Here is a 69,816-nt window from a genome sequence, read left to right as displayed (position 1 = left end):
TCTCTTCATCGGGGTCATTGATGAATAAGTTGAACAAGATTGGACCCAGTACTGACCCCTGGGCAACAGCACTAGCTACAGGCCTCCAACTAGACTCTGCACCTCTGCTCATAACCCTTTGAGCTTTGCCTTTCAGCCAGTTCTCAGTCCACTTCACTGTCCACTCATCTAACCCACACTTCCTGAGCTTGCCCATGAAGATGTTATAGGAGAGAGTGTTGAGTTCCTCTCTGTCTCTGCAAAGCCTCCTGCAATCCTCTCCAGCCTCTTTTAGCCCAAATGTCTGTGGAGTCAGACCTGCCTGCTGCCTCGCTACAGAAGCAGGAGTACGGACAGAAATGTGGGCATCAGATTCCCTTTTGCTTGTGCCAGCCATGCATCTGTGTGGTCAGGTATCACCTCTGTTGCCTCCTCCAGCTCCGTGGCAGCCAGAAAGCTAGCATGGAGAGGGATCCCAGCTGTGACCACAGTGCTGACCCCCTCTGCAGGGGGATGCAGCTGACAGTGAGTGATATCATGCTCAGCCAGGAGGGGAAACACATCACTGAGGCAGCATGGCAGGACAGCAATGGTGCATCCAGTAGAGTGGTGCTTCCAACACTGGATTTGCCCTGGAGTTTTCCAGCCTTGCTGCCAAGCCTCAGTGATGCCTCTCCTTTTCACTGACACCCACCAGCCCTGGCCAGAAACCAGCTGCAGCAAGCTTGGGAAGCTCCACAGAAACACTTCTGTACAGCTACACGAGAAAAGTAAGATCCAGCCATGTCACTGTCACACTTTGTTCCCCCCACCCCTTCCCAACAGCAAAGGAGCTGCTGAAGAAGGGAAGGGGACACAGTGGTCTGGCACTGAGACTGGCTTTGCAGCACCACAGGGAGAGCAAACACAGCGAGAAGATATTCAGCATCAACACAGTTATCTCACTCTGCGGAGAGCTGGCCAAGTCCCATGGCACTTCCCACGGCTTGAAATGACACTATGTCCTCCAAAATTCACATTTATCCTGTAGACCCAGCACCTGCATCCAGCTGGATGCACACACTGTTGATTCAATGATTTCAAGGAGTGACCCTTTCTGCTGCTCCAGAGATGCAGGGCTCAAGCCCATGCCCAAAAGAGACTGTAAATAGGAGGGTGCAGAGTCTGTACACCCTGGCTATGGGGGCTCTGGTGTGATTCGAGCCCTCCAGGTGAGCTTGCAGGACAGTAAGCAACCAAGACACTTCTTGAGCACTAACTCTCCAAAATCAGAACAGGATCTCGCAACCTCACCCTGAGAAATCACAATCTTGCAAGTGACTTTTGTGTATTTGGGGCAGTTTGGGACCAGAATAACTTCCTCTCCTGTCTGATCAGCATGTGAAGAAATCAGCCACAGCTAAAAATAACCTCTGGACCTTTTTTGACTGCTTCCTACACAACAGTTTTGGGGGAACGCTAGAAAGAGGCTGAGTTCTAGTTAGCACAGCTGCCAGGCACTGGATTACAGGGAATATTAACTGGATTACTAAAACTGTAAACTTTGCAAAAGAGCCCATCTTTTCCCTCACTGTCTATGCAGCCTCTGGCACCATTGCATGGATAATGGTACTAGGCACCACCACCATGTCCTTTTATTCTTGATTAAGAGCTTTAGATCAACTTTACGGTACCCTGTGTTAATGCCTCAGCAAAGTCATAAACACTCTTGCTGATTTTGGAAGCCAGAAAAGACAGGCCCCAGCGGGAGCTGATCCGTTTGGGGATGCACTGCATGAACGAGGCTCCCGCAAAGGTGAGAGCCTGGGCTGGCAACGCTGCCAAGCATCCTCCCTTCCCCAGGCTCTCACTACCCAACGCTCAGCCCAGCTCTTACCTCTCGGCTAGCGAACGAGCCTCTTTGCCAGCCAAAAATCCCTCGGGCACCAGGAGTCCGTCAATCCCGCAGCAGCGCATTTCTTCTGTCCCAGTACATTAGCCACATCTCGAATGACGCTTGCAGAGGAGGTGAAAACCATCTGTAATTATGGAGGCAATTCGTTTCCACTTGGAAAGAAGGGAAAACAGAGCTTCAAATAAGCAGCGAGCCAGGCGGATGGGCAGCGACTGGGGAGGGGGGTCCCTTCCTCCCCAAGCTGTATGATGCTTCCCTAGCGATGGACCATCTCCCCTCGAGGAAGCTGGAAAAGAGAGGCCAGGCAGCAAGAGCATCCATCTCCGCCGCACATCCCCCCAGCACAATAAGTGCTATTTAAAGAAATCGGCCACGCTCTGCCAGTGTCTCAGGGCACAGCAACCTCCCCGGCACGCAGCGGCACGGGCTCGGCATGGCTGCTTCCTGGCCTGTGGACTGCTTGTCACTCAGCTACACCGGCTCTTAAAGGCTGCCACGAGAGAGGCGTCACGCTGTGGCCTTAATGCCTCCAACCTGGGAACTGCCCTCTCCTGGAAATTAGCCGCCACAGGCAGGATCAAGGGAGAAAAGAGTTCTCCTCTGCCACTTGCTTTGATATTGATATATATATATATATATTTTGATGCAATTAAAAGCAGCCACCCAATCTGTACATCCTTACACTTGCTAAGAGAAGCGTGGAAGAAATTCAGAAACAGGAGCTAAAAAATCCGCATTTCAGACAAATTCTAGCCTTGTCAGTCCTGTAGGATTACAGCACTGGAGACAGCAATCCCTCCGTGTTGATTTAAGATACCAAGGTAGAGATTCAGAAAAGGAGGGATGTCCTTTGGCAGGACTTGGGGGACATGGGATCAGTCCCTTCCTGGCCAGTGACATTTTGCTCCATCTTTTGGAGAGATTCTGACACCCAGCTCTGTCAGAGGAGCAGGATCCCTCCATCTCCCATATGTACGATGGAAATCTCTGCACTTCCAGCGTTGCAGATTAGATAGGGGAGCAGGGCTGGGCCACTTCAAGCACAGCTTCACACAAAAATGATGGAGGTGGATGAAAACCTGCTTCATTCCTTTGGGTAGCCTCACAATGCAAGTTAAATTTTTGGCTCTACCATGCCCTCACAAGGATTTTAATCTGCTTGACCACGGCACAAGTAGGATTCAAATCCAATTGTATCAGCACAACTTTGCTAGCAAAGAGCCTGGAATCATTTTTTCACAACTACCGGTTCCAGGAGTGCCCACATGCAGACCTGCCCCTCAACACTGCAGTTGTTCCATGTGATTTTTTTCCCTTCCTCCCTCCCAAATGCCAACTCGTGCGAGCACCCCCACGTGCACGCCCACACAAACACCCTTCCCCAAGTCTTTTGGCTTCGCTTGCAGGTGGAGCAGCCCTTCAAGCATTGAAAACTCCCAGCCATGTTCCTCGGGAGCCCAGCCAGAATTCGGACCCACGCGTGGAGTCCACATCAGAGCTCTTATCCTTGGTCACAGCTTACCAACACCTCCCTCCCCCTTGGCACTCTGCATTTCACAGACAGCATCTGCAAAGTGGGAATTTGTTATCGCATTTAATGCTTCTCTTGGAAGAAAAGCTAGGCTAAGTATTCAATATGCTCCCCTTCCAGATAATGGCCCACAGACCTCCTAACTCGCTTCTGGGGGCTATCTGGGAAGCCTCAGACACACCAGAGCATTCTTTAGCAAGAAATTAATTGTAAAGTAAGGCTTCAAGGTTCACTGAAGAAGCCGGTATTTCTCTGCTTTGCTGGAGAACATTATTAAATGGCACCTCCCAGGCAGTGGTCAGACACTCACATAGAAGTCGTTCTCTGCCCCAAAAAGCAGAAACGTCCTTGAGCATTTTCAGATGTGTCTTGGTTTGGATTAAGCATCCCCCAAGGTTGCCTCCCCTAGCTATGGTGTAGCTTCCCATCTCTAACACGGTGCGAGGCTCCTTCCTGGAGCTGACATATGGCCATGATACCCCCACCCAGCACAGTGTAATCTTGCCGTCCTCTCAGCTCACACGTGCTCAGCCATGTCCTCCTCACACCACCGTCCTCAGCCCCATCCCCATCACCCCTCACCCCAGTGCAAGCTACAAGAAGGGGCAAGGCTTACAAAAAAGGCCCTCAAAAGATGTGGACAGGATGCCGGGAAGTTTTCAAGGTGAAGGCTCAGTGCTATTTTATCCAGACACCTTCTGAGAAGATCAACAAGAGCCAGGATCCCAATTCTCCAGCAGGTTCAGTCACTCAACATCTGCAATTCAACCTTAAAAAGCCTGCTCTATCCATCAATCCCACACTAGTGTCTTGGGAATCTGTCAGTTTGGGGTCTCCCTGCTACCCTCCTGCCATAGGCTCTAGATAACCTCCATGCAAGGCAATTCTGTCTCCTCCAGACATCAAATCTCCTCATTTCTTCTCTTTTGGAAACTGAGAATGGAGCAGAGAGATTTCTTCTAATAATTACAGCAAGCTGACACCCTCAGAGGCCTGACTTGGACCCAAGCATAGGTCCATCTGCCCATTCTGCAGTGTTCCTCATCCCCGTTCATGGCTGATCAGCACCACTGCGGGAGCCCTGCATCTGCCAGACAGTGGCTGTCGGTGCCTGCAAACCCCCTTTTCTGTCAGGTCTGAGCAGCAGGAGGCTGCAGAAAGCCCAGATGCCTCATGCCCACGTTCCCAAGACAAGGGCTGCCCACTGCTGCTGTGTGGAGCTCAATCAACCCTTGCAGCCAGCAGCTATGCTTCTGGGCTCCCAAACGCTGTCCGTGGACATCCAGAAACCATGCTTGGGTTAGATGTGTGCTGAGGGGGCACAACAGCCCTGGGGAGCTGTTAAAGCCTGACATAGCTGGTGGGTCCATAAAGTCAGGGAACCATGACTCTTAGCTCAGCTCTGGTGCAGCAAATGAGGCAGGAAGAGCTTGCACTGAAGCCGGAAAGCCATCTGAGCACCTGCAAGCCCCAGAGGGACTGCACAAGCCAGCTTTGCTCACCGCTCCATGACAAATCTCCAGGAAAGTCCCCGGTGAGCAGTCCTGTTTCTCAACCAGCACCATCCTGATATGTTGTGCAGGAAGTGGTGTATCGTGGTGTCATTGAGAACACAAGCATGGATGCCACTGACTCCCAGACCATCAGAGCTACAAAGCCACCAATTTCCCACCTCCTCTTAAACACAAGGAATGCCAAAACCACAGAGCTCCCATGCCCTGGCCAAGCCAACGCATTCATCTAGACACCAAACTCAAGCTCAGACGTCGTCTACATGCCAGCTTGCGCTCACGATGTGCTGCGGTGGTGTGAAAGCCCACATGGAAAACCTCATTCCAGCATACAACCAGATGGCAGCAAATGAGCTTAAATTAATACTTTGCCAGCTCTGACTTGGCCAAAATCAGGGTGTCCCCAGAAGGTTTTGTACAGCTTTAACAAAACGCAGCCTCCTAAGCCAATTGCTGTTACAATGATGCAATTTGGGGGGATAAACAAGCCCCTAAAGGGCTGGTGTTCTTTGGGAGAAAATTATGGTGTCTGAAGGCAGCTTGCCACGGCTGTGACAGGACTGCACCGACCGAAGGGAGGATGGGAACCGGCACAGGCACATCTGGGCTGGCTAGGCCGGCTGGATGCTTGCCGGCCGGTCCAGCCCGGAGCTCAGCACCAGGAGGATGCTCGCCAGGAGGATGTTCGCTTGCCAATCGAGCCCTGAGCTCAGGACTGGGAGGATGCTCGCTGAGTGGATGCTCACCGGCTAGTCCAGCCTGGAGCTCGGTGTTGGGAGGGTGCTTGCGGCACTGGAGACAGCACCGAGAGAGGCAGGAGGAGACGGCGCTGGGAAATTGTCAGAGGTAGGAGAAGGCCACAGGTAAGGACCAGTCTCACCGGAACGGACCCCCTGCAAAGTGGGGGCATGAGGGATGCAGGGGGACAGCTTGGGACTGGGCTGGGGAGACCCTGGAGGCAAAAGATAGCTGTAAAAGAGGGACCCCCTCCCCCCTACCATGCAAGAGGGACTGCTGCCCCCTCCGTTCCCCACACCCTGCTACCCTGGTAGGGGGGGATGGGGCCAGCCCTTGTCCCCCCCATGCCCATGCGCAGCAGGATAGGGCCAGCACATCCCCATGGCTCAGCCCTGGAGGTACTGGGGTGGGGGGCCGAGCCCCCCCCCAGCTCAGACCCCCGGCGTGGGGATAGTGCAGAGGCAGCAGATCCCCTCAGCAGCTCAGGCGAAGGTGGGGGGCAGAACAGCCCCCTAGCTCAGACCCCCCCCCCGGACCCAAGGGAAATAGGGGGCTCGGCGCATCCCCCTGATTCAGAGCCTCCCCCCACGGAGAGAGCCCCAGCGGGGGCAGTAAGGGGGCAGAGCATCCCCCCCGCAGAGCCCACCGGCAGGGGGAGGGGGAGGGGGTGCAGCGGGGCCGAGCCCCCCCCGCCCCCCGCGCAGCCCCAGGGCGGCGGCCCCGCCCGCACTCACCGCCGCCGAACACGCTGGAAGCCGCCGCGGCGCCGCTGCCGCCCGCCGCCCGCACCGCCGCCCCGGGCCCGCCCCCGGCCCCGCCCCCGCCCCGCCAGGGCCCCGCCCACTGCGTCCCTTCCCGGCCTGGCCACGCCCCCACCTGGCCACGCCCCGGGCTTGGCCACGCCCCGCGCCGCCGGGCTGGGGCCGGGGGGAAGGCAGGAATGTCCTGGGGAGGGGGCAGGAGCCTCCCTTAGCGGGCAGGAAAGTCCCTGGGGGGCAAGAACATCCATGGGGGGGACAGGAATGTCGCTAGCTGGAGGGGCAGGAGCCTCCCATGGGGGGCAGGACTGTCCCTGGGGGAGCGGGAACCTCCCTTTCAGGGGCAGGAATGTCCTGGGGAGGGGGTAGGAGCCTCCCATGGGGGGCAGGAATGTCCTGGGGAGGGGGTAGGAGCCTCCCTTGGGGGGCAGGACTGTCCCTGGGGGAGCGGGAACCTCCCTTTCAGGGGCAGGAATGTCCTGGGGAGGGGGTAGGAGCCTCCCTTGGGGGGCAGGACTGTCCCTGGGGGAGCGGGAACCTCCCTTTCAGGGGCAGGAATGTCCTGGGTAGGGGGTAGGAGCCTCCCTTGGGGGGCAGGACTGTCCCTGGGGGAGCGGGAACCTCCCTTTCAGGGGCAGGAATGTCCTGGGTAGGGGGTAGGAGCCTCCCTTGGGGGGCAGGACTGTCCCTGGGGGAGCAGGAACCTCCCTTTCAGGGGCAGGAATGTCGGGGTGGGGGGTAGGAGCCTCCCTGGGCAGAGCAGGAGTGTCCCTGGGGGGCAGGAACATCCACGGGGAGGACAGGAATGTCCCTAGCTGGAGGGACAGGAGCCTCCTTTGGGGGGGCAGGAATGTCCCTGGGGGGGAACAGGAACCTCTTCTTGGGGTGCAGAAACCTCCCTGTGAGCAAGATCCCTCCTGGGGGTCAGGAATCTCTCCTGTGGGGCAAGGACTTCCCTTGGGAGCAAGATCTCCCGGGGGGGCAGAACCTCCCATAGGAGTGAGGACCTCGATGTGGGTCCAGCCGGTCTATAGGGAGGGAGGCTGGAGCAGCCCTGGGCTGCGGGGTGCCATCCCCATGCAGTTTTCTCCTCTCCCCCCCTCCTCCCCCCCCCCCACCGCAACGCACGTGGCTTTGCAGCGCGGGGACAGGGCCGAGCCCCGCGTCCTGCCACGTGCCCAGCCTCGCCACAGCTCCCAGACACCCGTCCTGATTTTGGCGGCGGTGAATGCAGGAGGCCAAACTGGTCGCCCTTGGCTCCCGCCTCTGCTGCTGCACCTCCCGTTGCACCAGCCGTCCGCACCGCCTCGAGGTATCCCTCCGGAGGACCAGCGTGGAGAAACCCTGCTCGGAGACGAAGCGATGGATGAACAGGATCACCAGCGCAGCGGAGAAGGAGCACCAGTTTCTTCATCGTGCCAGGTTTTCTCAGGGCCACCAAGCCTATCCCTCATTATTTTTGCTGGAAGGCTTCATGGAGGTCTCCAAAGATAAATGCCATCAGTGCCAGCGGAGGAGCGAGCGTGCTGAATCCTAATGCTGCCCTGACTCAGAAACAGCTGCCTGCTTCACGTTGCTACCATCACGGCCCTTCTCCCTTGCCGGTTTCTGGGTGCCACAAGCTTTCCCAGCCAATAAAACTTCTACTTTTCAACAATAATAACACGATAGAGTTATCAAATACCAATGATGATATTGTAGTCCGAGGAAAACGTTTTCAAGTACTTGCACAATGGAAGAGGTGGATAAAAACCATTAGCGTAAGGATCTGTATTAACTGCCATTCTACTTAATTCATATAGACTGTTTTAAGGATGGATTAAGAGGACTAAAAATAGCTTTTTTGTTAAGGAATGACCTTTTCCATCCAGGACAATGAAAACTATTCTCAGTTGTTGGCTATTTTCTTTGCTGATAAAGTGCTCTTAATGTATTTTAAGAAACATGGAGGAAAAGAAATACGGTCAGAAGCCTCAGTTGTACGAGTGACTAGATCCCCGGTTCTGCCGGGACTGCGTAAGAAATGTGAAAGTGCTCCGCGCCCTGAGTGCGAGATCTCTGGGGAGGCTCCGGAGCTGAAACACTGTCCGTGAAAGCCCCTCGGTGCAACCCCAGCCGTCCAATGGCCAAATTGTCCCCAGTAGGTTTATAGGAAAAAAAAGAGCAGTCAGAAAATGCAGCACTTGGGGGTCCATCGAGCTCCTGGCTGGGATGGCACCACCGGGTGCTGCTCCCCTTGTCCCTCCAGGCAGGTCACCTTCGAATGACTCGTTCGCCAGGAGGTGGCATCACTTCTCCGGCAAGAATTAAATTCAGCCGTAAAAGAAATACTAAATACAGTTTGCTGCTGCAGGTCACTGTAGCCCGCACAAGGGCAGGTGGATGGACGCTGGGGACGGTGCCACTGATTTTAGCAAATGCCGGCTGCGCGCGGGGCTGGCGGCCGGGCTCCACGGAGTGGAGCGGGACGGCAGGGATGTGGCTGGGGCTGGCACTGGGGCACTGCCACCATGCTGGGAGGCTCTGGGCACAGGGGGCCTCGTTACTGGGTGGAATGGGGAGCAGTCACCCCAGAGGCCCTGGGCGGACTAGGGGCAGTTACCTTGGAAGCCCTGGGTACTGGGTGGACTGGGGGCAGTCACCCCGAGGGCCTAACTGGGTGGATTGCGGGGCAGTCATCCCAGAGGCCCTGGGTACTGGGTGGACTGAGGAGCAGTTACCCCGAAGGCCTTGGCACTGGGTAGACTGGGGCAGTCACCTGGGGGACCTCCTAACTGGGTGGACTGGGGACAGTCACCCCAGAGGCCTAACTGGGGGCACTGGGAGGCAGTCACTCTGGGGACCTCCTAACTGGGTAGACTGGGGACAGCCACCCCAGAGGCCTAACTGGGGGCACTGGGAGGCAGTCACTCTGGGGACCTCCTAACTGGGCAGACTGGGCAGCAGTCACCCGGGAAGCCTCCTAACTGGGGGCACTGGGAGGCAGTCACCCTGGGGACCTCCTAACTAGGTAGACTGGGGGCAGTCACCCCAGAGGCCTCCTAACTGAGTAGACTGAGGGGCCAGTCACGCCGGGGGCCTCTTAACTGGGGGCACTGGCGCAGGCCCCTTGCTATGGGCAGAAAGCGCCACCCAAGAGGCAGGCGGGGACGCCTCACCCCTGGATGCGGCCGCCGTGACGTCAGAACGCCGCGCCGCCAGGGGCGCGCTGCCGAATGACGTCAGGATCTCGCGAGACGGGGCGGCCGTGGAGCGGCCGCGGGGGGGGGCGGCGCTGTCCCCGGGCCGGGCCGGGCCGCTCCGCTCCGCTGCGGCCCGGGACATGGCCCCGCGCGGCCGCCCCGTAGCCGCCGCCATGCCCAAGCGGGGCGCCCGTAAGCGCCTCAAGTTCCGGGCCGACGATGTCTGCTCCGAGCGCGGTGAGGGCCGCGCCGCGCCTCGGGGGGTGGGGCTGGGCCGGGGCCGCGGCCTGCGGGGCCGAGGCCTGGGCCTGGTCTGGGGCCTGAGGGCGAACCGCGCTCGCGTGGGGAGTTAGGGGGCTGGGCCCGGGCCTAGGCCTGATCTAGAGGCAGGAGGTGAAGTGGCCTTGCCTGGGGAGTTGGGGCACATGGGCCTGGCCCACGGGGGAGAAGAGTGGCTCTACATGGGCTAGGAGGTAACCCGGACCTGGCTGGGCTCTGGGAGGGGAGGAAAGTGAGTTGTTCTGATTGGGGGGGGGGCTGGTTGTGATGTGGGGGCAGGAAGCCTGGTTGATCTGCAAAGGAGGAGATCAAGGCCTAAGGGAGGAGACCAGAGCCTAAAGGGTGAGCCAGGCTTGACTTTGTGTGTGAAGGGCTTTGGTTTGGGCTGAGGGGGAGTGAGAGCTGGTCAGTTATGGAGAGGGGTGGACCCTTGGTCTCAGTAACCTGATGGGATTACGTAGAGGCCTGCTGGTGGCAACTGGTCTTTGCACCTCTGCTGAGGCACCTTTCTTGCATTGCTTATGTGCATCGCCTGTTCAAGCTTCTGTTTCCTTGGAGCGAGTCCCTCAGGAGATCATGGCTCTTATACCTTCCAGCCTCTCCCCTATGATCCCCCATCCCCTGACATCCTACCTCCCGTTTCTCTGGCAGTGACAGTGGCAGATTACGCTAACTCAGACCCAGCCGTTGTGAAGTCGGGACGTGTGAAAAAAGCTGTGGCCAATGCAGTTCAGCAGGAAGGTGAGTCTACACTGGGGATCCTTTATGATACCTGGGTGGGGGCTGCCTCCCCCTGCCCACTGGATTCTGCCCTGGCTGGAATATATGTGGAAACTTCCCCTCCATGGCTTGGGAAAATATGGATGCTTGGTTTGGTGCCTGAAAATGTGTCTGTGTTCCTTTGCAAAATCAGATGCTTAGGATTGCAGACAGAAGGTTTTGTAGTAAGCCTGCTGGAAGTTCAGCTAAGAGCTACTGAGTCTTTTTTAGTGTCTTAAATGGAAGGCCTTTTTCCATTTAGTATTGTATGTTATCTCCTACCTGAAGCAGAAAACAACATGATAAAAGCTTTTATTATTTTACCACCTCATACAAAACTGTAAACAGCTTTATTACTGAAAAAAACATTTTATAATGGGAGCATTGTTATGGTTGTTCTGCCACAAGTATTTTTTTTTCCCCTATGCTGCAAACTGCAGTGAGGTCGTCTGAGGGTGTTACTGTTGTTTCTGTGCAAACTATATGAACAAGCAGTTTCCTGGAAGGTTGTCGCAATATTTTGTTATCTACTTCCTCCTTGATTTTTAGCTGCTGAGAATAATGGGAACATTCTGAATTAACACGCCCTCTTTGCTTGGGAACAGTTAATGTTTAGAACTTGGCTTTTAACTGGTCACACATGTAGAGTGGGGTGGGAGTGAATTTTATAACACAAACAGTGAATACCGTACTCTTCTCAAATGGGAGAAGTCTCATTATATTGCTGTAATCTTGCATGTTCCAAGAAAAGGTGATTTTTGTGCCTGTATGGGGGAACTGTACTGGGCAGTGATGCCAGTGAATATTTTTTTTCAGCTGCTGTTTTTCATGCTTTCCAGATCAGGGCACTTCCCTCTTACTACCTGTTTTTTGGTAGGCTGGGCTTCTCCCTTCCCAATTCTTTTCCTGTTCACTGTTACGTATTCTCTGTTTTGCCTCAAAGTGCTGCACTTCGGCCTCATATCTAGCAAACCATATTGTCTTTTCCTTCTGTCCCTGCCCTTGAATCCTTGCACCCAGCAACACCTGCCCTGTCTAGCTTAACCCCTTGCCTAAAATCCTTCACCCCTTTTCTAGCTCACCTCTGTGCTGTCTGGGGGGTGCCCTGTCACAGACAGTTCCCTGCCTGCCCCGCCTCAAGCCTTTGCAGTGCAGAGGCACCAGGGCTTCCCTTCATTATGCAAAGATCCTCAGGATCTCTCCTCCCCGTCCCTGTCCCTAGGGCTGTGCTACAGCATTATCTGGTGCAGTCATGACTCATGGTGCAGATCACCACTGCACAGGGGCACCAGAGGAAGCGAGGAGGAGACAGCAGCCTCTGCCCAGTGTACTGGCCCAAAGAGCTTTAGCCTTTGGCCTCGCTCACCTGCTTTCTCCCTTTGCTCCAAGTTGACATCATTCTGAGTGATTGCCAGGAAGCAGAGAGTTTCATGGGGGAGCAAAGGCTGGATGGAATTTTCCTGAGCTTTTCCCCACCCCATCATAACCCTGCAGTGAGGAGTAATTACTGCTATGAGATAAGGAGTGAGCGCCTCTTTGGCAAGATAGTAATGCAGTGAGAATCTGGTGTATGAATGGATGTTGTACTGTCAACTCAGAGCTTTTTTTTTTTTTTTTTTTTTTTTTTTTTTTTTTTTCCCTCCCAGGATGTGACAACAGTTTTTTCTTTTCCTAGGCCTCTGTCAGAGTCTCTGGGTTATTACATTTCCTTCCAGAGTATCATCCTCTTGCTTGGCTATATTTGATGTCATAACTTCCTGTAATTTATATTGCCGTCTGCTTGTCTTTGGATATAAATGGGCACGTAGAGAGAATAGTACTATTTGACAGTTTGAGGGAAACTAGTCTCCTGACTGCATGCAGTTTACAAAGTATACTGTGCAAAGAAGGGAAGAATTGGTTTAGGAAAGGATTGAAAGGGTCTCCCAGTTGCTAGGCCTAATCCTCTGCTGTGGCTGAAAACCAGGTTACACAGCCCCTCTTCCTAACTGGTCAAGCTCTATCTTTAGACTCCCTACTCTGACCTGTGACTGTTTTGGAACCTTGTTTTTCTGTGATCAGAAGTGAGAACATCTCTAGACTAAGCTTATATATGGTCAGTTCATAATCTTTTTTTCTTGCCATTCCTATCCCTTTAAGCCAGATACCTCTTCTCCCTTTGGTGTGTCTGATGACTCTTTAACTACTGTGTATAAAAGTTTCCCTGGCCTTAAATTTGCTAGGTTAGAAAAACTCAAGCAGTGAAAGTCTGCTGTGGTGTAGTCAGCTGCCCCTGGATAGAAGGCCTTTTCATGCAAGCACATTAGGTTGAAATTCAGCTTTCTCAAATCTGTGTGACCCAGAGTTGTATAGAGAACTGACAGTGTTTTTTTGCAAAGACTTGTATAATGCTGCTGTATTGTAAGACTGCACCTTTCTTTCTCAAGACTGTCAGATTACTGGCTCATGCACGGATTTTTCTGACTAATGAGCCCTCAGTTAAGAGATTAATTTTTAAAAAGAATGTTTCCTAACAGTATGGTATGTCTAAATATCTCCCCAGGGACAGAAAAAAAAATGAATTCACTTGCTGTTTTTCTGACTAGTCCAGAGCCTTTTCGCTTCGTTAAATTCTAGGATAAATTGGGCTCCTGTGCTTGGTACTGGGTTATATTGCTGATTGCTTGTCTGTCTTCAGCCACGCAATCTCTTTATCCCCCTGAGAAGGAGGGATACTTTTGCTGTGTTCATAGGACAATTACAAAGGGGTTGCAGGCTTCATGTAGAGGGAGTGCCAGTGGTCATGCAAGGAAGCTCTGGTATGCTGGGGAACCAGTTAGAACTGCAGGAAGAGCTGTTTCATTCAGAATTGTGAATGGCTTCAGCTAAACCGATAGGATCATCTGCCTAATGTGCTGGTAATCGTCCTCATTGTTCATTGTTTAAAGCGAGACAAAATAATTATGTTTTCAGTTCACTTGCCCATGCTAATCTTGCTCTGACATGGTAATCCTCAGGCCCAGGATTTACTGCTTGTATCATTATAGAGCTCTAATACGGTTAGCATGTCGGTTAGCATGTCGTTTCTTAGCAGTGGCTCTGGCAGAGATCTGGTGTGGCTGGACTGAAATATCTCCTGAACTTGGACTGGCTTTTCAGAGTGTGTCATTGCTTCTCATTCTAGTAAAATCCCTCTGTGGTTTGGAAGCTTCTTGCGTTCCTGCTGAGGAAGTTCTCTCTGTATCTGGAGAGTCCTGTGACAGCAGCGATGAAATGGATACAAAGGAAAGCATCAACGGGCGAACTGCATCTAGAAAAAAGAAGAGCAAAAGGCACAAAGGTATGGTCAGTGTCCCCTCCTGGGACAGCTCTGCATAGGCTTCTTTGGGATGTTTTTCTGTATGTGTGATGTTAGGGGTTGCTATTTACAGATTAGTCTTGTGGCTTTTCATGGCACTCTGTAACTTGCACATGCACAAGAAGATGCCAAGGGTTAAAAAACTGTTCCCAGTTCTGCTGAGAAACCTGCTGTGATTTGGTCAAAGATGTTAACTTTTCACTAAAGCAAAGCTTTGGGCATGAAATCAGAGCCCAAGATCTTGTTGCTTTCATTTGCTTACTGCCAGCCTTGGAAAACTTAATGCTGCTCTATTGAAAGAGTTAGGAAACTTCGCTATATATGATACTGTTCTTCACCAAAAACATTGGTGAGGGCAGGATTTGCTTTGAAGAACAAACATTTCTGTCCGTAGTGCATTTTTGGGCAGAATCCAGGCTCTGTTTTTAGGATATTTCAAAACCTACAATTTACTACAAGTGATTTAGAGAGCAAATGAGTGAATTTAGCCCTAGTGGCATCATAGAAAGTTAATCCTAAGAAGCTGTACCCTTCAGTATTTATACTTTGTACAGATCTAGAGTATGCAGTTTGCAATACAATATAAGCAACAAGTTGGTTTGCTGCGTTGTGAAATCCTGTGATAGGTAGCTTTCAGGCTGACAGGCTAAATTGAACTTTATGCTTTGTTTAAAAAGGTTACTTTTGTTGTCTTTTAAAGTTATTACGTAAAGATACTGATATGTATAAGAAATCAATATCCACTAAAGATTTTAAGTGCACAGCACTCCTCTGGGATAGGACTTCCATGTCTATTTATTAAGATGTCTTTGGGAATTCTGGGAAAATAGAATCATCCCAGTAGCTAATTATGGGTGTTAGAAGTCTGGAAAGACAATTTCTGTTCTACTACTTTGTTTTACTTCAATGAATTGTTTTATTTCTCAGTTATCCTCATTTTAAAACTCAGCAGTTTTAAAACTTGCCACAGGCTTTTCAGTTGGCTGTTTAGATCAATCATACAGTAACAGAGAGTTGAGGAGTGCTTTAATCTAAAATAGAATCTGAATTTGCCTTTTAATCTCTATTACTGAATATGAAGAAAGAGACATGAGAAAGACTGTTACCTCTTTTAATTATTTTTAAGCAGTCTGGGTGGCAGATCTACAGGTGATTTCCTGCATTCTGGCTTTGAAATTAATCTGTCTGTTCTTGAGGGCTAGACACAGACAAAGCTTGAAATCTTGATCTGTTCCCATCTCTTGTCCAAAAGGATGCCTGGCTTTTATCCAAATCATAAGTCTCCCTTACATATACCAAACTTGAATGAGGTCCTTTAACCTCTTTACTTAAATATATTACAATGACTAATATTCAGTCTAAGTAACTTTTTTCTACAACAGGTGCATGTTTAGATAAGAATGAAGTAAGTAGGACAATGGTAGGTCTTCTCGCTGAACTCAGTAGTTGTGTACTTTGAAGGCTTATTGCATCAGGGCTGAAACAGTGATAAGGATGCTATGACCTGTGGTGGGTGTGCCTGCCATAAATGTATCTAATGGAAGCGATTGCATCGAAAGCTTTCTATGGCAATGAATGTGATGGTTATTGCATGAGGGCAAAGTATTGCCCTTTGTTCTAAGCCTGCTGTCTGATGATTATATTTGTCATTTTCAAGTTGTTAAGCTCTGAGAAATGGCACATAATTCACCTCTCTAACGTTCACTGTTTTATAAACCTCTTAGCTGTTTTTTTTCCATCCTTTGTTTTCTTTTTCTTTTTGCCTGTTAATATATTTCCAATGATCAATATTGTTCAATATTTGTGTTCCATTAAAATCTTATCTCCTATAGTTTGAGGAATGTCTGTGAAAAATTTTGTTTTGTTGACTTAAACACTGAAAACTTAAACAAAATGGATTTGTGAAGCTTCAATTCTGGCATCGTAGCTTGTAAAGCTTCTAAGAGGGAGACTGGACCATTTTGTTCATTTGTGAATTTCTTTAGAGTATGCCATCCTAGATGATTTTACTAAAACGTGGATTTAAGATAGCAGCTAAATTAGCCATTAGGAGAGTTGCAAAAGAGAGATGCAAGGGATAAGGAGAGAGACAACTTTGACCGCTGGACCTCAGTGAGGAGTATCCTCCCCTTCTATACAGTGTTGGTCAGGAAATTCTGCGTATCTCCTGGCCTCTATGCTGTGTTGACTTTGTTTGTTTTAAAACATCATCTTTTCAGGTCTGTTAATGGCATGAGAAACTGTTGTGACTGGATGTATGTACTGTATAGCAGTACATTCAGCCTGTTTGGAGCTGTGGAGTTTACTAGAGACCACCAGAGGTCTCTTTCCACCTAAATTACTCTGAGTCTGTCATTTGCATACTTCTGCATCCAGCACAACAGCAAAAAAATGAGGGCACTTATCCAGCAAAGGGAGAGTATAATAGTTGTATGGATGGACCTGTGCATGCTAATGAAAACCAGTAGCAGTGACAATGAAGTTGTATTAACTTGGGCTTGTTTAGATGACTGTGTGTACACACGTGTGTGTGTGTATGTATATATACATATACACCTGCACACACAAACTCAAGTTACCCTGTACTAGCAATAGTAAAGCATATGCCTTCACTTCATGTCTATGTGTGATTTGGTAAAGAGATTTCTTATTATGGTAACATATGTTCACTGCATTTAGAAAATCCTGATGGTGATGGGGGAGAAGAATATCCCATAGATATCTGGCTGTTGCTGGCTTCCTACATTCGCCCTGAAGACATTGTCCGTTTTTCTCTGATTTGCAAGAAAGCCTGGACTGTTACTTGCACTGCCGCCTTTTGGACCAGACTCTACAGAAGGTGAGACTCTAAAGAACTTTAACTATTTGTAGGGTGCTTCAGTGGTGATCAGTTGTCTGCAGAGCTGCAAATAAGGGAATAATTCCTTATATGCTAGGGGCTGTAATGGTTGCATACTGAAATGGTGGTATGTGCATTGTTTGGCAAGGGGATTGCATTTATGCTTTGGATCTGGAAATGGATCTGTCTGTGGCAGCATATTCCCATATGCTCCACACAAGATCTCAAAGCTGAGTATGCTTTTCTGCTTGCCAGAGCCTACACACCTCTGTTCATAACCATGTGCTCTGTGTGTTAAGTACGTAAAAAGTGCTTACAGTAAGGTTGGGCTATTGTCTGCCTTTAAAAAAAAGCAAGCATCACTGATAAAAAAAACTTGTCCTGCCTGAAAGTTTGATTGTGGTCACCTTCCTGTATTTAGGAAGCCATAAGAAAAACTAAGGGTTACTACCAAGCATTTAGGTGGAAATGGGCTATAATAAAATAAGGAAGAGAGAAAAAGCGAAGAGGTGGTCAGAATATGAAACAAATCCTTCTATTCTCATGCATGCCATCCACACTTTCCTTCAGGAGGGAAAGTTTTATTTCTGTTTTATGGATCTGTTGCTCAGGAGACGCAGTCAGCAAAAGTACAAGCAATTGGCAGCTGTGGTCATCCTTGCCCCCATTCTTTAGTGTGAAGTGTTCCAGCAAAGGCTCCTCATGCATGTTTTCTCTGATCACACTGCCTCAAACCCAGACATTAAGCTTGCTCAGGCAGTTGTCTGTGCAGTCATGCACAGCTAAAGTAATTCCTAGTGAACCTGCAAGAATCCACAGGCCTTTGCACATCCTAAAGCTAAAATACCATCTGGTCTGTCTTGGACAAACTGTCTGCAAGGGAATTGTTTGTGAGTGGGGAAATTGTAGCATGATCTGCTTATGATTACACTAGTGACTGCTTTTTGTCTGATATTTTTGTCTTTGCAACTGCCATGTGATTTCACTTAGAGCAGTACAAAGCCCTTGCAGCATTCAGAGTTGATCATGGGTCCCCTGATGTTCATCCAGATGTTCAGTTATCTCTCAACATTGATTTTCATAGCCTTCTTCTACACATCTCTGTGGCTCTCTGACCCTTCAAAGCATGTTGGGTTTGTCCTTTGCTTTTCAGGCACTACAGTCTGGATGCGTACCTGCCTCTCCGCTTGCGGCCAGAATCCATGGAGAAGCTACACTGTCTCCGTGCGTGTGTCATCCGGTCATTATACCATATGTACGAACCTTTTGCATCTCGAGTCTCCAGGAATCCAGCTATTCCAGACAGTACTCCTAGCACTTTAAAAAATTCCAGAGTAAGTGCTAGTGCCAGGAAAGTGGGATATGTCTGAGATATTGCTTTTTCTGTATTTTTATTCTCTTTCTGGGGGGAGGGGGGAAGCTGTTTAGATGATCCCCAGTGAAGCATGGGCTTAAGATAATTCTGAGCTTAGAAGCTTAGAAGGTTCCTGGTTACTTGTGTCTGTACAGTTGCTGTTACAGTGGGTCTTTCTTACTCTTCTGGATGCCTAAGTCTTGCCACAATAGCTTTGTAATCAGCAAAAAAACTTGCTTCATTGGATATCAGAACTGCTGGTGATATAATTTGCAGTTTTCCCCTCCTCTGTTGCAAATTTGCTGAAAGGAGATTGAGGTAGGGTCAACATTTATATCTTATGCTTTATTCTGACACTGCCTGCCAGAATACATCTTTTCTCCATAGCAGGCATCTGGAGAGCATCAGAAGCAACAATGATAGCCTCAAAGGGACTCATTTCATACTGCGTCTCCTGTAGGTCATCCATCGTCTTTGGTTTCTGCGAGAGGGAGTGTAGTGAGGTTGTGAGCATGGCAAATGTGCAGAGCAAATGTCTACTTTGGGACTGGGGCTGCAGTTGTGTTGGCCTGTGAAAGATTTGTCACTGGTGTGGGCAGGCAATTCCCTTTGCTATCCAAGCTTGGAGTACTCGCATCCTTTCCTCTTTAATTGCTGTTATCATTAACTCTGAATTGCCTCTGTGTTTCTTGTCTGGTTTTAACTTACAACTGACTGATACTCAGTGAACAGCTTAAGCAGCAATGTGAATTCCCCACGCTCCAAATCCAAAAACTTGTTGAATGAGGTTTTTGGAGTCAAACTGAAGGGCTTTTGGTTCAACAGTTGTACTTGCCATGCAAAATACCCATCTACCTGTGTAACATCCCTCCTTCTCTACCTCCTTTCTTCCTTCCCCTCTCTGTGAGGATTCTGGAAAAAATGTCACGCTGCTTAGGATCATCTAGCAGTAACACAAACAGGTAGTGCTGCAGAGCAGAAGAAAAGCACACACCTGTGTGTGAAAGTCTTTTATCTCTGCATCCAGAGCTTTTCATTCTTTTTGTGAATCCCCAGTTTGGATGTTGTCTGTCTTTAAAGAATTAAAGGCCAAAGCGCTTCTAGGAAATTCCAACTTAACCTCAGTCTTTCTGAGTCTAACTTCCTGCCAGGGCATGCCCACTGCTCTGGCCTAATAGCCTGGCTGCACAAGCTAGAAACCTGTGAGATAATACTTCCGGGATCGGCAACTTAGAAGCATTCACATTGACATCATAACGGCTTTGGTGCCCACTGCTAGCGCTTCTACTGTACTAACAGTTTTAGAAAGGTTCTTGAAGTGCAATCTTTTATTATTCAGCTTTTAAAAAAAGGAAATTAAATGGTGATGAGGCTTTGTTAGAAGAGTAGAGGTCTGACCTAACCCCTTGGAGCATAGAATAGCTATCATGAGTGTGGTCTTGCTCTACTACTGCGTTGCAAGACTCTGAGCTCCAGCTGTATTACTGTGCATTGAAATGTCTAGGCACAGTGGGTATGGAGGAGGTTCTGTCATTGCCTCCCCACGTTCTTGCTTTCATGGGTTTTGGTTATACCTTTACAGGTCATTGAAACTAATGGCAGATGCCTACATAAATTGCATGTGGCAAGAGGAGACCCCAGTCCTCGATGTTGCTGGATCTAGCTTTTCCTCTTTAATTTCCTTTTTTCTTTCCCTTGCCTAGCTTGTGTGGGACACTGGAGCCGTTATGGTGTCAGCAGAAGTGTTTGCCCTTTAAAGACACCCCCATAATTTTTGGTGGAGCAGCAGGCCATACGGCGCGTCTGAAGGGCAGGACGGCTGACCCGTGGACGACATCCTCTGCCCCTTAGGAGGTACTGACCATTTTGTGCTTCACTACTTGCCATGACCAAACAAGCTGTTAGACCAGGTTGTCTCTGCAGGTGAACTACAAATGCCACTAGCTGTGGAGTTAAACCTGGCAGCATCTGCTGTACACCCAAGTTGATGAAGATCTGGAGAATGTTGTTATCAGCAAAAACTGAGGGCCATCTCCACCGGGTGGAGGCCGCTTGACACATGTTTCAGAGCTGGACTCCACCTAGCTTTGTGGTTCACCTCATCAAGATTTGCCAATCTAGAGATCCTTCAAGGACTCTTAATTGTGGACATGACTCAGACTTTGACTTAAGAGTCTTATATCTCCTGTAGTTGCTAATTGTGGAGGCTAGTCTGGCTTTCTTTTATTTGGGGTCACTCTAATTGAAATTAAATTATGTGTGTACTTCCCCCAATGATCCAGTCAGGCCATCTTTTGGAATGGGAGAGACTGTGTGGGTGATGGGGAGTTGTCGTCTTCACCTATGTTATTCTTCCTATTCCTGCTGACATCGTTAGTAGGACCAGATAAGACCAGCTGTGGTGGGCTGGCATCTGTGGTGTGGAAACATACTCAGTGATGGTCGGTTAGGCTGAATGGCCAGAATCTCTCCTTGGCTGTAGAGGAATAGTAGCTTCCACTCATTCAAGTCAGTCAAACTGTGCTAGCTTGGCAATGTTTTTTATACTCCACAATATGACAATCAGTGCCCAGTGGTGTCAGGACCTTCTTTTGACTCTGAAGTGGCTTAGGAACTTTCATATCTGTCAGCTCAAAGGTCATACGTCAGCCTTTGCCTTTCTCTCTAAATTCTTTCTTTCTTGACCCTTTTTCTGTTTTCAGGTGTACTTTGCTTTAGGCTTTTCTGGAATCTGATTTAATGGGACATCTTGGTATGGGTGTGGTACATGGAGTGGAAGAGATGAATCTGTTCTACTCATCTTTCCCTTATAGAAGGGATAAATAGTGCAAAGGGATTTTTATTTAGCAGACTAGCGGCTATGTGTTGTGCCATTCTGTTGTATGAGTTGACCAACTGCAAATTGGGAGATGGAAAATGTTGGGTGTGTTCTTTTGAACGTGATTAATTTGAATAAATGGCTTCTAACTGCTTCTTTGTAATTATGTTTGTAATTGGAAGTCTTAATGCTCTGCTAAAACTTATTTAAATGTGTTGCCTCTAAGGGCTTTGTAACCTTCTGTTTCTTTTTTTCCACCTCAGTGTCTGCTTTTCTGGTGCAAAAAGATTGAAGGGAACAGACAAGAATCAATGTGGGAATTCAACTTCAAATTTAAAAAGCAGGTATGAAAGCTGAACTCTGTCATGAATGAAGAGCCAGAACAGCTATGGCTTTTTTATTTTTTTATTTTTATTTTTTTTTTTAAGCAGTAATGATTTTTCTGGGTCATAGAAAGGACAACTCTATTCAACAATAGATGGAAACTCTGAATCCCACAATAAAGCACATTGTGAAACTACACTCAATTATCAATATATATTAACATGTTTAGATTCTTACATTTTTATTTCCTCATTTGATATCCTTTCTCCACTTTAAGACATGGATCATTTGTCACCCCACATAACCTAATCTTTAGATATCGCCACTCATTACCACCAAAACCTAGAATTTTTGAGTTTCATGGTTAAAATGTAGGTCTAAATCTGAAACTGCTTGCCCTAACTTCAGAAGGATTCCCCTTAGAAGTGAAGAAAGCTGACATATGCTAACAAAAACTGCCACTAATGACTCTCTGTTATGATAAATGTGCCCTATAAGGCAACCTCGAGAGTCTGACGGCTCTCCTCTCCAAAGAAATAGTCCTACAAATTCCCATTCCTGAGCTATGTCTTTTCATTGTTTATATAATAGTTTGCCAAAATGTGTGGGACTTCAGTGAGAACTTGCTAGTCAGCACCAGGGAGAAGAAGCCAAATTCATTATAGGTTCCTACTTAGCTAAATAATTTTCTGTCTTTCAAGTCTCCCAGATTAAAGAGCAACTGTTGCAAAGGTCTTCAGCCACCCATTCAATATGAGGAAGTCCATACAAACCCTGATCAGGATTGCTGTCTACTGCAGATCACCACTTTTAACTTCATATTTGTGCCAATAGTCATGGGTATGACCTTTACCTTGGTAAGTGTTTCGAAAAACTAGTAGGCAAACTTTGCACTTAGATTGTAATAGGAGGTGAAGAGGAGACCTCTGGTCCCTGTGGTTTCATGTAAATCATGCTGTTGCATCAACAAACTAGTTGTGGGCATATCCAATTTATTTCTCAGAGGCATTGCTGAGCATTTCCTCAGCTTAGTTCTGCAGATCCATCAACTCTTTCCCATTTGATGTAAGCAAATATCAACGACATAGCGAATTTGCAAGAAGCTGAGGTTTTGCTATGGCTGTGATCACTTATCCATGATCCAGCAGGGAACAGTGTTGCAGTGTTTTTGTGGTCTCAGTTTGATGATGATGATAGTACCTCATTGCTGGGAGAAACAGCAGCTTTTGAACCAGCTTCTGCAAACTCAGTGGGAGTGGCAGCTCCCCAGGGTTGCTCCAGAAAGAAGTATTGTGTCAGAAAGGAGCAGACCAGGTGTGCTCACAGCAAGACCAGCAGTGAAGCATGGGGCAGCATGTGTGGCTGTACTTGTAAGTCAGGTTTTAAAATGTGGCCTGTACTGAAGAAGAGTTCAGTCTGGCATCCCTTAGTGTGGAGCGGTGGGTTCCAAAGTTCTCTGACAACCTCTTTGCTTCCAAGATCGCTGCTGCATTGTTTTTCAGGGTTGCCAGCCCGAGAGAACTGATTTGGATCCAGTGCTGCTGAGTTGGAGCTTAGCTGTGCCAGCACCTGAAATACTCTAGATGCATTTAACTTTGAGTTCTTAACAGTTTGCATTTAGATTAGTTGAAATTCTTCCTTTTTTTGTTGCTCTAATTTTCCCAAATTATATTTTCTTCTTTGAGGTGAATAAAATCGGCAATTATATCTGCATCTTTTTTTTTGTGTGTGTATGTGGAAAAACTTACCTGAGAGAGTTATCAGTTTGATATTTTAAATGTTGACTTAACAAAAAAAAAAAAAAAGTAATTTTGATACCCAGTGTCAGTGGTTAGTCTATAATCGCAGTATCTGGAAACAACTGGATGTTTCTAGAAAATATCTCCTATAGCACATCCTTACCTTTTTTTCTTGCAGTTCACCATCAATGTGAGTACAGACATGAGGCATCATCGCGTGCGCCTGGTGTTCCAGGATGCTCCTCTTCGCAACGGCAAGAAACCCCGCCTTGACCAAGGAGTGCAAGTTGTGTTGGACCCTGTGCATAGTGTGCGGCTCCTGGATTGGTGGCACCCACAGTATCCCTTTTCTCCAAAAGCTTAGTGGTTTTGTGAGTCTGCAGCCTCCGGCAGGTGACTGAATCTAGCAGCCTGAAGAGAATTTCTAGGAACCAGGAAATCCTATTTTTATTTCTTAAATAAATTCTGCAGTCTCCTTGCAAGTGGTTGAAGCTACTGAACTAGTCTATATGTATATAACTTCTAGTCAGTGATGGGCAGAGCTGAGTGTAAAGCGGAAAAAATTTGTAAACACACTTTTATGTAAAATTCACATTTTATCATTTGAAAGGAGCTCCCTGGAACTGTTCATTTAAAATCCTTTTGGTGCTAATGAAAGTGGTCCTGTTTTCTGTTGTTCAGAGAGAAGTAGGAAGCTTTAATATGACCAGAAGCAGTTTCACAAACGAAATTCATGTTTGTTTTACTGCAGCATGATTGCATTTGAACCGTGCGATACTTTAGTGTCCAAGAAGCAGTAAGCAAAGCAGCAGTGATCAACAATAACGCTGATTCAGTCAGGTGTGAGTTTAAAAAAAAAGGCAAATATGATCAAACAAAGGAATTATTTCAAAGAGGATTTGTAAGGGAGAGGGCTTTGAGTGTAAAGATGTTCCACGTTCTCACACTGATGTTTCCCTTTGGAAAGAAGATCTAAACTTTTAAAACCAAAAGATGCTTTCCAGAGAAGATGAACAGAGCGTGTGTGGGGGGGGGAGATGCAGGGGATAAACTAAAATAATTCAAACAGTTACGAAGGACTTGAATCTGTTTTCATGCAAGCAATGGAGAAGTGTTGACCTGTTGACACTGGATAGCCCAGAAGCAATGAGTTCTCAGCTGAACAAATTAAGAACTCCTCCAAGCCCTCTGAAACTACTGTGGTTCTGGGTTGATTTTTCAAGAAGGGAGTGGGGTGCTGAGTGTAGGCCTGTCAGGAGCGCAGTGCTGTCGTATCCTGAATGAAGTGGGCTTGGAAATTCAGCAAGCAAACGTTTTTGCTGCTGACTGTCACGTGAAGGAGTGAGAGCAGGGCAGAGGGTGTACTGGAGTGCAGGTGAGTAACAGTGATGGCAGTAATGAGATAGCAGCTCGTCAATATAAAGGATTAGCTCATCAGTCCCATTTCATACCAGATCTTGTCTCGGGCAGGAATAACTATGCATTTTAACTGCTGGCCATGTATAATGGTTACTGAAACTCCCAGAGTAGAGGGTGACTGGAGAGAGGGGGAGTTTTGCCTTCTGAGTTTGAATCTAATCCACAAACGCTCCATTGTCACTGTGTCCTGTGTAGCTGCCTGCCAGGAGTTTGTCTTGTATGTGCCTTTACCACTATGTAAATCACCACCAAGGACATCTGTCCCAAGCTTGCATTTACATTAGATACTTGTTCTGTGAGGTTAACGTTGAACAACCTGGGAAAACTGTATCTGGGAAAACTGCCTTGCTATTTCCCTTTTCATGGCTGCTGAACATACACATTGAAGCTGACAGATAAGTTGTTTTGAAACCAGCTAGTCAAAGTAAAGATATGAGCGGTCTGTCTTAACTCTGATAATGAAGGTCATTCCTGCTGGAGTGCAGGAGAGGAAGGATGGTGTGTGACTGCTGGGGCTGTGTGTAAGGGCTGTGGTTAAAAAGATTTTCTGTCTGCATGTCATGTGGTAGAAGCTTCTAACGTGCCTGCAGAAAGGGAAGGTGCCCTAGGGCAAAAGGTAAATATTAAACGTCTTTGCAATGTCATTAGGTATCACTGAACTCACAGCAACAAGTCCTCAGTGGTTATGTAGTGCTATTCTAGTGGAGTATGGCCCAAAGGGGCCAGTGTACTGGGTGATGTGGAAAAAAAAAAAAACAAACAAAAAAAAAAAAAAAAAAAAAAAAAAAAAAGGAGGCACAGAGCAATAATGAGGTTTCCTCAGTCCTGGTCTTCTCCCTGGTCCGTGGGGCCCTGTTTTATCTGTGCTTTGTCCAGCTCAGGTTTGTGAATAATGGAAGAGATGGGGCCAGGCGTAACCTAATCTAGCTCTGCTCTCTGGTATCTCCTGTTGAGGGGGAGACTTGGCCACTGTCCCGTCCTCACCGAGCACTGCTTCTTGGCAGGGTTCAGGTGTCAAAACGGAGTTGTGCCAGGGCAGAGTGACAGCTAGATGTTTCAGGGAGAGTGGCAGGTACCCCTGCCCATCCCCAGGACTTCTTCCATGCTTGGTGCACACCTCCAGTCTGACCTGTAGGGAGCAGTTCTCCTTGGACCCCTGGCACGTGCATATCTGTACACACATCTGTGTGCACGTGCACCTATATCTGTGTGTGTGCACCTATCTCTACTCCCACACATCCACTCCTCCAAACAGCCCTTGCATCTGGGGGAAGGGGGAGCCCTGTTTCACTCTGAGTTTGTTCTAAGGAAAACAAACATTTTGGCTCCTTTTAAGCCACTCCTGTGTATTTCCAGATTTCTCTCTTTCCCAGGCAGAAAAATAAATGTGGTGAGCAAAAAGCAAGAGAGACAGGGGCCTCAGGGCAGAGGGAGGTTTGGAAGTGGCTCCCAACACTGGGGACCTGGCTGTACCATAGCCTTTGCAGGGGTGGGGAGCTGGTGGAGGGATCTTTTCCTGGCATCCAATGCAGCATTTAGGTTTCCTTGCCGAGGGCAGGATCGACTAAGGCTACGGTTTGGTTTGTGGGATGCGCTGGGAGGGCAAGAGGACCCAGAATCTCTGCAGGTGGATGAGGGCTGTGTCCCACGTGATAAGGGCCACCAAGGGCTGCATCCTGGTACTGACATCCTCTCTTGGTTCCACAGGGTTCATTGACTTGGTCAGGAGAGGGCCAAATCATTCCTGAGGTCATTACCCCTTGGGATCTTCCAAAAGGGCTCTACCAAGCTTTTTTCAGGTCCTGCTTTTTCTTCCCTCTGGTGTCTCTGCAGCCCAGCGGGATGGTATTAGCAGCAAGTGGTGCGGCACAGCCTTTTCTGAGGCAGTGAAAAAGGAGCAAAAGATCTCCTGCCAGCAGCTTGGCATTTGCTCCTCCCTTCCCCACCCCATAACCAAGGGCCCCTAACATCTGCAGGCTGCAAGCTGAAAACCCCTGAAACAAAGCCTTGTCTGGACTCATCCCAGCGTGGCTGCTGGGGTACAGCCAGTTTGGCCCCATCTCTGCCTCTCCCAGTTTTGCGGTGGGAGCTTCCTTGTGGCGTCAGCCAGCAACACGCATGCTCAGGCTGCTTCTTGCTGGGCTGGGAGTCCCAGCAGAGACTCTGCCTGGCTGGCAAGGCTAAGCCCCCTAGTTCGCATCTGCTGTGGTATGGAGTTGGGGTGCTCAGTCAGGAGGAGCTGACCTGCTTCCCCAGGCTGCAGTGCTCCGAGAAGCAGATTCATGGCTGCTTCCCAAAATTACTGTCTGCTGCCTCCTAAATGTGCAGGAGGAGAGGTGCACTTTGATATCTGGGAATAAGAAAGGGGTTCTGGTGGCTCTGTCTCAGTGCCATGGTGGTACCATGCTTGCATTACAGTCGTACGTTTCTACAGCAAGGTTGTGCCAAGGCGCCCAACCCTTGCACGTGCGTGTGCCCCAGCAGCAAGTGCGAGTGCCGGGGCTGTGACAGGCACCATGTCTCTGCCTTCTCCCCTCCCTTTCCTTCCTGCATGGGCAGGAAGGACCAACCCCCAGCTCTTTCCTGTGCTGGGATCAAGATCACAGGGTGTCCTGCAGCTGCTACTGGTTGCTTCAGTAGGCCTCACGTGCCAGCCTCTCCTCACCAAGCCCAGCGCCACTTCCTTCGTGTGCGATCCAACGGCCAATCTGTGCCACACCTCTGGGTTTACCCTATCCCATGTGCGGTTGCTGCTTGGCCCTGCTGTCTTCCAGCCTTTGCCTGGGTGCAAATGCTGGAAGCTTGTTTGTCCCTACTCTGAGGCAGAAATGGGATCTCTACCAAGCTTCCCATGACCAGATGGGACAGAGGGACTACGAACCCATGAAAGGAAGAGCAGATTAGAAGAATTCAAGGATTTTAAATAAAACAGCTCAGAAAAGAGAAAGCCTGTGAAGCTAGGAGCCTGTAAATATATCACCTGCGTCCTGCTCTGTCTCGTCTTTCTGCACCTCCCTTTGTCCTTGCGACAGCGTCTAAGACCCTCAGTTCAACCTGAACCGAAAGTGCTCTGTGACTGCTGAGCACATTGCCTGGGCCAGTGCCGGGGTCCCGGTCTGCATCGCCTGGAAGACTTTGAGGCTGATTTTCAGACAAAGGAGAAAAAAAGAAGTTGGGGCCCTATCAAAGGTAGGATGGGTCTGGGCCAGCCAGGAAAGGAGGAAAATGGGAATGTATTTCCGTGTAGATAAATGGGAGCACAGGAAGGGAGAGGAGGGCCAGTGCCAGATGCTGGGGGCTGGGAAGGATCTGTCCCTCTCATCAGATGCTTCAGGTGAATTGCCGGTCAGGAGGAGATGAGTCATTTGGAGATGTGTGCAGCTTTGAGCCAGGCGTGCTACAGCTGTTGTTTCTTGCTGATACACAGTGGCTTATTAGGCAATTTGCTGGGGGTGTTCTGGCCACCTGGGCGGCAAAGCAGGGTTTATCACGGCCGCACGGAGCCGCTGAGCCCGCGCCTTTCTGTTTGCAGCTGCGGGCCTGGAAGAGGGAAGTGGCGGCTGCGGTGTTGCTGCGGTAAAAGCACGATCTGCAGGATGCAGGACCTAGGAGCCAACTGGGCCACAGGAAGGGCCCCGCAGAGCCGGTTTGGCTATGGAGCAGAAGGGGTTCGTGTTGGCTCTGCTGGGGCTATGATCCCAAATAGTGGCAGTGAGGAGCTGGTGAATATGGGAAAATCCTTGGTGCAGCCCCGGTTTGGGGCTGGGGGAGTGTCAGCTTCTAGTCGGAGCAGCAGGGTGGGTTCCCAGCCCAGTGAGCTCTCCTAGGCTTGTACCCTTGCTGGGGACTCCAGGAACGTTACAATCTTGGCTCCCAACAAGCATGGACGTTTCTGCTCGCTCAGTGCCAGGGCTGGAAACAAAAATGGCAGCAAAAAAGATGCAACAGCTATGGATCCCCTGTCTCGGTGTACAGTACATTTTGATCTCAGTGGAGTGTGAGGGACCAGATCCGCAAGGGAGTTCAGGGTGCTGGTGGCCAGGCAAGAGCCCTGGGGGTGGGGGGAGGGAGGAACTCTCCTGCCTGAGGGCCCAGAAATGCCCTGGGGCTCCTGACGAAGGAGGCAGAGGGAGGATTGTGGGGAGGGGATGCTGCCAGGAGGTTAGAGGGAGGCTGAGACTGCCCTAACTCCGGCGGCAGGATGGGGGCTCGGGGCTGCCAGCCCTTTTGTCCTATGCATGGGGTGGCCTGGCTGCCCCTTGCCCGACTGGCCTAGCAAGCTCTCCTGGTGTGGGACAGAGGATGACTGTGGACGCTCCTCCTCTGCAGGCGAGGGCTCGGGGTGGGGCTTGCCAAGCGAGAAACCGGAGCCCGGTCGATCTCGGGAAGCCGCAGGGGCTGAGCACCCTGGTAAGATGCCGAGGCTGCCCAGCCCCAGCGAGCTGCACCGGGTCGCCACGTGCCACGTAAGTCTCTGCTGTCTCAGTGGGCATGTCTGGAGCGGCACTTGGGTGCGTGCTGTCTTGCTCAGCGGCGTGGGAAGGCGCTGCTTGGGAAGGGGGTGCCCTTGAGCCTGCGAATGCTCGAGGACCTGCTAGGGGCATGAAGGCACTGCGGTGGGCTACCAGAAATGAAATGTCCCCAGGCCACCAGTTGCAGGGACCAAAGTCAGACCCATGTGTCCCTTTATCAAGCTGTCCATCGAGGCCCCTCCACCTCTCTGCGAGGCAAGGCCACGGGAAGCGGCTGTATTAACCAAAAAGCTTTGACTCCCGGTGTCCTGTGATGGACAGAGGTGGCTTTTTCACTTCTTCCTAACTGTGGGATGACCCTTTGAGCATGGAGTCACATGGAGAGCGAGGCAGGATGCTGGGCTGGCTCTGCATGAGCCTGCTCCACACCGGGACCCAACACCGTCCTGAGTGGCCATGATATATGTGGCCAGGGAATGGCGCTGCTTCGGTTTTTCCATTTCCTCTGCTTGAGCAAGCAGCAGTTCCTGGTACCAGGCTGCTCCGTGACTGTATCCCCCCACCCGGACCCCACTGGCTCAGGAAGCTTTGGAGGAAGGAGGAATTTGTAGTGAGGGTCACTAACCTGCAGCTCAGAAGACTTAGCCCTGACACCACTGGGTAACACGCAGCCTTTTCCCGTGCCTCAGTTTCCCTCGGTGCAGATGGGCATTGCTGATGGTGGGGAAGATGAGACCCGGTTGCTCTGCCCTCCCAACAAATGCTTTCGCCGCTGTCAGTGCGAATGGCCCAACTTCTCCCTCGTCCTGGAGGAAGTGCCCGGGAACCACCTCCTGCTGTACACGCAAGGGAGTCATCAGTTCCTTCCTTGCAACCCTTGCAGGAGCTTTGCAGCAAGCGCTGCACTGGGGGGAAGGCATGCTATAAATGTCACCTTTTCCAGGAAAACTGAGCCTGCTTGAGTGCCCCAGCTTGTCTCCCCTCCCCGGAGCTCAGACTGGCTCCTCTTCTCTTAACAAAGTGCCTGGGAAGAGGAAAGCGCCCCTGGCACGGCAGCAGTGCGGTGCTCCCTGCCCTGCGCGCCTCGGAGCCTGCGCTGCTGGAGCCAGGGCTGCCCACGCTGGGACGGTGGAGGGTGCTCGTGGGGGAGAGTGGGCATGAGCCGCTGTAACACAGTGGTCCTGTCATGGCTGTGCTGTTTTGGGACCAACGTGTCCCAAAACATCTGCGGGGTGTGCTGCGTGGTGGGTACAGGCAGGCTGCACCAAAGGGCTGAGCCCTGAGACTGTAGTTTTCGTTAGATGGATGGACTCTGTTGCCCCTGGGGAATGGTTCATTATCCAAGAAATCCCTTCTGGCTGCGATTGGGGTTTCCAGGGCTCCTATCAGTCCTCTGGGGTTTGGGAAACGTCCAGATGCTTTTATTTAGCAACATGAAATTATATTTAGCAACGTTAAATTACATTTTCAGCCCATCCCTTTTTGCTAGGGTTTGGTCTGTCCCCAGCGCAGGGGTGATCCCAAACAGGTCAGGCTCAAGCTTGTGACGAGAAATGAAAGCAAGGGCATGTATTTCCCTGTTCTCCTTTCCCTCCGTTGGGGAACCGAGTCCCTGCTGCTGCAGTCCCTGAGCCCATGTGGCCTGGGAGTCTGCTAACTAAGTGGAGGAGTGCGTTTTGCTCCAGGCAAGCCGTTCTCGGCAGCCAGCAGCTCCCAACCATGCACCAAATGTCCCTGTGATGGCACAGCCATCGGACTTCCCATGCAGCGCCAAGTTGCAGGGAAGGACGCGTGAGCCAAAGATACGAGAGGAAGAAACGGAGAAGGGGATGCTCTGTGGAGGTGCCTCGAGCACGACCGGACTGGACCTGAGTCTGGTGCTGCATCGTGGGCGTGCGACCAGGGTGACGTGTCCGTGATAGGCTGCAGCCTTGCTCCAGTTGTGCTGATCTAGCTGGGCCACTTCATTTTCCCATGGAGACAAAATTGCTTATGGTAAATAGGGCTTTGGTGCACAAAGGCCTGATTAGGGGGCCAGTTACTGGGCAGTGTCTGTTACATATTGTTCTCTGTTAAAAAAGCAGGGAAATACCACGATGGTGAGAAGCTGTGTTAGCAGCAGGCTTCGGAGGGAGTCACGTTTCCTACAGGCTCCCCTCTGCCCCAGTGCTCCTGTTCCACTGACAAAAATGTTGCTTGTGAGGAGCTGGGGGTTGCTTAGCAGCACCTTGTTTTCCATCCAGCACCAGCTCCCTGGCAGCCAAATCTCCTCTGATCAGCCAGAAAAATCCTCGTTTGCACAGAGTATAAATCTGAGAAAACCCAGCAAGTGGCAATGCACCAAGCCTCGCCATTCCCGGCTCACTCTGTGGCCTCAGCATCGAGGCAGTGATGTGCTCAGAGCTGCTCTTGAACAACATGCTTTGAACATGGAGGTCTGGCCTCAGGAGATCCTGGGTTTGATTTCGAGCACCTCCGAAAGCTCATTCCCACCCCAAGTGCTTTGAAGTAATCAGAGAATTCAGCTTGGTCCCAGGCACTATGCCAGCGTGGCGGTACTCATGTTCCCTTCCTTGGTATCTACTGTGTTCAAGCTCCTGAGAATTAGCTCTTGGTTTAGACAGGTTTTGCTAGCTCCATGGCTGAGCCAAATCCTGGTGGGAACTGAATTGGGTGAGAAAATACGTTCAGTCTTTTTAGACCAGTCTCTGGAGGAAGTGAAGCTTATGTGGTCATGCTTTTTGTCTCCCTCGCTTGCCCAATAATCTGAAGCCTTGCCTGATGTCAGCTGAGTCTGCCCAGGGGATGAGCTCCCAAAGACATGACCTGAGGGATGGGAGCGCAGGAGAGGGACGCAGTGCCATGCTCAGACAGAGGCTGCTGCAGAAGCATAACGCTTTGTGGACACCAGAGACTCCACTTGGGTAGCACCCCCAAAAGCGCAGGAAAAGGTGAAACTTTTGCAGACACCAATTCAGACAGCTGTGAGCTATAATAAAACCCCAGGAAACCAGACAGGCTCAGAGAGTAGCTCTATGTGTTTTAATTGCTTATCGGAGTAATGAGTGGTGACCTGGATGAGGTTAGTGTGACAAGGATGTCTCTGGCTGCAGAGATGGGCCTTCCTGTGCCTGCTCGTAAGGCCATGGGCTGGGGCCAGGTACTCTGGGTTGGGATATTAATAACCCCACTAGGGCTTCTGGGCAGGCAAATGGACAAGCTTTTCTTAAAATCGTAAGAGTCTGACGCATACTCTGGGGTGAAGATGCAGGAACGGGTGGTGCTGCTCCTACCCTTCGTGTTTGGAGGAATGCAGGTGGACTGGGAGCATCCACTACCCAGCAGCAGGGCTGGGTGAGTCACTAGGTGCCTGAAGCAGCTTGTTTTCTGCTTTGAAGGCAATTTTTTTTTCCTGACAGTGTTTTGAATTAGGCTTAAAGTTCCCTGGGGAGTTTATGCAGTAATGTGTTTAAGAAGTCCCAGTTGAAGCCTGGCCTTTGTCCAGGGCACTGGTACAGGCTGCTGGGGAATATCTGAGCTCCCCAGCCTCTACTTTCCCTGCTTTGCTGGAGGTAATTGGGAGGCTATGAAACAAGCCTGGAAGCTTTCTCAGCTTTTTTTTATTAAACAGCCTGGGAGAACTCTTTCTTCACATGTTTGTATTCAAAGAGGCTTTGACCCAAACAAGCCAAAGTGCTGTAAGCAATTTGGATACACGTGCCACGTCTGCCCTGCGTGGCCAAGTACCTGTTTGCTCTCCAATTACCCAGTCTCCTATGGCAGTCTGCAGGACACCTGTAATGGAAAAACCCCAGGCTAACACAGGAGTCTTTTAGCCTCCTGCCGCACCTCTGCTACAGGAAAGATATCCCAAGGGCAATGACAGTTCTTTGGAGGTGACACCATTTCCTCCCCCCACCCCCCCATGGCTTTCCTGCCCTACAAAGCAAGGGACATGGCTGGGCTGGGGAAGAGTGTGGCCACCGCTGCCCTGCTGATGCTCATAGGCACCATGGCTGTTTGGGCAGGTGAGGCTGATTTTGTGCCTGGTGCTGATTTTTGCTGGCCAGCGCTGGGGGGAGATTCTGCCTGCCCAAGGGGAATGGTGTCCAGGGGCCTCCCGATCCCCCATGGGTGTGCACTCCTGGGTGCTCTGGGCTGGGGGACCAGCCCTGGGGGTGCAACCAGATGCACTGCGGGTGTCCCCTCTGGTTTTCTGCAGGCTATGCTGTGCCCTGACATGCCACTTCCTCCCGCAGGCCCCAGTGCCCTGGCCCAGTGCTATGCGATGCTCCCCGAAGCGCTTCATCACAGCCCTTGCAGCCTCTTTCCTCCTCCTCCTTGTGGGCAGCTGGTGGGGGCAGAGCCTGAATGATCCCCTGGAGGTGAGTCTCCGTGCCAGTGCTGTCCTGCTGGGGCATCCTTGTGCCCGTGGGAGCCTGTGCTCAGGCTCCCAGCCCCACCTGGGTACCAACCCCTGGCACTACTCAGGCTCCCAGCACCAACCACCCACATCATCGCCCAGACTCCAGCTGTATTCCTGCTCCTGCCCCGTACCATCCCCAAATCTCCAGCTCTGCCCCCCTCCCCTGCCCCACATCATACCCAAGTCCCAGCTCTGCCCCCTCCCCTCTGTGGGATTGCCTGCCCTGGTCTGGGAGCCAGGAGGGCAGGACGGGGGTTCCCCTGTGTCCCCTGGTGTCCCCCCCCCCCAACCCTTGCCCCATGGCACGTCTGTTGGGCCCTGGGGTCTGAACTGGCTTCCTGTGGCTCCTGTGCAGGTGGATCTTCGGGGCTTGGCCCCAGATGCAGTTCTGCAGGCACTGCAGCAAGACAGAGTCCTGCGTGCCCTCCGGGACCTGGGCAACCTCTCTGCACCTCACAATGTCTCCTACCACCTACTTGCTGGCTCCCCACCATCCAACAAGAGTGAGTGGCTTTGGGGCTTTGAACTGGGCAGGGCTCTAGGTTCATCTGTCCCATTGTGGCCACAAGTCCCAGCAAGGGCCTGCCTCATTAGCTACTATTGCTGGGGTGGGGAGGGATCTGCTGCTGACATTTTTGGGCTTGGGGACCTGTCCATACCTGGTGGCCTGTGTGTCTCTATGCTTCTGTGCATGGCTCCTGCCTCCCTCCCAACCAGCCTTGTCTACTCTCCACAAGGAGATGGAGGGATGGAGGAAAGTCAGTCTGCCTTGCAGTCTGGTCCGTGCTTCTGTGCCCTGGGTCTGGGGTGGCCACAGCTGTTTCAGGTTTCCCAGCTCTCAACAGTGAGGATAACTGAGACTCCATCTCATTGGGGCTGGGTTTCCTGCTCTCTGTTGGGAAGGTGGAGGTGTTGTACCATTAGGACAACCAAACAGCACAGGAGTTGTGGGTCAAGTTCTTGGACAGATGCATGAAAAGCAATTCCAAGGGGCATACACCTTGGAAAGAAGTTTAGGCAGCCCCCACATGAGCCCACATCTAAACCAGTTAGACATGTGCAAAGTGCTGCACAGACCACAGCAAAAGAAGCCACAGCAAGTCTGAACAGATGCAGTCACAGCCTGGCCATGGGGATGGCACAAATATGCCTCTTCCCAGGCTGGTTGCACCTTTGTGAAGTTCAGAGAGGGCCAGGATTTTCAGCGTGCTCCCACAATGTGCAGCCATGCTGCAAAGCCATCCCTTGCTCATGGGCCATCCCTTGCCCCATGGGCCATCTCTGCCTGGGCTGCACTGTTCCTTCTCAAAGTTTTGCATTTTCAGACTGCTTTTCCCAAGTTTTTCCTTCTTCAGAGGAACCCCTGGCCTCCCACAGTGTCCTGTCCCCACTTTTTGGTCTAGTGTCTTGAGCATTTCCTGAGATGCTGGTGGCTTTGGCTACAGTAAGAACTAGCCAGACTTGGACATATGCCCAGAAATGGCATTAACTGTGCAGGATGGCCATGCGGAGAGCTTTCTGGAGCCTCCTCCTTGTGGCTTGCAGGGCAAGCTCATCGTGATGCATCCCAGGTCATCCTTCAGCTCACTAATCCTCTCTCTTACAGAGTTCCTGGCAGTGGGACTGGCATCAGTGAGGCGGCCACGTGGCTACTACCTCCAGGCCACGTTGCAGTCTATCTTTGAGCAGTCAACGGAGGAAGAGCTGCAGGAGATGGTGGTGGTGGTGCACCTGGCTGACACAGACCCGGGCTGGAATGCCCGAGTGGCCACTAACATTGCCCACAGGTTCACTAACCATCTCCTCCTGGGCCGGCTCCTGCTTATCCATGCTCCCCATGAGTTTTACCCCACTCTGGATGGCCTAAAGAGGAACTACAATGATCCAGAAGAGCGGGTAAGGTTCAGGTCCAAGCAGAATGTGGATTATGCGTTCCTCCTTGCCTTTGCCGCCAACCTTTCCACCTACTATCTGATGATCGAGGATGATGTGCAGTGCTCCAAGTCCTTCCTCACAGCCATCCGCAAAGCACTAGCCTCCTGGGAAGGCTCCAACTGGGTCACCCTCGAGTTCTCCAAGCTGGGCTACATTGGCAAGCTCTACCACTCCAGCGACCTTCCTCGCCTGGCTCGCTTCCTCCTGCTCTTCTACCAGGAGATGCCATGCGACTGGCTGCTGAGCCACTTCCGCCACCTGCTCACCCAGAAAGATGTTATCCGCTTCAAGCCCTCCCTCTTCCAACACAGGGGCTTCTACTCTTCCTTCCAGGGCACTGTCAACCGTCTGGAGGACGACGACTTTGAGGTTGATGCTTTGGACCTGCCAGACAACCCGCCAGCAACTTTGTTCACTGACATAGCAGTCTTTGAGAACTACGAGCCCTTCAAGGCTTACAGCAGAGCAGAGGGATATTTTTGGGGGAAAGCCCCGGCAGACGGCAGCATCTTCTGCATCATCTTTCAGCAGCCGGTCCGTATCACCCGCATCCGGGTGCGCACAGGCTCCAATGAGCGCCAGAGGGACTTCTTGCATGCAGGGATGCTGGAGCTGGGCTGGCGACAGGGGGCTGATGGCCAGGACTGCTCCATATACACTTCTGTGGGCATCTTCAAAAAGGGGGCCTTTGAGCGACAGGACCTGGAAAAGGAAGTGTCTGACCCTGCTGAGTGCGTGAGGATACGGGTGACCCAAGGCCAGAGTGAGTGGCTTATCATCCAGAGCATTGACATCTGGACAGTGTCAAGCACCTGACTGGGGGCGTGACCGGCATCCAAGATGGCTGAGCATTTGCAAGGATTTTGCACTACTTTAAGAGGAGCTTTATTTTTCTCAGTCTTTTTTGACGGGGAATTAAATTATTCAGTGCTGCTGATGCTACCTCCTGTCTCTGGAGAGATCCTGGGGACAGCCATGGGATCTGCTTTCCACTTGGGGAAGCGATGTTCAGCAGGGTGGTGGATGGGGTGAAGAGGAGAGCCCACCATGCTAGTCCGGCCTGGGGGATACTCCAGCAAGCAGCACCTGGTCCCAGGGTCCACATGGGGAAGCAGTCCCTATAGCCCATCAGTATGGGGAGAGTGGTCCCTGTGTCCTGATAGTGGTCCTGCTACCAGTGCTGGCCTATTACATGTCCTGCCTCCCAACTAGATCCCTCCACTTGGCCCTGCAGACATCCTTCAAGGCACCTCTTTTGGCCCCAGGGCGCTCCAGAGCTAAGCTTCCCCCAACTCAGGTCCCTCTGATGGCTTCCTACAGACTCCAGAGCTCCCTACCCCCCTTCAAGCTCTAGTTGCCTCCAGGAAATCTGAGGGCACACAGAAGGGTGTGTGGAGTGGAGCACGGGCAGCTGGACATCTGGGTCCCTTGCAGGGTGGAGGTGGGGGGTGGGAAGGAGTCTTGTTTCAGACCGGGTAGTAGAAAAAATATCTTCACTGGGAGGACAGTGCAAGGGACAGCATTACTCAGCTAACTGAGAATCAGATTAAAACAGTGCGTTTTACAACCTCTTCATCTGATCCCCATCCTCATCTGGATTTTTTAACCCACCAACTTGTGATTTCTAATCCTCAGTTATTTTCCTCTTTTGTGCCCTTCCTGGTTTCAAGCTGTTCCTGGCTGTTCCATGCCATTCCTCTTCCCTCTGGGATCAGGCACCCAGGTGTCCAGGCACTGCACCGACACCCCCTGGGGCTGGGAGCAGGACACCCAACTCTGATGATTACTAGTCTCAGGAGTAACTGGAGGAGCACTGGCCATCAGATGAACCCTGGCCACCAGATGGACCCAGCCCACTGGCTCAGTCCCTGACCCAGAACCAAAATAGTCTCATCTGCCACTTGCAGATGAGAACATTCACTCGGTTTCAACATACAAGGTGTAACTCAGTACCAAAACACCTGAGTACTGTAAGCACAGCTCAGTGCTGTGGACCTCAGTACTGGAGTGATGGAGCAGCTGCCTGAAAAAAGCCAGTCATAAAATATATCTTTCTGCATTTAATATAGAGATGCTATGTGATAAACTCAGCACCTTCCTTACATTATAAATATTCTCAGTGGGATCAATATATACACTGCAGAATCACTTCATTTTGCTCCACACAGCCAAAGCAGAGTCAGAGCTCTCTGTTTTCTTTATATTTTTGAGAAGCACAAGGCCCTTTCTAGGTCCCTGAGAACCAGTCAGCAAGCATATCTGACACTCCAGCAAAGCCATTGTTCCAGTTCTCTTTGACACAAATGCCGCTGAACCCACTGTGAGAATGTCAAGGGGTATTAAGGTGGGTATAAATGAAATACTTTCGCCCCAGTACCCACTGCCAAACCAGGAAAAACAGAAATCTAAAACGTAAATCACCCCATTTACCTGTTGGTCTCTTACCTGTGAATGTACTAATCAGTTTTGTGATGTCCACCTACACAAAACCAGGCCGCTATCTCAATTATGGTGGTGTAAGTCTGGAGAAACTCCATTGAAGACAACAGAAATTATCCAAATCTACACCAAAGATAAGCAGCAGTGGACTACTGACAGGAATCCCTGCCTCTTCCTTCCAAAGCAGCACACACATCTTAGTAGAACATTGCCTGATTAACATCAGTGCCAGCTGAAGAAGGAGGTCTCTTCATCCTGGAGCAGCACCTTTTACAGAAGGCATCTGTGGCAAGTGTAAATGAAGGCAATGACTGACTTCCAGGGAGCAGTGGCATGCAGTTACACCAGAAGGCCTAGGCTTGTTGTTTATGGTAGGATGTTGTGTCCTAGAACTGCATAGCAAGAATAACAACTATGATCCAAAGCAAATCCACCTCCTCGTGCTGGAGGCGGACAAGTCATAACTTTGTTCCTTCATACCTACTTTTTTTTTTTTTGCCTCACTAACGGGACTGGACAAGTGCAACTCCTCCAAATGCATTCTCTGAGACCACAGATGTGCCACAAAGAGCAAACACACTACTGCAAGGCTCCAGGTTTCAGCAGACTGTCATATGACAGCACAGTAGCAGAAGACGGCTGAGAGAAGCCACACAGTGAAACTACTTTTATCCCACAGAAGCCAGGAGTGGATTTGGCCAACTTACAGTAATTCATACTGAGGCTCCATCTGTAATGGGGGGAAAGGGAAAGGGGATGATGGAGACTTCAGTCCCAGCAAGTAGTGCCTGCAGTGTCAAGCTGAGCACAGTGCACTGGAGTTGCGGTCCCCACACAAGTCAGCTCATTAACCAAGGCAGCAGCACTGCATACGACCATTTACATGCAGGCATGGGGCCAACAGACAGTGCAGATCTCAGTGAGCAAAGGTTAAGGAGCCTCTGGGCTGAGATGTAAAAGGCAGGGGGACAAAACTAGAACCAAACACTTTGGCCTGCCCCTCTATATGAAGACTGTAGTATCAGAGAGGGTTAGAGCTTTCAGTCAAACACCACAGACATCCTGAAAGATGGCCTACTATCCACCTCTACCAACTGAGCTACCCTGTCTCTTGGGAAGTGGTGCTGTGTAGCTGCTTGTCTAGCTCAGCATCTTGTGGCGGTCGAAAACGGTCTTCCTCTGCTCCTGCACCTGGCGCTTCCAGCGCTGCTGGGCTCCCTCCACCCTCTCCAGCACTGTGTTGGCTCTGGCACCAGATGGGGTGGGGATTGTGGCCAAGGAGCGAGCATCCTGCAATACAAAGAAACAAGATGGAAAAGGGTCAAAGCAAGGCATGCCCATTGTAAAGACAGATGGCTCATCTCTGGAAGGAACTTCTACAAAAGGAGGAATCCCAGGCTTGAGTTGTCCTGATAATAAATCTGATTTTCAGAGGTCCTTGACACCAGCTCCCCAACTCTGACTAGAAAGGCTGTTGTTAGGAACAACCACAGCAAAATCACAGGCCCCAAAGAGTAAGTCCCCATAAGAGGAGCTTCCCCAAGTCTAAACCTCTGTTGGAGACTAATAGCAAGGAATCTGCAAGGGACCTGACACTCAGAGTGAAACGCATCACACCTCTGAATTGGGCCAACACTTTCATTTGTGCTCAGTATACTAACTTACAGCAGCTGCTGATCTGTGTCTCAGCGATGGTGCTGCAGTACCTTTGTTCAGCTAAGCTTTGAGACTGTTCCCACCAATTTATACTGCACTTATGTCAGAAGGCCCTTTGGATGGGGGCTTGTTGTACCAGAAAATACACAAAACCAAATGCAAACACAAGACCTATCCCAAGGAGGTTACAGTCCAGTAAGCTGGAGTAAGATAAATCTCACCTACTCTCTGAGATCTACAGTGTGCATGTAGATCTACACCTGAATTATTCCTGTTACATCCAGTGAAGCAAAACCACACTTTCAGAATACAATTCATCTCATCCTGCAGAACCTCCTTTTTTCAGCAGAGGGAGGTAATGGATAAAATATGCCTTCAGAGCAGCTACTCCTCACTTATGTCAAATGAATATGAAAGAATCGAGTGAAATAGTGACTTCTGATATACAGCATAAACAGGATAGTCTGATCTAGTGCCTCACCTCAGAGACTGGATGATGTCTCTGAAGGAGGATGTCTCTAAGTACTGCAGCCTTCCTTTCTCAAAGTGCGACTGAGCAATTGGTTTAGAGCTTAATCACTAGAGAGGCTGTACACACAGCAATCATAGACCTTGGGACAATGAAAAGATGATGACGACTGTTGACTTTCACATTGCTCTCCATGGACAATCAACACCCCAATCCTATTAAGAAACTCCTTTTAACCACTCACAGGCTTCACATCACACACACATTCTTTGTGCTAACCAGTGCGACTGCAGACAAACTGCATCCTTCTGAGGGATAAGCAAATTATTCTGTGCTGCCCCACTGCTTGCACACCATCTAGTATATCTGCAGAATCATTCAGTGGGTTTAGAGCAAAGCTCTCTCCAAAGTGGAGATCACCAAAATCTTTCTTCTTCGGGAGAGCAGAAAGGATTCTTTACAGAAGGAAGCTAGTTCACAACAGGAGGAAGCATTCAACAATTCTATCAGCAAAGAGCAGCAAGACACCAAAACAACACCCCAGGATCTCTTAAGTAAGAAGGTAGCCATGGTGCTGTGTCCAAAGCACAGACTATCTCAAATGGAGCAGCAGTAGGCAGGATCCAGATCCTAGGACAGATTGGGGCTTTGCTAGGGGAAAGTCACTGCCTTCTTCATTGACACAGCCCCTCAGTGATATGTCAGTGGGTCAGAGTTGGCACTGCTTTACAACCTTGGCAAAGGTGCAGCTCTGAAGGTGATCTCGGTTAATTGATATCTAGCTGGGTTTTTCATCAAGTTTATTTTTGGAAGCAGAGTAAGGATGTTGTAAACAGCCACAATTCTCATACAGAAAGACCTTGTCACCTCCAGCCTGCTGTCCTGCCTCAGTGCAGGGATGTGAGTCAAGGACAATCTACTTAATGGAGACAGGTAACTAGAGCGGCAAAAGCTTACAGCTTCAGGAGAGCACGAAGGTAATCAGAACAACAGTCTTGTGACAGGGCAGAAAAGAGGATCTTTGCATCCTCTCCCGCCTAAACCAAAGCAACAGTCAGGGTCCTCCTTGGTATTTCCCCTCTTCCCACAGAATGAAACATCCTGAAGGCAGTACCCCTGGTTAAACCACGCTGAATCCCAAAGTCCAGTTATTATAAAAGAGCTGTTTTACAAAGAAAGATGCACTTGGCTTTCTCAAAAGGACAGGCTGAATGGGTTTCCTTCAGGGTACTCGAGCTAACACCTCACGAGCACACTCCTGGACATAGTCTCCAACAATAAGCAATGACAGCAGACAGCTGAGCTTCAACACAGCTATCCACAGGGCAGGATGCAGCCTGTCGCACTGCTCTGAGGACATTTCGGCAGTCACGGTTTGTCCCCTATGGAGTTGCTACACTGCATTTTCCCTGCCTTGACTTTCCTGGGAGTCAGAGAACAAGATTGAAACCTCTCACTAGTGCGCATAGTCAGGAACTGCTAGGAAGAGCCTCTTCAAGTCTCCTGGCAGCTGCTGGCCTGGAGGTGGCTGCCAGGGAGATGTTTGAGTGCAGGCCAGGAGCTCTATCAAATGAAGGAGCTCAGCTCCAGAACAGAGTTCTGCCTAGCACTGCACCCTGCTCAAAGACCACCTCAAACTGAGAAACCCACAGGAAAAGCCGTGTCCTAGGACCACACATTCCACTAAGGAGCAGCCAGTTTTCTAAACAGCCCCTGCATCCCTCAAACACAGCATAGGCCATAGCTGGAATTAGCACAAGAGCTAACTATTGTGTGTGCAGCCACTCCACTCCTCCACTGTTACTGCATGCTAGCCATCACCTCTGCCTCCAGCACTCCATCTCTGAGGGACCATTCACATCTCAGCCTCCCATATTTCCCTACAAGAAAAGGGAATCCTCAGAGGAAGAGAAACAAGATTTACAAGTCAGAGCACTCTTGTTCTGAAAGCCCCCTTGGAGTCACACCCAATCACTGGTCTTGGAGCATAGTCTCTCTCCAAAAGTGAAGGATGCTGGAACTGCATAGATTTCTTGCACAGATAAATTTGCCCTCCTCCAGAAATCTCTCTGGCAGGCTCTCCCTTTGCTGCTGAATCTTAAACGTCCTACCCAAGATGCAATGAGGTGGTGTCCCCAAAAGAGATGGGATCTGAGTGCAAATTCTGCTCTTGGGGAAAGCACAACGAACAAGGCCCTGGATACTATAGGGTCCAACCCCAATGCAGGGTCCAACAACAGCAGCAACAGCTCGAAGTCCGCTCTTTTAAGCAGCTAGAAGAGAGGCCAGTCCCATGCTTCAGCAAACGATTAACTCTATCCTTCCTTTGAATCTCATCACCAAGTGACTACACACTACACAAATAGGAGCCATTTGACTTTTGGTTTCATCTACACTGTGACACACCAATCAAGGCCACACTATAAAAAAACATCCCCTGCCCCAACACTGCTAGAGGCTCAGAGAACAGGTCTCATCTTGCGCTCTTTGAATTCTTCCCTTTGCTTCAGCATGTTCCTGCACAGATTTGAGTCTAAATATTTACCTGGACTAGGGGGCAAGCATGGGGACACTGTGTTCCCCTGTCAGCCATTACCTCACGACTCTGCTGTCATCCCACCTTGCTGTCTCTACCATGACTGCAGCCACCATTTCAGCCTACATGTTCCAGCAGCACAGGCTCACCTCGTTCTCCTCCTCATTGTGCAGGGGCTGGGTATAGGCATCTGGCTTCCTGATCAGAGGATCCACAAGCACAAGGAAAGCCATGTAAAGCAGCAGTGCCCCCACCACAGACAAGTAAATGATGATGATCACCTGCATTTAAGGACAGAATGGTGGGAAAGGATTCAGAAGTAGACAAGAAGCACCACAGAGCCCCAGAACTACCAAGAAGCTCCCCTCATGGCTGCCTCTGATGTTTGATCTCTTCCCCCATTCTAACTTTGCTTACTAGGAAGTCTCTTGCCTCTTCTTGCAGGAAGTCTGATGCTGGGCACTGAGAAAAAGTGCCATCATTCCATAAACCATGCTGATCTTCTCTGCACTGTGCCAATTTAGGACATGTGCTGCCAGAGAAACAAGACTAACAAGACAGGTCCCCAATTTGGCACTGTTACACATCATCAGCAAGGACACTGTGCTCTCGTGCAGCATGCTCTGTGCTGCCAGGAGTTCTCTTGCCATAGAGGTGGTACCCCTGGCAATAACGCTGTGTGCTACTTGTGCTAGTTTTATTTTCCTTTTCTGGGCTCTTCTCCAGGAACCCACCCGGTCTAGCTCTGTCTGGGATGGCTTGGCACCACTGAGAGAAGGAGCTTGCCAGAGAGAGAGGAGTCACAGTTACCTTGATGGTGGTTGTGCTGCGCTCTTCGTACTTGCATTCACACAGCAGGCAGTAGGCCTCCACATCATTCCCTGGCACTGGCATTGGCTCCACAACATGCAGGCAGTTGCTGCAATAGAAAGAAGCTAGAGTCAGTGTCAAGACAGGGTTAAACTAGTGGAACAGTGGTGGAGTTGACTCTTTTTTTCTGTGCCTCAGCTTTCCTGTCTATACTATCTGGCTGATAATGCTGATCTGGTTTTGAAAGTTACCCTCACAGCTCAATTAGCTCAAAGTTTCTGGGATAGACTGAATCAAAGGGCCCCTTCCGGGACCTTCTGCAGGGATTAAGTCTAGGTGAAAGGGACCAGAGAGTCATCCTGTAATTCGCTAAGAACTCATGGCCTTGGAAAATAAATAAATAAGTAAATAAATAAAATCACATCTCCCAGATTCCTGAATCTCTGTTCAAAAAGCCCCCCTCACCTGGGTGGAGTGTCATCTATTGAAATGGCTTCCTCTGCAAATAGCTGGCATGCAACGGCAGTGAATTACCTCCTCAACACAGGCTTTAATCTCTGGAGTGTTAGCCTTCATGGACCAACCCACAGGCTTCCACAAAAGACTCACCAGTCCTTCTGTGACACATTCTTGTTGTAGATGTGCCCGCTGATGTTCCGGTATGGGGGACAGATGCACTTGCAGCGGATGTCCTCCGAGCTCTGCAGAGGCAAGAGAAGACACATCAGTAAATGAACATATGATACAATTGATGTAATTCTGCAGCCCTCGCCCAGGGCTGCCTGAGAAGGCAAAAATTCCCTAAAAGACAAATAACATCATGCCATGTCTCTTCCTCTTACTGTGCTTCTTTCACATCAACAGCTTCAAAGTTTTAAAATATCTTAAGCACCTCTGCTCCAAAGGACAGGTACTATTCAAACAAACTTTTTAAGTGCAAACCCTAAAATGCAATAGAAGTCACAGCAGAGACCAATTTCATCCATATTCATAGCTCTATGTAGTATAAATACACATGCACCGGTCTGTTAAAGCACTCATTATCTTTGCAACCTCTATAGAAAAACTGTTGTTTCTCTGCCATTTGTTTCTGTTGTTCTGCACCAACAGTGCCTGTCTCACAAGCAGTTCACTCACCTTGCTGGCTTGTGCTGAAGGAGAAAGGATGCAGCACAGCAGTGCCAGCAGCAGCAAGGAGTTTGCACACTTCCAGGTGCACTGGGCAAACATCATGAGGGCCTGAGGAAACAAAAATTCATATTCAGGAAAGAGAAGCTGAATGCAATCAGAACAAGTTACAGTTTGAGCTTTCTCTTCCAACTCACTTGCCTTTATTTTACCCAGGAGCCAAAGCTGATCAGAAGCTCCTGCAAGTACTCCACACGGATCCTGAACAACACGCTTGCCCAAAGAGCTTCCACCAACTAAATAGCTATGGATGTTTTTCACAGTCCTACAGCCATGTACCCAAACTACCACAGTTCTGCAAAGAATATCGATGGCTTCCTTGCAACTTGACTTCTGCAACTACACATAACCTCCTCTATAATCCTTACTGTGATGGAGACCTTCAACTGATACCTTGCCACTGGGGATTTTGCCTAGTAAAAGATACAGGACTGCGAAAACCAAAGACAGGTAGAGCTAGGAAAGTACAACAGGGTCTCACTGTTGTACAGTATGGTAAATATTGAGTCATTCAACTTCCAGTGGCCAAAGTTTTGCTTCTGAATGGGTTAGCACATTTTCCTCTCTCGAGAGGAAACCATGGCAAAGGCATGGAAAATTTACCAATCCTGAAGTTCCTTTACCACAGGGTACCTGTTTAGTGAAGTCCTAATTATTTTCCTCTTGCAAGTTGTAAGCTTGGTGAAACTGTTAGATTGCTTTTGGTACACGAGCATAAACAAAGTTGTTGCAACCGAGACGTGTGTTTGCACAAATCAAAGGGAATAGGAATTCATTACCTTTCCCATAAAAGGCAAAGTTAGTCCTAGAAGAAGATTCATGTTTAAACCCTGGCATGCTTGGAGACAAAAGGCACAGAAGGTATCATGACACCTTGGGGACAGTTCCAAAAAGCCACTTCAGGAGAGGTTGAGGTTTCTTATTCAGGGAAGATAATTTACAGTTTCATTAATCAGCTCCATATGGCACACATAATCTCACAGCTAACTCCAGGTACTTATATTCTATTAGCTAACATAATTCCATTAGTATTTATACCACAAGGATATTACATCATCATTTTCTTTATCTTATTTCAATATTCTAAAATTAAAGTAACTAATTCTTCATAGATTTAATAGATTACAACCACCAAGTTCCTCTTCTTTATTCAAACAAATTATTATTTTGTCAAACTGACCTACCAAAAAATGTCAAAATGCATTCCAGACCTATCAGCTTACCACTTCACAGGCTTTATTAACCCTGCTCCCCACCTACCAAAAACCAGGCACTATCCCATGAAAGCTGAATCACCTTTCCCATATAAATTCTATCATCAGCATAATTTAATAGGTCTTGGACTTACAGAATCAAATTCTACCTCAGTGATTTTGACTTCACTACAGCCAGCAAGTCTCGTCACAGAATAATTCCACAATTAATGGGCTTTAAATAAATACCACTTAAATATTTAGAATTGGTCTAAATATTTAAATTTACTCTAAAGGGCAAAATTCCTTAAGTTTGAATGTCAGTACTGCAATAGCAATGAAAATAGCAATTCTCCATCAATGCTTCTTTCTTTGGAGAGACCCTCCTGCTACATCTGCATCAGGAGTCTAGCTCTCCTTCAGAAATTCTGCTTAATGTATGACATATCTGAGTTGTGTAGTTATCATTCCCTATCACGTGGAAATGTTTTTGGACTAATACCTGTTTAAATTTATAATCCAATAATGGAATATATATCTAGAGTTTAGTGGTAGCCTCTTAAACTAAATTCAGATGATCAGAACAAGTCTTAACTGTCCTTTTTTATATGAACAGGAAAAATATGTGATGTATTATATCATGCTTACCAAGAGAAAGAAAAAAAAAACTCAAAATGATGCATAGAGACTGAGTGCACCCATAATAAACTGCAAAATATTGCAGACACATAAATGACAATGTACACACAGTTATTTCTGAGTTCAAGAGAGATATTCAAAGGGGCACTTTCACATACGCCTTACAGCTATTGTCCTCCAGATAACAACCCAGGCTTACAGTGGCTGGCTCTCTGAAAGCATCCACATCTGGAGCAAACACTAACAACGCTTTGAACGACAAGGAGAGGGACTCAAACACAGGAAATATCTCTGAGCCCTGACTGAGCAGCATGGCAGCTCCTGGAGGCCTAACTCCGCTGAGGCAGCTATCGGCACATTGCAAGCATTCGTCCTGGGTGCCCTCTCAGTAGGAACAAGCCCAATAAACTCTTCATCTTCTGCATCATCACGGAACCCTTCTGAAGTCTAGATCTGCAATGGCTCCGAGGCGTTACCCACTCCAGGGCTTCGTGTCAGAAGCAGGCCCTTCCATGAGGAGCGAGGCTTTTCTCAGTGGCGAGCCCACAATCCCCGCCGAGGGGCAACGGATGCTGCCCGCTCCCTCCCCCCCGGGGGAGTTTCCACAGCGCGGCCCTGTGCGCCGAACCAGCCTGCCGGGATGCTCCGGTAAGCGAGGCCGGGGCGGCTGCCGCCACACGGGCCGCCGCAGGCCGCCGCCACCGGAGCACCTGCCCGCCGCGCAACCGACCACCGAGCCCCCTCCCAACCCCCGCCCGCCTTGAGAGGGGGACGCGCCGGGGGAGCGGAGGAGAGAGGAGGAGGAGCCGGGCCCGGGCTCAGGCCGCCGCCGCCGCGCGCGCAGCCGTTACCGGCCCTACCTGCCGCACGACGCCGGTGCGCAACACCCGCCCCCGACACCGGCTCGCCCCCACCTCCGCCCCGGCATCTGCGCTGCCATTGGTTGCGCCGCGTGACAGGCAGAGCCGATGGCCAGTCAGAAGGCAGCTCGCGCCGCAGCCGCCTGAAGGAGAAGGCCCGCCCTCCGCCGGCCCACAGCGGTGAGGGACGGTGCGGCGGGAAGGCACCGCCGGGCGCTGCGCGGCGCTGCCGGCCCTGGGGCCCCCTCGAGGCGGCCCGGGCGCGGGGCAGCCCTCGTTCCAGGCGGCTGGAGAGGGGGACGGAGCCCAGCGGAGCCCCGAGAAGGGCTAGATCTCCCTCAGAGCTGCGGCCTGACCTTTGCGACCTGCCTCCCGCGGCTGCCCTTGCTCCCTCCGCATCGGGGGCGACGCTGCCTGTATTCATCTGAATAAGGCGAACCCAGGCTCCAGCGGGCCGTGTTTCGAGTATCCCTCTTTTAACTGTTGTACGATTGTAAATTATATTCAGACTCCTCTAGCTCGAAGGCTGTCGCTCTGCAGTCAATCTTTTACATTAAAAGCTAGTGACTTGTTTTTGCTGATTTATTGTATTGAGGAGGATGTTACACGTTTCCAAGGCCGTGAGATCTTCCATTTGTTCTGAAATCGCCCTAGCAGTGTTTTGATTTTTGCCCCATTTTCCCTGACCACAGTCTTACTTTGGGTTTGTTAGTAACATTGGCCTTGGTGTTGCTGTGGGTATAAGGGTCTTTGCAGTTAGCACAGCAGAAAGCTGCCTTCACAGATAGCAGGTCTCCTGTAGAAGGCCTGTTGCTGAAATTTAAAGCATTGGATAAACACATTTCACCTTCAGTACAAATTGTTCCTTGCTTAGGTTGGAGTGATTTGATTCTGCGGAAATTCTCTGTGAAGTTCTAGTCTTTAGCTGGATGATTGAAATTACTTCTCTATTCTGGTATTTTGCTGTTTTATCTGAGCCCTGGGTTTGTGGCAGTGGCTGCTCTTGCTCATGAAATCAAGACTGATTTCTTCTTTGAATAGAGAGCGTTCATTGGTAGAAGAGGGAGAGAAAAAAAAAAAAAGACCCTAAACTCTGGTTTAACATCTGAAAGCCCAGTGCCTTCTGCTAGTGACTGAAGCAACTATACCTTGCTTAGGGTGGGCCAGGGGAAGATTAAGTATTATGAACCATGTATCTGTTCAGTGAATGAACTGCTCTGTACAGCACTGCAGCCACATGCAACCTTTGGCTTAGGAATTCACAGTGAATGCCATGTGGAGCCCACTAATCTTAATGGGAAGGATGTTTCCAGCTTTGTGGCAGAGGTCACTTTTTTGATGAAAATAAAAACAAGAAGACTGAAGTGAGATGTATTCAGCCAGAAATAAGTGTAAATTGGAGGGAAATATCTGTCAAGCAATTTTAACTTGTTAGGAGGAAGCTTAAATCCACTTGAGACTGCTTACTCTGAGGTATGTAGAATGTATAGGTTATGGTTTCTGCCAGCCCTTAAAATATTTTGCAGAGCACCATGAACCCAGATGATTAACCTTACAGTTGAAAATAATACACATGTGCCTGTTAGTACAGTTTTATGGCTACTACTTACAATGGCCTCGGGAGTGCCTGGACCTCGGTGTGGGAATTACTGAATTTTCTTACCCCATTACCATGATGTGTAAAATTCTGAGCCAGGCACGGCTGCGCTCCCCTCGCACTCTGTTGGAGTCTGTTACAGGATCGTGGTCTAAGCCAACTGGAGTAAGTGATAGTATCCAAGGAAATAATCCATGAGCATAATCCTAGGTATTAGATACATAAGGGACTTCTAATTCCTTCCTCCTACTCCCATGATGCAGATTGGGTGAACTGCTTTGTATGCACTCACTGTTCTTGTTTCAGAACAGAACTTTAGGCCTGGTTATGGGTTGCTGTCAGTGCTGTGAAAGGACAAGGTTCGTGTAAGCTTAAAAGCCAGATGATTATGGGGCTTTTATGTTGGCAACTTTATTAGCACAACTGACAAGGCAATATTTTTATCTTCTCTGTTATAGCTCTATTGTCACAGTCATCTCTTCATTGTTCCTGAGCTGCAGTCCAAAGGTGTGTCACTACTTGCAGGGCTGAAGCAGGATGGATAGGCACCTGGAGTAAATAACTTAGCCTAGTGACAAGATACTGAGGAACCTTCCTAGAATAAGAAAAGAAATGGGCCCAGGCTGCAGAGACATCGAATGTGACAAACGGAATTTTAGGTGAGTGCCCCTGTACCTAGTGCTAGTAAGTGCCTCAAAAGACAGGCCCACCAAATGCAAGATAAGCTTTGAAGCTGCATGTTAGTTTTAAGTCCCTTTTTTTCAGGTGGCTGATTTCTAATTTCTTGGAAGGGAGGGTTAGCTGTTATGTGCATTGACTTTTATTCCAATGTTCAGGGGAGACATTTCCTTTGTAGTGATGGGAGATGTCTCATATACAACACCTTCCGAAGACTGTTCACTGTTCCTTTCTTGCTGGCTTTCATCCTGCGCAGCACCCTTTCTGCCCTTCCCAGATAATTCTGACCAAGTGGGCTTGATTGCCTTTTGGATATCATCCCTATACCTGTTTAAAGCCCAGCAGTAATGGAAAAGGAGAGAGTTTGGCTGGAGGAAGCAGAATTTACTGCTTTCCCTACCTGTTGCTCAGCTTTGCCCCTTATCATATTGTGCAACACTATATAGATCCAAAATATATGGTCATATTTTCTGAATTTCTCTATGGGCCGAATGCAGGTCCCTTTGAAAATCTAACTCCCATAGCAGGTCCTGAACTTTTACAGACTTGTCCCTGAATTCTGAGTAATTTGGGTTGATGTAAGTCACTGAAACTGTAACTTGAACACTGATCTGGCAAGAGTCTAAATTGTACTCTGGAGAATAAAGACTTAGCAATGAATTTGAGGGTTTGTACTTTATTGGCAGCAGGCAGGACAAGAGAGGCACCTCAGAGGATCTTTCCACAGGCAGCATCCTGGCAGTAGAGTCCAAACATGGTTATCTGGCATGGAGGGAGAGGGAATCAGAGATTGGCGTAAGAAACAAAGAAACAAATATGTAAGTGGAGAAATGCACTCTGCATATACTCCAACACCCAGAACGCTCCCCTACTGATGCTATGTAATGAATCCTTAATGGAATTTGCAGTATCAGCTTTTGAAGGACAGGTGACATTTTTATTAATATTATAAATGGCTAGGGACACATCAGAACAGCATGTCCTTGTTATCTCTAGAAATGGGTGTTAGTGACCACACTGAAAACCTTCTTCCGGGAAAACAAAGGGATCACATAAGATGCTGGATATTTAAAGAGCAATTTATTTTAAACTGTAAACAAATAAAGTGATTTGTAAATATCCTGGAGATATATCCTATCGTTAAAAAGACATCCTACAGGTTGTGGAGAACTCACTTCGTTCTTTATCTGTAACAAAATGATCTGATCTCTGTGCTAAATGCAAAATGAAATTTGTTCTCAAAATACTTACAGATTTGTAAATTCGTAAGAGAGGATACAAGGAGCATTTTTGGGTGCTTGAGCATTAGGCCAGCCTACCTGAGTTTTCTTCCTTGCTGTAGGTGGTTGGTTAGACCAAAGAACAGCAATTATTCTTCACTTTTTGCCATCAGTTCTCTTACAACTCTAAGAAAATGGCTTCTGTGCTGTACCTCAGTTTCCTCAATCAAGGGTTATGCTATAGTGCTGAAGGGTTTCTGTGAGGGTGACTGAAGAACTGCTTTTGAATGTGCTTTAAGATCCTAATATGAAAGACCTGACAATCTTAAAAGTGCATGTAGAAACTGTTTCAGAGATTTCTGGGCATCTGTTAGTGAACAAACATTGTCAATCACAGGCTGGGGCAGCTGGTGTATGTGTGTGGGCTGACAGAAGATGTGGCTTTCCCAGCATGCTGGACTCTGATAACCCGGGAGATACAGTGTCAGTATGTGTCATTTGGTCATGCACAGACGGGCTGGCATTGTGAAGGACTCTCTGTGAGGCATGACCTCTCATCAGATGAGCGCTGGGCAGAGAACAACCATTAATATATCAGCCATGAAAAGATAAATGTTGGCTATGGAATTTGGTGTTGGGTCTCATGGCTCACAACTGTGGGGTAATTGCTCACTCACACCTCGAAGCGTGACAATGAGGAGACTCGTAGTGCTGGGTTAGGGCATCTCTAGGGCAGCAGCAAAAGGGACAACAATTGCGATATGGGTTGTGTACCAGAGGGCTTGACCCCTACTTCTGTCGCCTTAGATGCATTTAACTCTTTCATAGGCTACTTCTGCCCCTAGATTGGAAAGCATTTGACTGAAACAGAAACAGTCTAAGGATTCTTAGTGTACAAACAAAACAACTGAAGAGAGAAGAATAGAGGAGTGCTGAACGCCAGGGCAGTGCTCTAGCCACTGGACCACACTGCTTCCACCTACTTGAGTTCAGAGTGCTTTCCAAAGTAAACAACAAAGGCTGACCTTTGTTGGAAGGGGAAGGGAATTCCAAGAGATGATCCTCTCTTGAAGCTGGGGAGCCTGCATGGTGATGCAGCCCTATTATGATCCGTGTGGGCGCTTGAGGAGAAACCTCATCTTCTGAACCTGTCATCTGAAGTGCTAGGGGTATGTACTTTTTATGGTGTTGGGGCTGGGATCCTTACAGGGCCAGACACGTTGCCACTTCTCATATTCTAAGACAGCAGTGCAGGGCACTACGTACAGAGATGGCACTCATATCACAAGCCATTCAAGAGCTGTTGCCATTTACTTCAGAAGAAGTAGAAGCTCTCTTCTACTGCCAAAACTGGTAGTGCCCTGCTGAATAACAGACACTGGGAAGTTGATTCCCTACTGATTCCCCAAGGAGGGGCAATCCAAAACGACTTTGCCCATTTCGGTTATGACCGAGTCCTTCCCTTCATGCTGTACCACTAGCTGCATTAGTATGGGGTGACTATTAGCGTGGGATAACTGCATGCTGCTGTGAGCTCTTGATACCCCCAAGCCCTTGTGCTATCCACCCACTAAGGGATGTGTGAGGTGGGGAGCAGGGGAAGTAATCGCATTAACGGGACTGAGTAGACGTAGCCTCTGGTGAAAGTCCTCTTCTGTTCAGTTGCTTTGCATCCATTACTGAACCTCATAGGTTCCTCTATAAGTCCCATGCTGACTTGGCACAGGAAGGAAGTAAAGCACTGGAAAATCACTGGAACTGGCGCTCTTTTCTGTGACGTCTGGTTCGCCTATAAAGAAGCTTCTTGAAGGTACTTGGTAGGATGGCACAAGACACTGGAACATTTAGGCTTAAATGCATTATTTGCATCAGACCTGATACAGCTTGATTTTACCTTCTGAGGTCACTCTGCTGTTGGTGTGCAGTCATCCCAACTCATCCCATGCAGTGACCGAGAAGGTTTTATAAGCTAAGAAGTACTGAGCTGGGCTGATAGTCAGGGATCCCTCCTGTTTCAGAGCAGGAAACTATTCTTTACGAAGTCAAGGAAGACTTTCCTGCCAGAGATCACTGCTTTGCAGGCAATAAAAAGCCAAAAACCTTTGGTTCAGAAAGGTTGCTTGGTACTATTTCAGGAGCAGCAGTGCTAGACTGGGTGTCTCAGGCCCTCCTCTAACACACACAATTGGAATCTGAATTGGATATGTGATTTTTCTTCTCATCTGCTATGCTAAGCTGCTGCTAAATAGCTGCTCTGTTTTGGAAAGGATGAAGAGAGCTCCGTGTAGCGGAGCGTCTGTGCAGCGGCACGAAGGAGGACTAGGACACACTGTCAGTGGGTTTTTCAGCTTTTGGAAAAGGGACAGAAAGTGGTCATAAGCATTTTATTGCTATATTACAAGGAGGAATTAAAATCTAAGCCAGAAAAGCCAGCACTGACAGGCAGGTGGGAAACTCTTGAAGGCTTGCCAGAGTAGACAGGCCCAAATAATTTGTGGAGCCTGAAGTACTTCTGTGCAAAAGACATCTTACATTACTGGGCATCCTAGCCACAGCCTCAGATTCAGGGATCTGGGCCCTCATTCAACCGCTAATTGGAGAGAAAGTTTGAGCTGCTCCCTCTATGCATTACTCATCTAGAAAAAGTAGGAAGGGTTGTTTTATTCATCAAAGGCCATTTCATCTAACCAAGAAGACACTTTTTATGCTTTATCGACATAGTGATAATGACATTTTACCAATGAAAACAAATCTGTGGGACCTTGTTCTGAACTGTGCTATTGAAGGAGGTACTTTGAAGTACAGGGAAAGGGATTTGTAAGCTGTACCTGCACATTAAGGATTCTGGAGCTGTAATAAGCCACTTAACCCTGCAATAGCATATTCTGCTCTGTGTTCCCCATATGCTCCCATATTGTACCGATCACTTAATAAAAGCATGTAAAATAAAAGCATATATGTATACACATATATGGTGTCACGAGAGGTTCATCTAGTCAAATAGACTAGCCTCTGTCTTTGTAAAATAGGGATACATAGGTAGAATGTAAGAACCAGACTAGTGTACAGGGATTCACTCCCTGGTTTACCTCACAGACCCAGGTTTGCATCTTAGGAACTACGTGAACTGAAGACCAAGGGCTCATTTTATTTTAAAGTAGCCCCTTGATGAACTTTTCTTTCATGAATTTTTCTAAACATCTTTTCAAATCAAAAAATTCAGATCAAGTTTTTGGCATCTATGACGTAGTATTACGTTCTGTGATTTCACTGTGCCTTGTATGAAAGTGTTTTCTTCTGTTTGCTCACCTTCCCTGCAAGGGCATTAGGCATCACTAACAAAAATCTCTCTTTGGGTTCTGTTCTCAGCCCTTTACAGGGTTTGCATTAGTGACAGAGATTTTGGAAGTTTGTTTCATTTTAATATATAGGCTTTCTATCTGCTTGTAAGGGAAGACAGGAGGGAACTTTACCTTACAGCAATGGAGCGGAGAGTCTGAGATCATTCTAGTTTGGGTCTGGTCCTAGGACAGCTTTGTATCCTGCATAAGCAGACTTAATCCTTTTGATTACACAATCTGACTGTGTTGGAACAGAAAAGCTATTTATTCTGCAGCTCTCATCAGTCTTTTAAATATGTTGAACTTGGGATGTGGAGGACTATATGGAGTGCTAATGTTTTGTGAACTTCATTCAGTACTTCCTGTGAAGCCAGTTTGTGAGCAGAGACAAAGAGGATATGCAGTGGCTGCTTTACACTGAAATGCTTGTGTCCAGGTTAAATGAGTGACAATAGCATAGTGAAGGGCTGAGGAAGGGCAGAAAGCTGAAATCCACTTTAGCTGTGGCTTTGACCAATATTAGGATAGCAAACACCAAGAATTATCTGAGAACAGGAGAGCAGGCCTAATCTACTCTCATCTCTGCAGTTTTTGTCATCAGCTGTAATGGAGTACATGTATTTGTATTCACTTGTAGTGATACATTACTGTCACATAATATTGTTGCCAGTCACCCCGCCTGGGCTGAAATTAACCCAAACTGCTGTATTCCCTGCTGCTTTTCTGGCGTCTCCTAGTCACAGAAGATTGTCTAAGGTGTGGGATTTCCCTGTACATGATCTTTTGAGGTCAGACTTCTTCCCCAGAAGGCAGTGACATTTTTGTTAGAAAATTGTCTATCCTGTCTAAATTAATCCTTTTGTTTCTAATTTTGGAGGTAATAAGATAGTGGTGTGGCAGGCGGTGCTCTCATCACACATGTAGGTTGTATTAAAAATAGACTTAAAAAAAATAATTCCACAGGGCCCATTTAAAATGAGCCTGGATCTTTGTCAGAACTCCATGCTTTTCCTCCTCCAGCATTCCTCTCTGGAATCCTGCTTCCCTTACATCTTTTGGGTTAGCCTTGTTTGCTGCCGTAGATATTCTCTCTCATATTATATTTCACTTTTCCCCTCTCTGTGTCTCACTGATCAGGACAGTCCTCTGTTCCTGTCTTTGCAGGACAAGAGGGGATAATGTTTCTGACAGAAGACTCTGCGAGGCAATTAACAGCTTTTACCAGCAATTAGACACTTATTGGAAAGCAGGTTAATCTCTACTTGTCAAAGAGCCATAGAGTACCTCCTCTGCTTGGAAGGGGAGACAAAATAGGGCCTAGGCAAAGAGGGAGCTCTGCACTACTGTGGTGGTTGCTTTCTCCTGCTTGCTCTATACTTTTTCAAGTGTAGGGTTGAAGCAGTGAGGAACAGCCAGTGTGCCAATGTAGCACACCACCACTGAATCGGTGAGGTATCCACTAGGTTGTTCTGGGCTTCTGGCTCAAAGTAGCAGTTGGTTCCATGAACAGTAGAAGTAAGTCAAAACCCATGTTTCCCTCAATGACTGTTTTGGGCTCAGTGAACAAGTGGTGTGTAAGGCAGAGCAAGTTCAGCCTCTGAAGTCTGGGAGCAAAGGAAGTCTGTGGAGGAATGTACTTGCCCTTTCTATGGAAACATGAATGATCTGCACTGCTGGGACTTGCAGATCACAGAGAGGAGCTCAGGCCTTTATGCAGAGAGAGAGAGGGATGGAGGCTGCTGTACCAAGAGGTGCTTGATACAGCACTGGAAGGTATCTACCAGTGGTAGGTATTGGAAAGCACTGGTAAACAGTGGTATCCTTCTTCAGAATCTCACTGGTGGTGATGGAAAGGCTACTGCTAACTATAGAGAGCTCTGCGTTAGGCATCCCAGTTGTCTTCTCCTGAGCCTTACCATCAACTTAGCATAGTCACCTGCATGAACATGGGATCTCCAGTGGAATCTTGCTGCGGTGTTGGAATAGCAAGGGCCTGTGTTCCTGAGGAGAAAGGAAAGCTGGAAAAATGCTGAGAGCCAGTCCACTCTGTAGGGAGCTCTAGACTGATCACTGAGCCACCGGACTGCCCCAACCTAGCAGAGTCAGACCTCTACTTTCTAGTATTGTGTTGTTTGTTTATTGCTAACTCCCTCCAAAGGTATGCCCTAGCATACAGATTTCTAGTGGGTCACAGTGTACAACCCCTGTTTCTCTCCCACTTGGTCCCATTTATAGATTTCAGAAGTTGGCAGGTAGAGGAAGTGAGCCATCTGAAGCATGAGGGACTGTCACTGGGAAGGCAGGGATATTTATCTGAGCTGATGAAACTTGTTGTCATTGCGCAGTACTGGGAACTCTGTGCATATGTCACGGATCATCATTTCCAGGGCATCAGTGGGCCTGTTGTTCAAGGCAGAGCAAATAAAATGTTGTTAGAGTGGAAAGAGGGATTTCTACCCAAATAAATTGTACCAAGTTATGGTCACCTGTATGTCAGTCACAATGCTATGAAATTTCTCTTAAGGGCTAACATCCCCCACCCTCCCACCATGGTATTTGCTAAGGGTGTGATCTGATAGTGTTGTTTGTCTTTCCCACACACCCAGAGCAAGCTGAGTGGAAAAGCCCACTCAGCCACATGTCTGATGGGCTCAAGTCTCTCCATGGTGATTTCAAGCCGGTGGAGGTTGACTCCATTGCTTCCTATATCTCATCCACGGGAAGCTACTGCTGGTGACCTGTCATTGCTCAGTGGAATGTTTGCTACTCAGTATTTGGTTCCACCAAACCCTTGGATGATGCCTTTAGCATGCCATGAGAGCCCGTTAAAATCTCTATAGGTTTTCTGCCTTAAATGCAGTAGAAATGAGAAGAACCCTATGGCAAACTGCTCTTGCTGTGATGGGCAGATTTCATGGTCCCTTCCCAATTTCAGTGGCTCTTTCCTGGATTAGAGATACTTATGACTGGTAATACAGGGATGGCCATTTAGTTCACCGAAGTGGTGGCCGGGTCTACAAGGTGTCCCAGTGGCAGGATTTATTGTGTTTGCAATAACCAGCTTGTACTGATCCAGGGCACCATGATGTTGTAAAACATTTGCAGTTTTCTCTGTCTGTTCCTATGGTACAGCTCTAGCCTGTCAAAAATACCTTAGCAGGTACAGCCTTGGATTATTTATGGCTTGGATTAGAGATCTCCAGATGTCCCTCCGCTTCTATGATTCTGTGTTTTATGACACAGACATGATTCAAGGCTTTGCACAGGGACCAGTGACCAGCACAACACCATACTGTAGATGCCTTTTGCAGAAGGGGTTAATTTCAAACCCAGACAAATAATACCTAAGTGTCTCTGCAGACTCATCTCCTGTTTGCTGAAGAGCCATCTTACACCATTCAGGGCTAGCAGACGGTGGCAAGGGAATTCAGTCTCCATGCAGATGTTTATGCCCTGAACAACCATGACTCAGGCAACCTGAAGCCTGAGTGGCCCCAAACACCACTGTTCCCTTCGTGACCTCCACCATAGTTGCCAACGATACCACAGCTACTTCTGTTGGTTGGGTCTCTAAGACCCAGGAGCCCTCTGCTACACTTTAGAGAGCCAGGGCTGGGGCAAAAGAGTAGATGGAAAGAAGCAACTTCATTTCAGTTCTTTTCCTCTTCCTTTCACACATTTTTCAATGGAGATGCAGAGACAGTGCTTAACCAGGCCTGTTTTTCTGTGTAAAAATTGGTTGCTGTAGCAGTGGTGGTGGGCAGGCAGAGGAAAGGCCCTGTGGAAGCAGAGGGAAGAGCAGCAGTGTGCCCCTTCTGCACAGTCCCCTCCCACTGCAAAGGTGTTTATCCCATTGACAAGCACTGTGGTCCTTTCATAACTGCTGCATTAGCAGAGGATCAAGTAGCACTTAATGGGAGCAATCTCCTTCGTAAAGTATGACTGAAAAGGTCACAGGGGTGTAAGGGGAAAATATTTGTAGCAGGCTGACATAAGCCTTGGCTGCTGATTGACAACAGGTGTGTGTGTATTTTATGGGATGCCCTCCCCATCCAGTATTTTGCTGCACTCCCCTCCTTCCATTTATTGGCTCAATATTTTGCAATAGCACCACAGAGCATCTGCTGAGCTCAGTGGATAGGCAGATGGGGAAAAGAGCCCAGCAGCATAATTTGGGGAGAGAGTGTTGTGAGGCCGAGTGTTGGCTTCTGAATTAGCCAAAGCAAGGAAATGTGGACCAGACTTTCCCTTAACAGTGTTCCAAGTTGAATTGGTAGGATTGACCATTGCTGGGCTCTTCACTTTAAGGGCTCAGTAAACAACTTTGTCCCTCAAGTCTACCAGTTTGGCTGGGTTTTGCTTCTCCCTAGTGCTAACTGTAGAGTGAGTTTGTCTGAAATGAGGTTGCTGGTCTCAGCCTACCTTTGTTATGAACCCAATTTAACCAAGCCAGCAGCAATCTTACTACTGCCCCTGGCAAGTCTGTTCCTGGAGTCAGGGACAGATATTGATTGCTTAACATGTCTTCTCACCCTACTCTCTTGCTGCCTTTTATGGGTTTAATTTGGGAGAATGCAGGATATTCAATCCAGACCAAGTTGCTGATGACAAGCTAATTAAAGATCTAGCAACAGAAGAGCACCCTAATGAGGGAGAAGTGGGAGGAAAGGCAGTTTGCCAGGCCTGTTCTGTGCCACTCTTGTTTAGGAGAGCTAATTTTACATTGTAATTGATGGTTCACGAGAGCCATGCATTGCAGAGACTGTAGTGCAGAGTAACAGAGATCTCTTTTGATGGAATATTCTTAAAGAGTGTGATGGGACCATAATTTCCCATGGCCAGTTCTTCCTGTATAGTGCCAAGTAAATAACTTTAGCATTGTGTTGCACAGTCTTACACTATTGTAATAGGTGATCTGGAAACTATGCCACAGCAATGTCAGTTGAGACAAAAAGCCTAGAGCTGGAATAGCATCTTCTCAGGACTGCTAGTAGTCATGCTGAAAGTCATGTGCCCTGATCATGAGCCAGTTCACCTTCGTGCAGTGTACAGTGCACAAGGAACAACAGTCAGAGTGAAAGAATGGTGGATTTTGGCACTAGCTGGCGTAGATGCTCTGCTGGATTATCTCATTAGAAACATGCGTGCTGGGAACTCACAGGCTAATGAGGCACCGGCACAGCCCATACCTACGGGCAACCAGCTGCAAATGGCCAAGTTACGGCAGCATGCTGGAGATGAGGCTGCTGACAAAGCTGGGTAAAGGGCAATGGTTTCACTGTCCCATCCTGTGTCTGCTTTTCCCAGTTCATCCAAATTAGTCAAATCAAGGCTCCCTTTCACTTCTGGGGGATGCTGGAGTGTGAGGAAAAGTTGATTTATGAATATTTAAGATAATTTACTTCCCTTTATTTAGTTTTATTTCCCAGCTACTGTTTCCATGATTAATTTCCTTTCTAGTGCTGAGTTTCCTTTGATTAGCAACTGAGTTTGCCAGTGCATCTCTTGAGCCATGGAGAAATTAATGAGAGAACCTCTGGATCCTATCTGTAGCTCTGAAAGGGAGTGTGGACTAGAGAAAGGTCATGTTAGGTCTTGTGTGTTTTGTCCTCAGGTCTTCGAGGATTTTCTAGTAGTTAGAACAGTTGCCTCAGGAATGCTCATTTCTCATGATAAGCAAGTTATGAAAAGGTTCTGTGTTTCCCACCTCCTCAAAAAACAATCTGAGGTGTAACTCATGGCTGGGCCTATGATCCAGCAAAATGTTCTCAAGCGAAAAAGCACCATACAAATGCCATTGTTATTGTAGAAATTGTATTTGGCACAGACCTTTGCTAGGAAGACCCGTTTGCAGCAAAGAGCTTCTGCCCTTGAAGCCAAGTGTCCAGGGGTGTCAGCAAGTGCAAACAGCCATATTCACACTGTCATCTTTGCACTGCAACCTCCCCTCACAGCTTCTAAAATTCCTCTCACCAGGGAAGTTGTTTCCTTATTATTTACACCTGTTTGGACAGGCAGACCTACAGAACACTTACAGAGTCACCAGGACTGAAAGCTTTTATGCATAACTATATAAAGAGGTGTTAAAGTTGGCTATGTGTAATTTATACTCTGCAGCAGGGGACTCAGCCCACTGCACACAGCCTGCTTGAGAATTAGCTCTGCTGTCAGCTCAGTTGTCAGCCGGATGCCGAAGGAGGTGGACTGGATACCCTCTGGGTCACAGCTTTCCGCATTCTTGGTCACAAGTCAGTAGCGTCATGAGCCCTGAGACAACTGTTGTGATTCTTAGGCCCTGAAGCACTCAACAGGTCCCAGTAAAATGTTCTCACACAGACATGTACACAAACAAGCACACACACACTGAAAGATGAAAGAGTCATAAATATGACTGGCAGAAGAGAAGACAGAGATGCAAAAGCAGTATTGCTGTCTAGATGAAATACTAATCTAGGATTTCTAGTAAAAGGATGCAGAGCTCTCACTAGCAGATAAGAATTGGGACCTTCTGTTCTGAAAGCTTCACTGGCAGGGATGATGCTAGCACCCAAAGCTTGTGTAATGTGCCCTCATTAATGCAAATGAGTGCTTTGTTTTATTTAAGGTTTTCTTCATTGTCCTACTGCTAAACAGATATATTGGTGACGTGTCATGCAGTGCACAAAGTTCACTGTAGTTTGGCTGTTGAAGGAGAAAGCCCAAGGGTAGGAACAGCAAATTGCCAAAATAACTTTACAGCAAGTCATTCCCAGCTGGCATTTACTGCAGCCAAGGGTTTCCAAGTTCAATGTCTCCTGGCCATTTGTCCTCCCAGGCTTCATTCCTGACCTTAGAAAGGACCTCTAAATTTGAGTGGCAGAAAGCTGTGTCAGAGTTCGCATTATAAAATAAACAAATTATGTCAACTCTGTCACACACTCTTGTCTCATTATTCCAGCTAGGAGGCTATTCTAGACACAGCCAGATCTGATGGTTAAAAACCTCCTGATTTTCCTCTTTAAGATCTATTTTTTTTCCCTTTGTTACCTTTATTTCCTTCTGTTACCTTGTCCTCCTTTTTGATATTTACCTTCATAAGGTATTTAATAGTTTTGTCTTCTCATCACTCTTTTGCTAGCCTGAGCAAGCCAAACTTCTTCACTCCTTTAACACAGCTAGCTCCCCATTACCTTGAACATCCCATAATCCCATCTCCATTCCTTTTCCTATCCGAGTAAATCGTTCTTGAGTATGGACAAAGAGCAGTGTTCCTAGTACTTTGGTTGCAGCCTTAGAAGCTGAGATCAAAAGATGGCATTGGTATTTCTCCAATAGAAATGACTTAACCAGCTCGTCCTGGACTTGCACTTGAAGTTTTCCTTCCACTACTCTTATGGTAATCTTCATTTCCATATCTTCATTCTTAAGAGTCATCTTAACTTTGACCTGGTCATGATCGGCATCATTATTATTTAAAACTGAGGCTTCATACATTTTTGATCTCTCATCATTGCAGAGTGCATCCATTCATCTTGTTCTTTGGTTTAATACCTGAAGAGTCTTTCACTGTTTATTTTAACATTCCTTCCTAGACAGATATTTGCCAGTTCTTACTTGACCACAGCACTTCTTGATCTTGATAACATACCAACTTGGAAAAGGGATAAAACCTAATCATTTTTCAAACTCATCAGACTCAAGAAGCCTGATGGAGAACCTGTAGACAATCAAGGTGTGAAGGGAGTATACCACAAAGTTCAGGTCATAGTAGAAAAACAAAATTACTTTGTTTACATCTTTGTTCAGTTTAGAGGTTCCTACACTTGAATTTTTCATTTTTTAGTGTCTCCGTTGGTGTCTGTCTCAAAATGACATCTCGAAAGTTTATAGAATATGTAGATGAAATGAAACTAACAGATTTCAAGGACCAGGTAGATGGAAATCAGCAATTCTAGTTTTTGTTTAAAACTGATTGGTACCATAACAAAAACTTGAGGATTTGTTCCATGAAAGCATCATCTAGTGTTCAGTATTTTAAAAAAGTAAAACCAAAAAAAGAATATTCAGATCTGTTAGGAATGTAGAAAAAACAGAAATCATCATAGTGCTTCTACAGAAATCCCTGGTGTTTCCAGGGGAGTGTGCCTGCATCTTGGGTGCAGTATGTAGTTCTGTCTTCTGTTGCATCTTCTTCAAAAGGATATAAAGCTGAATTACAGAAGTTCAGAGAGGAGTAACAAGGAAAGTCAAATGTCACCCATCCACAGAATGGCTAAACAGAGATTTTTTAGAATAGAAAGACACAGTGCGAGTTGCGGCAAATATCTATGAATCATAACCAGAGTGGGAAGGTTAAGGAAGAATGATTGATCATTTATTTTTCCAGTCAGAGAACCACAGGAAAGCCAATGGGAGCTAACAGGATACAAGTTCTAATGTAAGAAAAAAAGGTGGCTAAGGATGTAATTAGAGTGTGGAACTCCCTTGTCATACAAAGATGTTCTTAGACCTTCCCTCTAAGAGAGTGGCATTTTTATACCACCTACACAAGGTCAAAGAAAACTGTTCACTCTAGGCCTCTTCCTCAGTGAAGGCAGATGAAAGCAACTTGTATCCTTTCTGAGCATGCACTAATTTAACTTCTTTAATAACCTACGACTTCCCAGTTATTAATAATAACTGATATCAGACTGCAGTATGTCAGCAATTCTTCATAGACTTATTGACAGACTTAATGGCAAGCAAAACCATTAGAAGAGACCTGTTGCCAGGAATCCTAAACCCCTGACTCCTGCATGCTGAGATTTGGACACTGCGCCCTGGCAGCCTGTCCTATGGGGGGTGATTTGCCCAGAAGACTTTTTACTCACACAGGTTCCCTTCTCTGCAGTTCTGGCCCTTTTTCTTCTTTACATTCATGCTTTTGCTGTTATGCACTGTCATTCCATCTTCACCTTGATCTGTATTTCCTTTATTTCAGGATCTCTATTGTATTTGTGATTGCTTTCCCCATTTAGCCCTTGATATCCACTTCCACGTTTTTCAGCAGATCATGTTCCTTCATTTTTGCCCTAGTATTTGCACACAGATACTTCATCTGACTATCTCATGTTCACAGACAAAATTAGCACAGTCCTCCTGCTTGCTATAATTACTATTTTGACAGTTCTCATTAACTTCAGTGTTTTCTTTTCCTTCCTCTCCATCCTTCTGCTCTTATCCTTTACTTTGTCCTTTTTGCTAGATTTTCTACATTCTGAGTCAAACCTCTAGGTCAGGGAAGATCCAGCTTCAAGGTTGCGTTGCGCCTTATGGTAACATTTTGATTCTCCAAGAATGGAGATTCCTTCCACGACATCTCTAGGCTGCTGCTCCAGTGTTTGACCACCCTCAAGGGAAAATTTTTTTCTTACTATCTAGCTGCAACTGTCCCTTTGAACCTAGTGTCTGTGGTTTCTTGTCCTATCACTGTGCACTTGATAGGTGTTTGGCTCTGCCTTCTTTTTAAGCCATTCTAGATAGCTGAAGGCTGGAAGTTCAGTCCCCCTGAGTCCTCTCTTCTCTAGGCTGAACAAACTCTGCTCCTTCATCCTCTCTCTAGCTTGTGGGCTCTAACGTCCTAATTGGCATCCTATTTGGTAGCTCTCTGCTATACTCACTCAGATATGTTCATGTCTTTCTTTTTGTACTGGGTAGCCCAAAACTAGATATAGTACTCCAGAGGCAGTCTCACAAAAGGAGCAGAAGAATCACTTCTCTCAGCCTGCTGGCTGTGCTCTGGCTGATGCAGTCGAAGGTGATGCTGGCCTTCTTTGCTGCAATGGCCTACTCCTGTTCAACCAGGTCCTTTTCTTCAAAGATGCTTTCTAGCCAGTCAGCCTTCAGCCAGTCCCACTCTCTGGGGTTTTTCTGACCCAGGTTCAAAACATTGCACTTGCCTTCATTGAACTTCAAGAGATTTCTGTCAGCCCATTCCTCTAGTCTGTCAAGGTTCCTCTGAATAACAATTGGACCTTCCGCATATTGTTTGTACTCTGCTTGGATTTTGAGTTTAGGATATAGGAAGAGAGACTGGAAGAATATCTGCTCTTGCATTTGTATGGCTACACCCAGCTTGCATTTCTCACAGTTGCTGTCCGGATCTGAGCCCAGAATCCCAAGTTTCCATTAGACTCTTACTAATGAGCCTGATCTTTTACTTATGCCTTTCCTTTCACTGCTTTTGGATCCCTAAGACTCTGTCTTGAGGAGAGCTATGAGCCTTTCTGTGAGGCCTCTCCTGAGACTTCTTAGTGTTCACATCCTCTGCAATGTTGTGCTGCTTCTTTCTGTCTTCGTTGCCATTCATTAGCACCATCCTATTTTCCTTCTCACTGGGGTTCAAGCTTGTAGTCCCCAACCCTAACATCCATCCCAAATGGATGTGAAGCCTCAGAGTCCTGTGGAGCTCTTCTGCAAAGAGGAATCCCTATGTATCCAAGGGGAATGTCCTCCTGTCCCATCCCCAACTCTTCCCCCCACTCAGAACTGTTTTGAATCACATAGTTGAGTGTCCACAGATACTATGTGCTGCTTAGAAACTTGTTTCTTCTACTACAGAAAAACTTTCCTCTGCAGATGAACACAGGGTGGGATGCGAAGTAAAGCCTGAAGATCTTAGGAGAAGCAGATGCAACTGCACTGACTTGAGTCTTTCAGCTGATCTTCTCTTTGCCTGCTACAGTGCCATGTGTTATCATCCTCACTTGGTAATGCATGAGGAAGAAAGTAGAGGTGTGTAGGCTGTGTTTGCCTCAGTGTCTTGATAAACTTGACAGCTGGGCCAACATAAACCTCCAGAAGTTTACAAAGAGAATGCAGTGTCCTGCAGCTGGGGTAGAATGATCCCATACATCAGTCCAGGCTGGGAACCAGCAGCCTAGAATAAGACCTGAGGTTCTTAAGTAAAGAAATCTGAGATTATAGTGAATGCAAAGTTGATTGTGAGCCAACAGTGTGCACTCATCATAAAACAAACTGCATAGACTGAGTCAGAAGAAGCATGGCCAGCAGAGCAAGGGAAGTTTTTTATCCCTTTACTCTGTGCTGCACTTGGAGTAATGTGTCCACCTTTGGGGTCCCCAGTTGAGGAGGGATGCAGAGAAACAAGAGTGGGACAAGCAGAGGACATGAAAGGTGGAGCACTTAACATACAAGGTCCTCCAAGAGGAGGCTGAAAGAGCTAGGCTGGTTTAGTGTGGCCGAGAAGATGCTAAGGAGGTTCTAATAGCAGCCTGCAGCTACCGAAGAGGAAGTCACAAAGATGTCAGAGCCAAACACAACTTGTTGGTGCCTGATGACATAACAAGGGGCAACAGCCACAAGTTGCACCTCATGGGGTTCAGAATGGGCATGAGGAAAAGTGTGCTCCCCACAAAGGTGGTTCAGGCCTGGGAAGGTCAGGAGAAATCTCTGACCTTGAAGAGATTTTAAGACTCATTAGACAACAATGCCATAGCTGCCTCAATCTGGTGCTGGGGACAGTCCTGCCCTGAGTTGGAGGCTGGACTGGAGACCTCTAGAGGCCTCTTCCACCAACACCCCTATCACTCCGTGACTGTCAGTGACCCAACTGTAGCTGCCTTTCACCTGCCCAATTAGGTGTTTTTGGGGGTTTCTGGAGGTTTGCTTGCACCTAAATCCTGGATCAGTGCTGTGGCCTTGCATCTGAGGAAACAACAGTTGGAACAATATGATGTGGCAGATACCTCATTTTTAATAAATACAACAGATACCACTGCAGGCCTCAGCTGTTCTGTAGACTTTCACAGCATTGCTGTCACCTTCTAACCAGGTCAGTATGACTGACTTCCTGGAACCTGTTTGGATGGCTTTGCCTATGTGCAATATAGCTCAGTATTAAAGAATGACATTTCTTAGGTGAATCGTTTTAGGAGCTGTTATGATTGCTAGTGCCTGAAAAGGTCTTCAACTCTCTGAGCTTTGTAAAGGTAAATCAGGACAGTCCCTCTCCTTTCACCCTCTCGTCTAACTCAGAAATCAGCTGACATAGTTAAGCTGACAGTCATTAGATTTATATGTCCTCCTGTCTGATCCGGCAATTTGGGTCTGTTGACCTTTGTGGCATGTGTCAAGGCCAGTGCATCTTGGCTTCTGCCTCAGGCGGCTGTGGCTTGTTGTTTAAGGAAATTTATTTCTCAAGGGTATGGTCATAAGTTAGCAATGTGCGTGTTCTATTTTTGCAGGCATACCTAGAGAGTCAGGAAAGAGGCCAAAACCCTTCCAGAGAAGAGAGACAGCAGATCTGAATGTTCTTATCAATGAGATGGAAGCTTATAAGCTGCAAAGAAGAAATTGCTAAACAGGATAGATAAACACACAGGTCTGGGAAAAGAAAGGTGCCTGGATGGTCAGATAGACAATTAGAAAGAAGGTGATGAATAGAGAGTAAATACTTTGGGAAGAAAAGGTGAAATTCCAGGGCAGGTATATGGGACACAGAACTAAAGGTCTATTTTGAAAGTTGGGCATGGGGTCGTAATAAACATTAAGGCCAGAAATTTTGTCTTCAGATTCATGCGGAAGGTGAGTGTGAATGGTTCTCTGTCCAATTCTGGGCTCCCCAGTACAAGAGAGATGTGAAACTATTGGAGAGAGTCCAGCGTAGGGCTATGAAGATGATTAGGGGACTGGAGCATCTCTCTTATGAGGAAAGGCTGAGAGAGCTGGGACTGTTTAGCCTGGAGAAGACTGAGAGGGGATCTTATCAATGTGTACAAATATCTTAAGGGAGGATATCAAGAGGATGGGGTCAGACTTTTCAGTGGTGCCCAGTGACAGGACAAGAAGCAATGGGCACAAACTGAAACACAGGAAGTTCCACCTGCATATGAGAAAAAACTTCCTTACTGTGAGAGTGACAGAGCACTGGAACAAGTTGCCCAGAGAAGTCAAGGAGTCTCCTTCTCTGGAGATATTCAAAACTCACTGATGTGATCCTGTGCAACATGCTGTAGGTGACACTGCTTGAGCAGGGAGGTTGGACTAGATGATCTCCAGAGGTCCTTCCAGCCCCTACCATTCTGTGATTCTGTGATTCTATGATAACAGTTAACTGTTTATTTGATTGCTTCCTGCTTCCTGGAGTCCTCTGTGTCTTCCTGGGCTGCTAGGAGTCTTGCCCTCTGTGCTAGGTTGACCCTCCTTCATCAGCAACCTCTATGACCTTCCACTTTGTTGCTGCTGCCAGTTTGGAGTTAGACCCAAGCTCCTTAATATTGTCATGAAACAAATGATAAGGATGGCCAGGAGGAGCATCTCCCTAGTGACAAAGCTTTCCTCCTTCCAGCAAGGACTGCAAAATTATCAGCATGACTCTGCTGACCTTGAGGAACTGTGGGGATCTTCAGTCCAAGACTGTAGTGATCCTGAAGAATACAGGACAGCACTCTCAGCTGATAAACATGTGAGATTGCTCCCCTTCTCCACCATATGCTACATAGACAGACGTCGGGTGATGGGGCTCTGCCCCATGTTGTCGCTGTAGGAGGAATGATAATTTTGCACAAGTTAAAGCCCCTTCAAAGTAGACACACTTGGTGGGTGAAAAGAGAACAGCAGGTGAGTGTGAAATGAGATATAGCAGAAGAGTAAGCTGAATGAATCTGAAAAGCACATTGTTGGCTGAGGGGATGACGCATTCACTGTCGTGAACATGGACTGCTCCGAACCATCTGGGACTCTCAATACATCAGTCAAAGAGATTGACAGGGACATTCTGGTCTTCATGAAGACCCAAACTACAAGAAATTTGCTTGCCATTTTGTTTGCCTCAGAGTGACAGGCCTTTGTGTAGGTCTTGTTTCTCCCTCCTCAGCTTCTGGCACTGGTATTGTCTGCCTGGCTGCACTTTCCAGAAGACAGTCCTCCCTCATCTATCCCCATTCCAACACAGGAACCGTCTATGATACCCCCTCTTCCCTTCTTCCCTTTCTCCTTATCTTACCATAATGTGTGAGCACCCCGAAGTCATCCTCTCTGTTTCAGCGCTGCATCTATCCATCCATCTATCTATCTTGAAAGCTGACCTGCTCACAATGTCCCTTCACTCTTTGTTTAGACAGGAGCCTGCTTGTCTGCCTCACCACAGGCAGACAGAATGTGCTTGATGGTGGAAATTACTGTGTGTGTGTAACTGTGTCACCAAAGATAGTACATCAAAACGTACATAGTTGAGCTGATGGTGCTTTAAGATAATATTGATGGTTATGCTTTCTGTGGAAGAGTCACAAAATCTGTTTACACTATAAATAAATCATAATGTCTTATTTTGGCAAATAATTTTCATTCCTAAGAAATGCAATTTTGAAACAACCAATAACCACTTGCTAATCTGAGATGAAATGCAGTTGGAATCTGATTCCTGCTAGAATTCCTCAGGTCAGCTCTGAACTACCATTTGGTGGGTTTTCAGTAGAGTCCTCACAAATATATCTGACAGTAAAAGAATCTTTATTAGGGCTGTTGAAGAGAATAGAATAACCAGGCTTACAAGTAGTGAAGTAGGTTATTGGAAGGGAATATGTTAGAAGATTGTTAAGCAAAACACATTGCATAAGGTTGCCCTTTGGGTTTCTGAGGTCTAGTAACTGGAACATACTTGCAAGTTTATCTGACTGATTCTTGAACCTTCTGAGTTGTTAGTACTTCTCTGTTTTTCTAGGTAGGAGTACAACGTTATGTGGGACCTTCCACATTTTGTTGGTTGTAAATGTACTGGTTCTGTTTCTTGGGAAGTGTCACCTACACTTTGTAGCTTAAATCTTATTGTATAATCTCAGCAGCTCAGCACAGGTCAAGCTTCCTCCTTATCAGGAAAGATACTTAGTTATTAAGTGTTTGTCAAGATCGGAAATCATCAGTGGATTTTAGCTGGCCACTGTGATGGTACGGAACTAAGAATCTGATATCACAAAATTAGTTAATCTGAAGTAAGAGCGTTAGTGAACAATAAGTCACAATAAGTGGGGTTATTTGGTTCCTTGGATTGTACATAAAATGTGTACCTGTTGTTCTCCTACTAGCTAATTTGTATACCACTTGCTGTGTCTGCTTTACAATTAATTGTTTGTCCAGGCTTGGTACTTATGTAGTTTTGTGTGGGGGGCAATAGGCCATTGCCTGAAGTGTGTGGGATTATGTTCAAAAGGTTAGAAACAAAACTTCGAAAATGATGTTTGCTTTAGATTCTTGCCTCTCTTGTTGGATGAGGCTGGACTAGGCAATCTAACACTGTGGGTAGTACAGAGTTTGCCTACCTTTCAGCAGCTGTAGAGCTTTTTCATGTCCAGCCTATCTCCCAAGTGTATTTTCTTTCCTGAAAATAACAGGCTGCTGAAATTTATCCATCTGCTTTTTAGAAGCCTTGAAGTGCTCCTGTCAGCCTTTCCTCACAGTATTGCATGCGATTGCGTTTGAAATTACTTCGTATAACTGACATATCCCCCAAGCCGTGACTCTGTCCCTGTGGTGAGAGATGTGGGCAGTGAAATAACCAGACATGTCCTCAACTTGCAGACCTAGGAAGGGTTGGGAGCAAGGACAGCTTTGGGTGGACCAGGGATGCCCACCACCCATCAGCAGACTGAAGGAACTGTGCCTGTAAGCTTCTCAAGAGTCAGAATTATCCCCTGCCTCAGAGTCTTTCGCTTTGGGACTCTGTCTTGTTTCATTCAAGATTTACTTTAAAGGGGTGCACAGAGCTGTGTTGGTAACAGGGGCTACCCTCAGCCACCCAACGGGGGGACAGGCTCATGTGTTCAGCTGCATACTAATAAATTCACATTAGAACAGTAGATAGGTGCTGTAATGTGCTCACAGTCCTCCTCTGATATTCATAATATTGATTATTTTTGTAT

General features: G+C 48.0%; 3 protein-coding genes across 6 annotated transcripts; 2 read left to right on the top strand and 1 right to left on the bottom strand.

Annotated features, from left to right (window-relative positions):
* The first annotated feature begins 9,684 nt into the window (after window positions 1-9,684).
* On the top strand, window positions 9,685-23,699 carry TMEM183A (transmembrane protein 183A). Its single transcript, XM_062594915.1, has 8 exons — window positions 9,685-9,830; window positions 10,524-10,613; window positions 13,795-13,950; window positions 16,648-16,807; window positions 17,961-18,141; window positions 21,243-21,323; window positions 22,005-22,160; window positions 23,221-23,699. The coding sequence occupies exons 1-8, from the start codon at window positions 9,734-9,736 to the stop codon at window positions 23,404-23,406; spliced, it is 1,107 nt and encodes a 368-aa protein (XP_062450899.1). The 5' UTR covers window positions 9,685-9,733; the 3' UTR covers window positions 23,407-23,699.
* A 3,366-nt stretch (window positions 23,700-27,065) lies between these two features.
* Window positions 27,066-36,217, top strand: LOC134150884 (alpha-1,6-mannosyl-glycoprotein 4-beta-N-acetylglucosaminyltransferase-like). 4 transcript variants are annotated; one of them, XM_062595039.1, is made up of 4 exons: window positions 27,066-27,650; window positions 33,193-33,318; window positions 33,715-33,862; window positions 34,966-36,217. In XM_062595039.1, the coding sequence occupies exons 2-4, from the start codon at window positions 33,217-33,219 to the stop codon at window positions 36,108-36,110; spliced, it is 1,395 nt and encodes a 464-aa protein (XP_062451023.1). In that variant the 5' UTR covers window positions 27,066-27,650; window positions 33,193-33,216; the 3' UTR covers window positions 36,111-36,217. The 4 variants fall into 4 exon arrangements, with proteins under 4 accessions (XP_062451023.1, XP_062451024.1, XP_062451026.1 ...); XM_062595040.1 differs by having other exon boundaries at window positions 27,634-27,650; window positions 33,156-33,318; XM_062595042.1 differs by lacking the exon at window positions 27,066-27,650 and adding an exon at window positions 28,904-28,927.
* A 1,122-nt stretch (window positions 36,218-37,339) lies between these two features.
* Window positions 37,340-47,107, bottom strand: TMEM9 (transmembrane protein 9). Its single transcript, XM_062594892.1, has 6 exons — window positions 47,085-47,107; window positions 44,342-44,443; window positions 43,814-43,905; window positions 43,205-43,313; window positions 42,544-42,675; window positions 37,340-39,023 (listed from the first exon to the last, which is right to left on the bottom strand). Exons 2-6 carry the CDS (start codon window positions 44,435-44,437, stop codon window positions 38,874-38,876), a joined length of 579 nt encoding a protein of 192 aa, XP_062450876.1. The 5' UTR covers window positions 44,438-44,443; window positions 47,085-47,107; the 3' UTR covers window positions 37,340-38,873.
* Between the last annotated feature and the right edge of the window lie 22,709 nt (window positions 47,108-69,816).

The sequence above is a fragment of the Rhea pennata genome, chromosome 25 (genome assembly GCF_028389875.1).
Source record: "Rhea pennata isolate bPtePen1 chromosome 25, bPtePen1.pri, whole genome shotgun sequence".
NCBI lineage: Eukaryota > Metazoa > Chordata > Aves > Rheiformes > Rheidae > Rhea > Rhea pennata.
Note: the sequence above shows the minus strand (reverse complement) of the source record. Positions and strands in the feature narration are given on the sequence as shown.

Bases quoted from the DNA above. Each gene is read 5' to 3' on its own strand.
- LOC134150884 (XM_062595039.1), top strand. From the start codon at position 33,217: ATGCGATGCTCCCCGAAGCGCTTCATCACAGCCCTTGCAGCCTCTTTC. The intron at 33,319-33,714 runs GTGAGTCTCCGT...GCTCCTGTGCAG, and splicing joins GCCTGAATGATCCCCTGGAG to GTGGATCTTCGGGGCTTGGC. The intron at 33,863-34,965 runs GTGAGTGGCTTT...TCTCTCTTACAG, and splicing joins CTCCCCACCATCCAACAAGA to AGTTCCTGGCAGTGGGACTG.
- TMEM183A (XM_062594915.1), top strand. From the start codon at position 9,734: ATGGCCCCGCGCGGCCGCCCCGTAGCCGCCGCCATGCCCAAGCGGGGC. The intron at 18,142-21,242 runs GTAAGTGCTAGT...TTTCCACCTCAG, and splicing joins GCACTTTAAAAAATTCCAGA to TGTCTGCTTTTCTGGTGCAA. The intron at 21,324-22,004 runs GTATGAAAGCTG...CTGTCTTTCAAG, and splicing joins ACTTCAAATTTAAAAAGCAG to TCTCCCAGATTAAAGAGCAA.
- TMEM9 (XM_062594892.1), bottom strand. From the start codon at position 44,437: ATGATGTTTGCCCAGTGCACCTGGAAGTGTGCAAACTCCTTGCTGCTG. The intron at 42,676-43,204 runs GTAACTGTGACT...CCTTAAATGCAG, and splicing joins GCAGCACAACCACCATCAAG to GTGATCATCATCATTTACTT. The intron at 39,024-42,543 runs GTGAGCCTGTGC...TTTGTATTGCAG, and splicing joins ACAATGAGGAGGAGAACGAG to GATGCTCGCTCCTTGGCCAC.